The following is a 69,771-nucleotide window of genomic DNA, read 5'->3' on the forward strand; positions in this document are numbered from 1 at the left end:
CGATCTCAGCTCAGCACAACCTCCACCTCCTGGGTTTAAGCGATTCTCCTGCCTCAGCTCCCGAGTAGCTGGGATTACAGGCATGTGCCACCATGCCTGGCTAATTATTGTATTTTTAGTAGAGATGAGGTTTCTCCATGTTGGTCAGGCTGGTCTCAAACTCCTGACCTCAGGCGATCTGCCCGCCTCAGCCTCCCAAAGTGCTGGGATTACAGACGTGAGCCACCACGCCCAGCTGTGACCCCCATTTTATGGATGGTAAACCTTGGGCTCACAAAGGTTGGGTGACATGCCTGAGGTCATAGAGCTAGGAGTGTGATGTGAACCAGACCTACTAATGCCTAAGCCTTTTCCAGTCTGAGGGATCTTCATTTTTTCTGGAAAATACCCAGGAGTGAACCTTCTTGGGAGTTTGGGAGTGAGCTCCCTGTCTCTGGAGGTAAGCAAGCAGGGACTGGGTCATGACTGAACGTGCATACAGCAGAGATGTCCCATGCTTTGGGCAAGGGCTTAGACTGGGGAACTCTACGATCCCTTCCAGCTCTGAAAGATTCGATTGTAATTGAGAGCCAGAGAGGACAAGTGACTTGCTCCTTTAGCATGCAGCTGAAACCCAGGTCTCGTGATTCCCGACTGAAAATCTGAGAAAGAAAGGTACATGGTGGGTACTTAGCCAATGGATGGAATCAGTTGAGGACCCTGGAGACAAAACTGTGAATGGATTCATTCAGTCAGTGAGTAGATCTGAGTTATCACCACGTGTGACACCTGGAAGATGTGCCCCTCTGCCAGGGACAGTGAAGGTGAGCACGTTCCTAATGGAGACAACGGCTCTTGTCAAGGCCTGGGATGGCACAGGGGGCAAGGCAGAGGATGGCTGAGAGAGGCCAGCGTCAGCAGCTGGGACATCTGGCTGAGGATTTGGGTTTTTGTTCCAAGGCTGGTGCCCTGACCCTTTGTGGCCATGGCCTTCTGAGACTCTTGTTTGAGGGGCAGAGTGTGAAATCAGGTTGGGGAGGGGGACAAAGAAGCCTCAGGGAAGAAGCGTCGCCAACATGGCACGTTTCAAGCGGGTGGGATTCTCATCCCCCGGTTCATGGATCTCCTTGTCTTTGGGATTTTGTACCTCGTGGGTGCTGAGCAATTCTATCGCCCTGTGGATCTCTCCCAGTCCACACCCGCACACAGCGTCCTCCCCCTCCTTCCCTCCCCTGCTCCTTCCCTACTTGTTCGCTGGAGCTGCGGGTACATGGGGCTCCTGCCTCAAGGCCTTTGCACGCGCCGCTCTCCCACCTGGAAAGCTCTTCCTGCAGAAACCTTCATGGCTTGTGCCCTCACCTTTGTTCGGAGGTCACCTGCTCGGGCTGGCCCTTTCTGGGTCCCCCTCTAAAATTCCCACCCCCATCGCTTCCTAGTCCTTTGCTCTGCTCCACTCTTTTCTGGGGGGCACGATCCCTCTCCATGGATCACAATTGCTGTGTTACTCCCCACATGCGTCTGACTCATTCGTAACTTGTTGATGAGCTCGCCCGTTGGAAGTGAGGACGATGGGGCAGGGTTCTGTTTGCTTTGGCCACGGCTCTGTCTCCAGATCCTGGGGCAGGACCTTGTACACAGCAAGCACTTGGTAAATACTTGCTGCACAAATGAGTGGGTTTCACAGGTGACTTTTGCAGAGGGAAAGTTCAGGTTCACCTGCTGTGACCCCTGAACTCCAGCCTGCTCTCAGGAGAAGCAAACTCTCCTCGTGCTGTCAAGTTCTCCTGGCCGTGTGTATATGTGCATGGGAGGGCCAGGCAGGCGTTTCCCCAGCAGTGGCAGGCAGGAGGCGTCCTCTTCTTCAAGGCTCTGGGGCCTCCTCTTCTGAGTTTGGTGAGCACAGAAGGAACCATCTGTGCACCAAGCTGACCACACACTGCCATTCACTGGACCCTTCTGGAGATCCCAACAGGCGGCCAGAGGGGAGACTGAGTCATAGAGAGGGTAAGACACCTGGCCAGGACCACCCTGTTAGAAACGGGAAGGTCCAGGGCTGGGCCCAGGCCTGCCTTCCTGCCCACCTGCACTGGTCTTCAATGGGCCTGCTTTTCAGGGCGCCCTGCAGCCTGGATCCAAGCAGTATGATGTCTCTCCAGAGAGGTCTGGGGTCCCAGAGGAAAGAGCACAGGCCTGCTCCACCCTACATGTGTGTGACTCCAAGCAGGTCAGCCTCTCTGGGTCTCAGTTTCCTCAGCTGTGAAATGAAGGACTTGGCTGGGCTGACTTTCAGTTCCTGTTAGGTTCTGAGCATCCCAGCTTTTCCCCATGATGGAGACTTCCCCAAGAAGGAAGCAGTTTTTCAACGGGCTGAGTGTACCTGGCTCGCTGGGCCCAGGGCTGGAGGCTTTGAAAGCAAAATAAGAACTCGCTCCCCTGCCTTTCTGCAGCCTGGCCACTGCAGGCTGCCTGGAGAGCTCCCAGCCATCAGCCCACGCCCAGCTGCAGGAACAGCTGAGTCACCCTGGCAGGGCCAGTCACCCTGAGATACAAGCAGGCCTCAGCAGAGCCGAATGACCACCTGGGCTGGTCCCATTCGGTGCTTGGCTCTCCAGAAGGGCACCTTGATGAGAAACCACTAGGTCAGACAGGGCCGTTGGTCCCCAGAGCTGGGGAGAAAGCAGAGTGGCCATGCCGCAGGATGGAGAGAGACATAGGGGTCCTTTCAGGCGTCCCTCCTGGTTACCAGCACTTTAGGCTTAAGCAGAAAGTGTCGTGAGCCCTTGTTTCAAGAAAGTAAAAGGTGGATTTGGAGCATAATCAGAAGATCCATGAACCAGGAGGATCAGAGATCCCACCCATAAGGCCGGGCGTGGTGGCTCACGCCTGTAATCCCAGCACTTTGGGAGGCTGAGGGGGGTGGATCACTTGAGGTCAGGAGTTCGAGACCAGTCTGGCCAACATAGTGAAACCCTGTCTCTACTAAAAATATAAAAATTAGCCAAGCATGGTGGCACGAACTTGTAATCCCAGCTATCCTGGAGGCTGAGGTGAGAGAATTGCTTGAACCCAGGAGATGGAGGTTGCAGTGAGCCAAGATCGTGCCATCGTACTCCAGCCTGGGTGACAGAGCAAGACTCTGCCTCAAAGGAAAGAAAAGAAAAGAAAAGAGGGTCCACCTGTGCACACATTGAAGACCAGTGCATCATGGGCATGGGGGCCCTACCTAGGCCTGGGACCCAGTCCTGGCCTTGCCACCCCCTAACAGGGTGGCCCTGGGCAGCTGCCTTACCCTCGCTGTGCCTCAGAGGAGAAGTAATAACAGAAATGATGGCAATGCTGCCTGGCCAGCGAGCCCTATGCCCTCCTGCCCATCCCTGTCTCTTGAACTCTCCCCCACACCGTCCTCAGGGCACCCCCTCTGCAGAAGGCCTCCCGCACCCTCCCCTGCCTCACTGGGTCTGTGCCCCCATCGCTGCCCATGCCCTTGCCCCTGGGACCCTCTTCACCATTCCCTCTTCACCAGCATGGCGGGTCCCTGAAAGCGGCCCCTGCTCTGTGCCCTGTTCTTTTCTTGGAGCCCATGGCAGTGCCTGCACCCCAGCTGGGCTCAGCAGACATAACTGAGCACAGAACGTGTCCTGTGCAGCAAGTTGACTTTCAGCAATTTGACAGAGAAGCGTGTGACCTCCAAGAGCACACAGCCAGTAAACGGCAGGGTTTTCAGCGCTCCTTGTTCTGTGAAGCTCCAAGCCAGCTGCACGTGAGGAGAGGCGTCTGTGTGCTTCTGTGTGGGACGGGCAGCTGCAGGCATGAGCTCCAGGGCAGGAACCCTGACCTGGCAAATTCTGTGCTGTCCTTGTGGAACCAGAGGTGAGAGCCCCTTGTCTCTCCTGCTCGGAGCTGACACCTCCTTCAGCCCAGCTCCAGCAGCACTTCCTCTAGGAAGCCTTCCCTGGCCTTCCCCAGGCCAAGGAGTCCCCTTCTTCCTCTAGGCAACCCTAACATCTTGTAGAAAATGCTACCGGCAAGTGCAGTGGGGAGGCTGTCGGCAGGCCAGCCCAGATTTGTACCTGGGTTTCCCAGTAGTGGACTAGGAGACCCTGGTGAATTTCACTCCTCTGAGCTTGAGTCCTGTCACCTGGCCGGTGGAGACGATAATACCCTCCCCCCCAAATCTGATGATTACACCCCTGCTACAAGGTCTCTGACAAAGGGTGGTCTCTGCCTCGGCTTGCACACAGGCAGTGGCTGGGGACCTCTTTGCTTCCCCAGGGTGACAGATGGTGAGCAGTGCCTTCTGGTAGGTAGCTTCGATTCCAACCCCATCAGGAGGCTGAATCCCTTTGGGCTCCAAGAACGGGAGAGCTCCACAAATGTGAACAACTCAGAGCGAGCTGTTTCCTCCAGAACACTGAGAGAGCTTGCTTGTTTGGGAGGACAGATTCGAAGGCAGATTCCTCGTTGGCGGAGTTAGTTCTTTGGCAGTTATCTGGCTTGAACAGAAGTGGCTTTGGGACACCCAGACAGCGCTGCCGGCTTGTGAGCCCAGATAAATGTCAAGTCCACACCCACGGTAGGCGATGACAAAGACACCCTGGGTGGAGGAGGCGGGCTTAGAGGTGGCCACTGCAACGCTGAAAACAATTTTCTTCCCCAAACTAGTAGGGGCATTCAGATGGCAAGAAGACGCCAGCAGGGGCATTCAGAGAAAGTCTTACATGATTCTGCTTGGCTTCAGAAGCCATTCTTAGAGTTCAGCAAATGAAGCGGTTTTTCTTTCTTGTCTTTTCCTTTTCTTTTCTTTACTCTGATGTCATTCTGTTTTTCTCTCATAATTTTTTCACATTACAAACATCGTATGTGTCTATTGTGGACAGCTTGAGAAACTCAGTGCAATATAAAGAACAAAACAAAATCATCTCCCACTCATCACCCAGAAACAACTGCTGTTGTAATAACATTTTGATTAACTCTCCTTCTCACCTTTATTATTTATTTATTTATTAATTATTCATTTTTGAGACAGAGTCTCACTATTTTGCCCAGGCTGGAGTGCCGTGGTGTAATCTAGTCTCGCTGCAACCTCCGCCTCCTGGGTTCAAGTGATTCTCATGTCTTACCCTCCCGAGTAGCTGGGACTACAGGTGTGCGCCGCCACACCTGGCTAATTTTTCTATTTTTAGTAGAGATGGGGTTTCACTATGTTGCCCAGGCTGGTCTCAAACTCCTGGCTTCAAGTAATCCGCCCACCTTGGCCTCCCGAAGTGCTGGGATTACAGGCGTGAGCCACCATGCCCCGCCATGTTATACTTTTAAAAAAAGAGTATATCGGTTCACAGACTAGGCAGTGAGAAAACACAATAAAAAATGAAGCAAACAGCACATTCTATCTCTTCTATCTACCGCACCTGAAGGACAGAGCTGCCAATGAAACAGACAAGGTCCACCCTTTGGAGCTCACAGCCCAGAGGGGAGACGGAAAATAAACATACAAGTGAACATTCAGATTGTTTCCAATTTTCCTCCGTTACAAACACTATTGCAGTGATTTTAGCAACTGTCTGAATACTCATGTGTTGATTGCATAAGAATAACTCTCTAAAAGTGGAACTTATGAGATGGGTTTTATGTATTCCATAAAAAAATCTCTGTCATGATCATCTTTATGCATATTTGTATGAAAATTATATTGATGTTATCTGATAAATACCTCCTCTGCCTGCATTAGACTCTTCTTCATAGATTTTCTGGATCAGAAGGGATTTTACAGGTTTTCTGTCTAGGTGAACCGCTCATCCCTCCCTAGGATCACAGCTTACATACCCCCAGGGATGGAGGGCTCATTCCTTCCTCAGAAAGTTCATTCTATCTGCATGGCTCTGCCTCTGGGACATGTTCCTTTATATTGACATAAAACCAATCCTCCTCTGGGGCTTCCACCAGTGACACGGGTTCTTGAGTTTAAGCAGAGCAGACCCAGGCCTCATCCCCACGCCCACCCTCCTGGGCTGGAGGTCAGCTCCACATCCCCTCGAGGTCCGCCTTTTACACACACTGCTTGCCTGACTCTCACCCACTGCTGAATGCCAGTTCCTTTCTTGGGACTCCACTCCAGGACTGCCTCACCTTCCCCAGGGGGCCTTCCCTGACCACCCCTCCTCAGGGAGTCGTGGCCCTCTGCACCTGGCCTCTGTCTCTGCCTCCACGGAAGCCCATTTCATAGCCCCTCCCTCCCCTGGGCTGCGCCCTGCCTCAGGGCCATGTCTGCATGCAGCAGCCACTGGATGAAGACCTGCTGCCTGAATGAGCGGAGGACGGGATTCTGGTGTCTGCATTTCTGACAACTTCTATTGACCTATCGGGGCCGCTACCATCCGCTGTAAAATGGACGCACAATCAGCTTTCTGCGCTTGTTGGTCCACCCGTTCATTTACTCACCAAGAAATGCTCACTCAACAGGTCCTGTGAGACCACACCGTCCCGGGAACGGAGGACACGGGGCACGCAGGGCAGGACAGGTCCCGGCCTCAGGGTGCTCCAAGTATAATGGAAATGGGTAAACAAGCATTAAGTCCATCAGTGAGGTCTAGGAAGGAGCCATGCAGGTGCTGGGCGAGAATACCAGGGAAGCAGCTCAGAATTCGGCAGAGGCAGCTGCCTAGAGGAGTGGGTGTGTCAGCAGAGGGCGATCTCCATGTGAAAAAGCCAAGGGCAGGATTCCGGTCCCAGGGAACAGCAGGTGCGAAGTTCTGGAAAAATTGATCAGAGGCCATGGGACTGGCCTTGACATACTCGTTAAATCAAGGTTTATTGAGCAGCGGTGTGTGCCAGGTCTGGGGCTGGTGGTGCATTCTAGGTACCCTGGAAGGGCTTAGAGGTGAATGGGGAAGATCAGATGACTAAATATATATGTGTATGGCAAGGATTCCTGCTAAAAGGGAAACTTTCTCTCCTGCCTGTGTCTCCTGGTCTCATTGATTAAGTAATTGATCTACTGAATCATTGTTTCATGGATTCATAGGTTTATTTCTTAATTGGCTGGTTACTTCGTTCATTCATTCATCGAACAAATTTTGACTGTGTCTTCCTCTGAGCCAGGCACTGTGCGGGGTCTGGGGAATGGACGTGAACAAGGCAGATTCCTCTTTGATCCAGGGAAGTGTGCCCTCTAGAGGGGCAAGACAAGGACGAACACACAACACACGGAGGAACTCCCACAGAAGCCAAGACCTTAGAGACAGGAAAGAAAACCTAAGGTTAGAGATAGAGGAGAGGGGAGAAGGGGGAGAGGAGGGGAAAGAGGGGAGGGGCAGGAAGGGGAGAAGGGGGGAGGAGGAGGAAAAGGAGGGGGAGGAGAGAAGGGAGAGGAAGAGAGGAGAGGGGAAGGGGGAGGGGAGGGAGGAAGAGGAGGGGAGGGAGGAAGAGGAGGGGAGGGGGAGGGGAGGAAGGAAGAGGAGGGGAAAGTAGGGGAGGAGGTGAAAGGAAGGAGGGAGAGGGGATGGGGGAGGAGGGCAGGGGGAAGGGAGGGAGGAGGAGGAAGGGGTGAGGAAGAAGAGTGGGGAGTAAGGGAGGAGGTGGAGGGGAGGAGGGAGAGGAATAGAGGAGAAGAGGAGGGGGACAGGAGGAGGAGGAGGAGCGGGAAGGGAAGATCAGAGGAACAGCTCGTGCAAAGGCCCGGCGCCTAGTGGCCTTGGTGAGCTTGCATCTCAGAGAGAGGCCTGCCCGCTCTCAAGGGAGCGAGCAGCAACCTGCCCGCTGAACACGTGTCTTGCCCCCTAACAAATCGCTCCTAACTCAATGGGGCTGCCAACAAAGAGGCGCCCGGCTCCGGCCACACACAGCGTGTGCGTCTTCCTGGAAGCCAGCAAACTGCAGCCTCCCCCGCCCCCAGCTCCCAGGCTGGCACGGCCTCCTCCCTAAGGAGGCCCCAAGGAGCAGGCGGCTGCGCGGTGGGAGAGAGAACAGGGCTGCTTTATGAAAGCCCCACAGGGCAGCCGTGGGCAAACAGAAGGCCTGAGTGTGTCCACGGCAGCCAGGCTGGGAGCTCAGAATAGCTCATTGAGCCTCAGTGGCTGCGCCAAGAGTGCAGCCGGGAAGAAGCAGGTCTTTATGAAGGGGAGGCCGGGCACGGCCTGAAACGAAGGACGCACATGCCAGGCCACCCATCTGCCATCCAGGCTCTAGGAGGCCACACGAGCATGCACAGATGTGGCGAGTCTAAATTCATCACCATGGGAAGCCGTCTTACGGGGGAGAACTCACCCCAGTCTTCCTTCCCTCCTCCTCTTCCAAGTAAGAAACAAAATTTGTCAACTGAAAGATGAATAGTGTCCTCCTCACCCCCTGAGCTCAGGAGTTCTCCAACAATCTCAGAAAATAGGTGCCTTGATAAGAAGACTGAGGGTCACAGAGCGTCAGTAACTTGTCTAAATTCACAGCTAGTAACATAGTGGTACAGGAGGATGGGCGCGGCGGCTCACGCCTGTCATCCCAGCACTTTTGGGAGGCTGAGGTGGGCACAAGGTCAGGAGTTCAAGACAAGCCTGACCAATATAGTGAAACACCATCTCTACTAAAAATATGAAAACATAGCCAGGCATGGTGGCGGGCACCTGTCATCTCAGCTACTCGGGAGGCTGAGGCAGGAGAATCTCTTGAACCCAGGAGGCAGAGTTGCAGTGAGCCGAGATCCCGCTGCTCAACTCCAGCTGGGTGATGATGGGAGACTCGGTTCCGAGGGGGGGAACAAAAAGGAGCAGGGATGGAACCCAACTCTGCCTCCTCAATGCCATGCCCATGTATCACCGCAGATGTGTGTGTGTGCAGCACATTGTGTGTATGAGGCGTGTATGGGGTGCATATGTATGTAATGTTTGTGTGTGGCATGTGGCATGTGTGTACATGATGTGTGTTGTGTGTGCATGTGTGATGTGTGTCATGTGGGTGATATGTGGTGTAATGTGTGTGATACATGTGCATGCATGTGTGTGTTGTGTATGTGTGTTATATTGGGGTGATGTGTGTGCATGTGTGTATGTATATGTGGTATGACTGTGTGTCATATGTGTGCATGTGTGTGCGCATATATGTGTGGTATGATTGTGAGATGTGTGCATGCATGTGTCCATGTTGTGCGTATATGTGTATGGTATGATTGTGTGTGCATGTGTGTGCACATGTGTCATATGATTGTGATGTGTGTGCACACATGCATGCATGTTGTGTGTGTGTGTGGTATGATTGTAATGTGTGTACATGTGTGTGTTGTGTGTGTGTATGGGTATGATTGCGTGGAACAACATGCTACCTGGTTGTTCCAAGTCACGTACAAAAACTTGACCTGGCCAGGACAGCCGGGGTAGCCACCACGCCCTCACAGCAGCTGGCGGGGAACCAGAGTTCTGCCTGCCAGTGCCCTGAGCAGGGCACCTGCTCTTCGGCCCACTGTTTCCTTCACAGGTTGGGGCCTCCTTGAATTGGGTCAGTCCCTGGCAGGCCAGTGGGCGGGATGTGGAACAGGGCCCCAGAGTGGGGGACCCTGGTCTTCCCAGCCTCTCAAAGGGGGACCCTGTGTCTTCTCCTAACTGAAGACCTTCCTATGGACACACTCCAAGCCAAGGCCCAGGACCAGCCTCTCCCTGCCACCCTGCTCCCATGTGTTCATTGGCCTTGGTGCTGACAGTGTCCCCAGGCACCGGGGCAGGTCCCCACCTCCCTGTCTGCGCAGGCTTTCCTTTCCTGGGGCTCCCTCCCTCACCTGATCCACCTGGCAGCTTCCTTTGCCTGCTCTGCCAGGGCTCTGCCAAGGCCGAGGCCTGAGGCCATCTTCCCTGACTCCCAGGCTGACTCCTGATTGCTGCAGTCCAGCCCCACACGTGTGCCTCCGGCCCTGCTGGCGCTGACTCAGTCGGCCCACCCTCCAGCTGCTCCCTGCTAGGGTGGGGTGGGCATGGTGGGTGCTCCTGTTACTTCGGCTGCAGAGCACATTCATTCAGCTCACAGAGTCTGTGGGTCAGGAATACCGGGCAGGACACAGAAGGCATGGGTTGTCTCTGTGTCACAATGTCCGCAGCCTCCACTGGATGAGTCAGAGGCTAGGGCTGGCGCATGGAGGCTGGGTCACTGCCATGCTGGCTGTCTGGGGGGCCTTGGGTCCTCCCACGGTGCCTCTCCGCACAGTCATGTCGCATGGGCTGGTTTGAGCTTCCTCACAGCGTGGTGCCTGGCTTCGCTCAGAGCGAGTGTCCAAAGGATAGAGGAAGATGGGCAGGAGACCTATGGGGTGGGCCGAGTGTCCAAGTCACGCTGTGCGGAGGGCATAGGGATTTGTCTCTCTGGAGCACGTGGTCTGCCTATCCCCAGAGCCCGATGCCAGGCCGGCCCGAGTAAGTACTCGGGAGACCTGTGGTGGTCTGTTGAGCTCATGTAGTCCCCATCACAGACTCCAGATGAGGAAACCGAGGCCCAAAGAGTTGCAATCATTCATTCAAGGCCCTCAGCTCTGGGGACCCTCCCAGCTGCACCACGCTGGCCCCCAGTGCCCAGAGACGGGAAGCCCAGGGGCTCGAGCCCTGGGTGGCAGTGTTGACATCAAGCAGAGCTGGCCAGGCCCCTCTGGGGTATGTGAACAGATGCCTGAACCTTGGCAGGTTCCAAGCACAGAGCAGGGTCAATGCACATTTATGGCGAGCATGTGTCCTTACAGTCATGCTTTGTCTTCTGTTGACTCCCTCGGCCCCACCAACTTCAGTCAGGGGCAGCCTTAGGGACCTGCTGCCTGTGGGCAGATCCTGGGATGAACAGGTTACACTGAGTGTAACCCCACTCTGAGCTACTCCCAGGGAAGGCCCCGTGGCTCCTGTGGTCCCCAGGATAAAGGCCACTGTCTTTAAAAGTGGGAGTCTTTGAAGGTTCCACCTGCTCCCTGTCCCCCTTGCCAACCTCAAGTTGTCAAAGCCTCAGAGGTCCCCACACCCTGTAAGTTAACATCAGCAGAGCCAGATGCCCCTGCTCTGCAGGCTGTGGGAGTGGAGGTCAGCAGCCCGGCTGCAGCACCCAGCTCCTCTGCGGCTGGTCTTGAGCCCCAGGCGTCCTCCAGGGCTCTTGGGAAGAAGTCTAAATGCCTTGCTCGACCTGAACGGGTCCCTCTCTACAAAGCAGCTCCTCTCACTGCCTCCCCATGGCCTGGGCAAAACAGGAGAGGGGGTGACGTGTTAGGACGGAGGCTTTGACCAGCATGCAGACAAGCACGGCTACCTCTGGACAGCCTGCTGAGCTGCCTGTCAGGGTCTCCTTATGTGAAGCCAAGAGCCCACTGGGAAATAGGCTTGTCACAGGCCCGTGAGCCTGGCTGGGGGTGAAGGGAGACTCGGCCAAGCACAACATCACCGTCAGTCGCTCATCAGACGCCTGGCCTGGTCCCACGGCTCTGCCAGAGCACTGCACTGGGGAGGGCTGGCGGCTCCCCACACTCACTGCTCACAACGGCCGAGAGGGGGAAGCAACCGAAGTCCACTGACAGACGAGTGGCTAAGCCAAGTGGGGCACACACAGCATGGAGTGCTACCGAGCCCTGAAAAGGAAGGCGATTCCGACACGGGCTGCAGTGTGGACGAACCCTGAGGACACTATGCTAAGTGGTGGAAGTCAATCACAAAAAGGCAAATAGCGCAGGATTCCACTTCTGCAGGGTCCCTAGAGTGTCAAATTCATAGAGACACAAAGCAGAATGCGGGTGCCAGGGGCAGGGGGACGGGGACGAGCGACTTAGTGTGTAATGGGGACAGAGCCCCAGTTGGGGAAGACGAGAAAGTTCTGAAGATGGATGGGTGGTGATGGTTGTGCATTAATATTGTATGTACTTAATGCAAGCAAATTGTACATTTAAAATGGCTAAAGTGGTAAGTTTCTGTCACGTGTGTTTTACCACAATTTTAGAAAAAGGATGATAAAAATTGGCTAAACTGAAAAAAGTCGGTAAGAAAATAAGAACAATTACATTTCCAACTTAAATGTCCTTCTGAACTATTTTAGTTTTTGAGGTGGATACTATTGATTATTTCTCATTCTACAGGTGAGAAATCCGAGGCTTGGAGGTGAACGGTAACTCGCTAATGTCGCGCAGACAGGCAGTGGCGGTACAAGACCTTGAGCCATGTCTGACCACGATGCTTGTCTTCTCTTCTAGAGCATTCTTGTTAATGTCAACCCATTCCTAGACCCTGCAGTACACGTATCAAGTCTGTTTTTCTCCCTCTCTCTCATTGGCATTTACCATCTTTCCTGAATTTTGGAGCTAATGTCTGAAGAATTTTGTAAAGCATTAATGCTGGCAGTTGAAAATTGAAAATCAGCATGTTCCAAACCACTCCTAATTCTCACATCACTAGCAGACACACACACACACACACACACACACGCACACACACTCACACTCATACACTCCATATTGCTGGCTCTTATTTCACTTAATAGCATAACAGAAAACAATATTCTATTAAGAAAGTCTACTGGAAAGCATTTTCAAGTCTAGGAATTCTGACAGATATTTGAGGAGTCTCCTGTGTGGTTTTTTTTTTGTTTTTTTTTGAGATGGAGTTTCACTTTTGTCACCCAGGCTGGAGTGCATTGGTGCAATATCAGCTCACTGCAACCTCTGCCTCCTGGGTTTGACCAATTCTCCTGCCTCAGCCTCCCAAGTAGCTGGGACTACACGCCACCATGCCCAGCTCATTTTTGTATTTGTATATAAACAGGGTTTCATCATGTTGTCCAGGCTGCTCTCAAACTCCTGACCTCAGGTGATCCACTGGCCTCAGCCTCCCAAACTGCTGGGATGACAGGCATGAGCCACTGCACCTGGCTGAGCCTGCGGCTTTTTGTCTTTGATTTTTTTACATGAGAAAACACTGAAATGGGTTTTCTGGGTTTGCCAGTACAAGTCTCAGATTGACATACACAAAAAAAGAGTAAAATTATTCTGCACAACTAAAGTAATAGGTTATCTTTTTAGGTGAGAGAGAGAGACAGAGAGAGAGAGAGGAGAGAGAGGAGAGAGAGAGAGAGAGAGCTGCTTTTAGGCACTGGCAGGCTGCCAGCATCTGGGGAGCTCCTGGACCAGGGTCTCAGGAAGGCCAGAGGCCTGGGATCGGCCGGATGTTTGGGGTGTTTCCACCTCAGAGGCATTTGGCGACTCGGGAGGACACTGGGAGCCTGGGCAATGTTTTTGACGGAGTTGGTGGAGGGTGTGCGCTGGTAAATATCTCCCTTTGCTTGGGACCCCAGAGGCCTTGGGATTCCAGCAGCAGGGGTGAACTGGAGAGAAACGGAGCACAGGGCAGGTGCGATTGGGGCAAAGCACGCAGATGCCAGAGTGAATCCACTGAGGTTTAGCGGACTGAGTGCACCTGCCATGAAACAAACGCTTGTCAGGCCAGACGAGGAGGATCAAGTCCGATGATATCTTGCTTATGAGACGCATCTAGATCAGAAGGATGGAGCAGGGAGAAAGGGGGAAGTTTGGGGGAAGTTTGGAGGAAGGTACCCCAAGGGCCCTGGACGAGGGAGGCAGGAGCTGGGCTGACCAGGGAGCAGCCTGCGGGTGCTGGCGCCCTCCCGCTCTCCTTGCCAGCGCCTGCTCATCCACAGTGCCCCTGTCATTCCCTCAGCAGGTGCGTTTTCAGTCTTTTTCTGTGCTAGGTGCCATGGTACTAGGTGCCTAGTGCCACGTGCCACGGATTCAGAGTGGACAAATCGAAAAAGGCCACGATCTTCCTACTTGCGGGGGAGACAGACAAACTGCACGTAGGAAATGATCGTGCTCCTTTCGGGTAGAGATAAGAACCAGGCGGACATAAACAGCCTTGTCTCTTGCCCCTACCAGACAGGGCACTTCTGAATCTGCCCCCTCTCCTAATTTCCTCCCCCCCCATGCAAGAATAGCCACTGTGCCTTGGGCTGCAGCTGCCGTCCCCGCTCTGTCTGCATACTGGGAGCCTCTCGAGGATGGACAGAATCTTGGGGCTCTGAAGTTCCAGTGCCCAGCGACCCTGGCAGGACGTAGGGATTTAGTTTCCCGAAGGCAGGGGCTGGACCAGCTGCTTTCAGGCCTTTCCCGCTCCTGCAGCGCCCCCTGCTGTGGAGGGAGCAGTCCCTGCAGCCACCGCAGACCCCACACCCCACAGCCAGAGGGTCCTTGCATTCTCCATCCTCCTTGATCACCGAGTTCCCTCCACCCCACCACAGGAACCCTCACTATCCTTGGACGACGAACAGTAAGAGGAGAAGCTCTCATTCTCCACTAGCGGGTCAAACGATGTCAGTCACTTTGGAAAACGGTGTTTTTTTAAATTAAATTAACTTTTTTTTTTTTTTAGACAGGGTCTTGCTCTGTCACCCAGGTTGGAGGGCAGTGGAAGGATCACAGCTCACTGCAGGCTTCAACTTCTGGGCTCAAGTGATCCTCCCACTTCAGCCTCCCAAGTAGCTAGGACTACAAGGCCTGAGCCACCATGCCTGGCTAATTTTTATATTTTTAGTAGAGCCAGGGTCTCACTATGTTGCCCAGGCTGGTCTTGAACTTCTGGCCTCCACTGATCCTCTGGCCTAGGCCTTCCAAAGCTCTGGGATTACAGGCATGAGCCACTGCGCCTGACTTAGACAATGTTTTTTAACCTCTCAGTACATACAAGGAGCCTTCTTAGAAACGTAGTTCTGCAAGTTCTGTATCAACATGCCCAGGGCAGGAATAAGAACGAAGCCCTGTTAGAGCCCCGGGATCGCCTGTGTGGCATTTGGCTGAGCCTTGGGTTGGACCCAATTGGATTCGGCATCTGACTTTCTCACCCACTGGCCTGCCCAGCTCTTGGCAAAGAACCACATCTTGTTTTTGTGTCCTCACCCTCCCATGGTGCCTGATTTCTGAGCAAGCCCTTAGTTTGCCTGAATTCTCATGTTTGCCTTTCTGTCTTGCATTCCTTTTGGGGTGCCGAGATTTTGCCTAGTCATTCATTCACTTAGTCATTCTGACAGTCGCTTATTCCACTGATATGTGAGTGTGCCAGGGACGTGCTACCTGCTTGCTGAGTATACAGCCAGGCGGACAGAGTTAACATCCACTTGTTACTCCTGGAGGTGGGTAAGGTAGACAGTAATCAGACAGTGACACAGACACATATCACAAGCTGCAGCAAGTGCTATGAGGGGGACACTTCCTATGTCCCCTTCCTGTGTCCTCATTATGAAGGGAAAGATGCTATGGAGCATCTGTCAGGGTCCAGGGAAGGCTGCAGGGGAGTCAGCAAGGGGGCAGGAGCCAGGTCAGGCCGGAGAGCAGAGATTGGGCTTTATTCCAAGGTGAGGAGAAGCTAATGAGAGCTTTAGGCAGAGCCCCATATGTCTGATTTAGGTTGTTTATAGACCCCTTTGGCTGCTGCGTTCCATGCGGGAAGTGGCTTGGAGTGGGGAAGGGGAAGCAGGAGGCTATTTAGGCTGTTGAGTGGCCCCGGAGAGGTGCTGGTGGCTTGGCTGAGTTGGGTAGCAGTGGGGACGGAGAGAGCACTGGGAATACATCGCGGGGGTGACGAGGTGGATATGGGCTCTTATTAACGACAGATTATGGCAAGCCTGAGCCCTTAGAAGATACTGCGGCAAGAGTCCATGAGAAGTTTCTGGAAAGTGGGGTGGCAAGGCAAATATGATCCGAGCTAGGCCCCACTTGCTTGTGACCCGTTGGTCTCATTTTCAGGGCAGGCTGGTGACCTGCATTCCCTGTCCATATCCTGGGCCCATCTTTATCCTTATTCACTTTCAGCAGCAAGAAAAATTCCTTAGGAACTCACTTTTCGTCTTCTCATGAGGCCTCTGACAGCTCTTCAGCCAAGCTAGTTTAACACTGTAAATTCCAGGCCATTATTTGGCTTTCTCCTCTCAGTTTGTTTCAGGTTTCAAGAAATATCAGTTTTTGTGAATTAAGTTTTATTGGCACACAGCCGTGCCCATTTGCTGGCATATTGTCTATGGCTGCTTTTGTGCTCCAAGGGCGGAGTGAGTGGTTGTGAGACCATATGGCCTGCAATTCTAAAACAATGACTGTCTGGCCCTTTTGGGACTTTGCTGGCCCCTGCCTGAGATCAGTTAGCAGGTTCACACCCGGCTGCCTGGCTCCCGCGTCAAGACTCCTCCCATTCCTCAAAGATGTGGCTTCAGGGAAAAGCCACACGTGCTCACTAGCTCATTCGTAGCCAATTCTATTTGGTGCATAAGACGACTCCTGCACACCAGGCCCTTGGACCGCGGGGATGTCCTATGGACTCCTGAGAATCTTGGCGGTTCTTGTGCTTGTGCATATGGCAGCTAAGGACAAATTAACTGAGGCCAGTGTGATGGTGGGGCACCTCCCTCAACCTTTATTAGACCCTATCCCCGTCTCTGTTCATACTTCCAGAAAGTGGGGGAATGCCAGACCCCAGCAGCAGAGATGGTCTGTGGGGGTCATCCAGGATGACATCTGGGCCTTCTCCCTCAGCTCCAGGGCATAAGCCCTCCTCCCAACTTGTTATTGACTTAAGAAGAGGTAGAGGAACAGCCAGGTGCAGTGGCTCACACCTGTAATCCCAGCACTTTGGGAGGCTGAGGTGGGTGGACCACCTGAGGTCGGAAGTTGGAGACCAGCACGTCTAACATAGAGAACCTCTGCTTCTACTAAAAACACAAAAATTAGCCAGGTGTGGCGGCGCATGCCTGTAATCTCAGCTCCTCGGGAGGCCGAGGCAGAAGCGCTTGAACCCGGGAGGCAGAGGTTTCGGTGAGCCGAGATTGTGCCATTGCACTCCAACCTGGGCAACAAGAGTGAAACTCCGTCTCAAATTAAAAAAAAAAAAAGAAGAAAAAGAAGAGTCAGAAGGACCTGTTTTCCAAGACGTAGAGGGCCCTCTCGATTCTCTGACTGGTCAGAGTTAAGATAAAGAGGAGCGAGCCAGGTGGTCTAAACATGGCAGTGCCAAGGGAGGGGGTGTACCTGGCCCCCCATCCCCATTCTTAAGGCAGTTAACCTTCCTCTAGTATGTCTTGCACTGTGCAAACCAGCTTCAATTCCCCAACCAAGAAGCCCCTGCACAAATCTCTATATGAAAAGCTGAGGAATAACACCAATTAACTACGAGAATTTCAGAACCCAGGGTCCATTAGAGATAGCTGCACACACAATCATGTTATCACCTGAACCAGGACTTTTTACTTTTAGATGGATTGCTAGAATATTTTATATGATTAGCATTAAAAACTTAAGCTGAATACGATTTTCTTACTGGTTATTATACTTTTAATTTTCTCAACCCAATTTACTTTTATGAAGGTAAATTAAATATCTTGAGCATTATATACCCCTACCTAATAAACTTTATAGCACACTTGTTAACCTATGCACTCTGGAATTTAAGGTTTCTATTATGCAGATACTCTTAAAGTTATTCTATTTTTTTCATAATTTGTCCTACTTTTTTTTTTTTTTTAAGATGGAGTTTCATTCTTGTTGCCCAGGCTGAAGTGCAGTGACACAATCTCGGCTCACTGCAACCTGCACCTCCCAAGGCAAGTGATCCTCCTGGCTCAGCCTTCCGAGTAGCTGGGATTACAAGTGCTCGACACCATGCCCAGGTAATTTTTTATATTTTTAGTAGAGACTGGGTTTCATCATGTTGGCCAGGCTGGTCTGGAACTTCTGACTTCAGGTGATCTGCCCACCTTGGCCTCCCAAAGTGCTGTGATTACAGGTGTGACCCACCACGCCCAGCTCCTAATTACTGCTTTTTAATACCAACTTTAAGTGAAAAAATCTTTTAGCAATGTATTTGTTATGTAAGGATGCTATTTTCATATTCAATGGCTATGTCATCAAAAGACATGAATTACTTATAGAGTTACCAGCAGTTGCTGAATATTAAATATAAGTTATTTGTACTTTTCAGCATCTACATTCAGGAGTTCCTTGATTTGTAGTCAATGAACTACCTGAATAAAAATGTTAAGTATGTGACAATGACGGTCCACGGAAGCTCGGTGCAAGATTACACGATCTGTCTTCACAATACACAGCTTAATGAAAATACAGCTATTCTATGAACCTCAAAGATCTGTGATGACACTGAAAATGACACAGAAGCAGCCTAAGCTGTATGCTTGTTTACGGTCTACTATTTAGTTGGGCCCCCTTATAAAACATATTTGAATCTCCATAAAAGCCTATTGTATCCGCAGGAAAATCCTAACACCATTCACTCACACAGATCATTTACCCATTTCCAGGGGAAAGAAATATACCATGCTCTGAAATAGAAGCTAGTTTTTCACATTAGCTCTCTAAGAGGTACGCTCAGCCCCTTTTCTTTATCCCACTACCAAAAGCATATGAGCAATATGTCCATTTCAAACAAACACAAAGAAATATGTAAAGTTCTTTTCAGAAGGAAACCATTTCCAATCAAACTTAATTTCTATTAATATTTAAATTATAAACCAAAGTTTGGGAATCCAAGAATAGATATGTTTGTTATGAACAAACCAAGACTGTGAGGTCATAGGTCCAAATACAACTTCGGAATTCGTCACAAAAAATCCATACATTTTCTCAGAAACTGTACCATTTCCTTTGGTTTACAGTTCGTGCTATGGGAACAGTATTAAATAACATATCATTTACCCTAAAGGTAGGTTATAGAAAACTGGATGACTATTAGGACTGAATAATAACAAGGCTTTAATGGCTTCATTTTCTTATGATTATACAAACATATAAATCTTGAAAAGGTAATGCCGTGTAGTAAAATCCATAAAAATAACAGTTTTGCCACAGTGCACAGAAAAGTCCACTGATTCCCCATGCCGTCGCCAAGCAGCTCTGATCCCAGTTGGAAGACCCAGGCCGGGCGCGGTGCCGGCCCTGTAGTTTCAGCTACTGGGGAGGCTACGGCGGGAGGATCACTTGAGCCCAGGAGTTCCCGGCCAGTTCCAGGGTAACACAGCAAGACCCCGTCTCTCTCTCCTTTTTTAATTGGAAGACATAAAACGTCTATACATTCTACAGGGAATCATGGATATACTAAGAAGAGTCTGCACATGGTACATTTTAAAACTCCAGACTCCAACATCACGTATGTCCCTGAGCAGGATCTGCAATTCGCTTCACGCTGCAGGTGGGCCCCGAGCTGGCTCCTCTGGCCGCAGCGGTCAGGCGTCAGAGCCGAGGCATCTCACTGCAAGGGAAGTAGTCTTCAGTCCGAAACAGGACGGGGGCTTCGTAGCCGGCCTGCTGCGGCCTCGAGGGAGACGACTTGCTAAAGAGCGAGGGCACGCTCATCGTGTGCAGGAGCTTCTTGAACGCCCTGGGGAAGGCGCCCAGCTCGGCCTCGGCCCTGGTGACCTGCTCCTCCATCCTGGCCACGCGGCCGCCCACCATCCTCACGAAGGCCTCCAGCCGGTCGATCCGGCTGTAGATGCGCCGCATCTCGGCGGCCTTCGCGTGGATGCGCGGCACTCCCTCGCTGACGACGTGGGACGAGTCGCCGCGCAGCATGTCCAGCATGCCCACGAACTCGTCCACTCTAGTGAGCAGGTCCTCCAGGCTCGCGTCCAGGGCCTCGACCTCGGGCCGCGCGCCGGCTCCGGGCAGCAGGCAGGCGGCATACCCCGCGGCGGCGCGGCGCAGCAGCGGCAGGTCGCGGCCCGGCGCGCCGTCCTCCGCGCCCTCATCCTCCCACGGCCCCGAGGCGCTGCTGTGGCTCTGGGACACGGTGCCGCTGTCCCCGCTCCAGGCGGCGCACTGCGGCTCGGCCTCTTCCGCCGGTCCCTCGGGCGACGCTCCGCGGTCTGAGGAGCGACCCTCCATGGCTCGTGACCGCCCGGCGGCGCACCGCCCGCTTCCGACCTCCGCGCGCTCACGCTCACGCACGCACGCGCGCTCACGCCTTTGCTTCCGGCGGCCTGCGATCGCGTCTGTGCACGCGCATCCACCTTTGTTTCCGGCCTCCTAGCGCGTTCACGCTCACGCATGCGCGCTGAGGTTTTCTCACGCCCGAGCTCAAATTAAACCTTTTTTTTTTTAAGCGAAGGTATAGCAGGAATACAATACAGTGCATATATTTTAAGTGTGCACATTGATGACTTTGTACACATCCATACAACCATGCGTATTCTATCCAGACCAACAGGTAAGACATGTCCAGCACCCATGAAAGTCTCCCTCCTGTCCTTCATTTCTTTTTGCTGTTTATAGTAAAATAAAGAGGTAAGCAAAACGAAACACAAAAGGGATGGACCTTGACGACTTTAGATGATTTTTAAAGTCCTCAGCTTCTTCTGATTGCAAATGGTGTAAAATTAAGAAATAGTTTCCAAGCAAGTATCAAACCCAGGGTACTGCCAGAAAAAAAGATGAAGCTGAGATGTGACGGTAAAATCCTTTAAAATCTCAGAAAAGGCAAAAGTGGTGCCTCAGAATACCATTCGGTCAGGCTAACAGCTCCTTAAACAGATTAATGGTGTGTCTCACAGAGTCTGTCAATGAAACCAAAGGGCCTCCAGAAGGTTTAGTCAGTATTATCAGCAGAAGCCCAAGACAGAGATGGACTTATCGCAAAGAGATTTGTAGGCCATACTTTTGTCTAACGGAGTAAACCCTGATGTTTTTTTTTTTTTTTTTGAAGCTGAGTCTCACTCTGTCACCTAGGCTGGAGTGCAGTGGTGTAATCTTGGCTCACTGCAACCTCCACCTCCCATGCCCAAGTGATTCTCCTGTCTCAGCCTCCTAAGTACCTGGGACTACAGGCACATGCCACCACACCCAGCTAATTTTTTATTTTTAGTAGAGGTGGTGTTTCACCATGCTAGTCAGGCTGGTCTCAAACTCCTGACCTCAGGTGATCCAAAGTTTTTTAAAGATAATTATACAGACACAAACATTGCGGATTGGACTGAAAGGAACCGGCCTTTGGATCTCCTCTCCCCAAACTTCTACAAGCAAGAATCAGACTTAGAAAATGACTCATCAGCAAACACATGCTACATTTCATGAAAAAGGAAGTATGACTCAGAGAATGAAGCCAAGAGTCCAGATGATGGAACTAGGAGTCATGGAGAATTATTCCTAGACCTTGAGACTGGATGGCAGAGTTACTACGGTCTGGTAACTTATATGTACTTCCAATTTCCCCCCTTTTTGAACAGGAGTGGTAGTAGTTATCTGATGGTAGTGGAACTGGTCTGTAGTGGTTATCCTGTGCCTGCCCCACAATTGTATATTGAAGGCATGGGGGCAGATAACTTGTCTCTTTAGCTTCAAAGGTCTACAGATCAAGAAGAATTGTACTCTAGGAGCTTGTTATATGTAAATTTTCAGTGCTGCAAAAGAAGTTAGCACTTGAATATAAATTTCCTCAGCAAGGCAATTTACTTCTATAGAAGGGTGCAGCTCAGAGATGGAACAATGGCGAGCACACACCTGGACAAGGGAAGGGAAGGGGTTCTTAGTCCTGTTGGGGGTAGCCCCTACAGCTGTGTTGTTCCCCTATTGGCTAAGGTTAGAAAGCACAGTCTAGGCTAATTCCAGTTGGCTATTTTAAAGAGAGCCAGGGTACTAGCCGGAGTGGCAGGTTGGGTAGTTTGGCTGGAAGGACAGTTACGGGACAGGTGAGAGCAGATAACCAGGGGTCAAAGCAGGTGACTGGAGCAGGTGTCCAGGATGAGTCAGGACAGAGCAGGAGACTCGGGGAACAGATGTGAACTACTGATTAGAACTGGTGGAAAAGGTTGTTTACTGAAACTACAGGAAGTTAAACTTTAAAATGGAGAATTAAAGAATAAGAGAGCTGAACATACTGACATGCTGATTCTTTGAGGAGAAACTTGGAGTTCACTCATCTAACAAGCTGAATTTATGCAACTATGCTCTGAAAGCCTCATCTACATCTGACCTAATTTACAAGACAAAATTCTGGACTTAAAGCTGATGTGACAGTAGGATAGTAATACCTAAAACTACACGAGATTTTTTTTTTTTTTTTTTTTTTTTTGAGAAGGAGTTTCGCTCTTGTTACCCAGGCTGGAGTGCAATGGTGCGATCTCGGCTCACCGCAACCTCCGCCTCCCGGGTTCAGGCAATTCTCCTGCCTCAGCCTCCTGAGTAGCTGGGATTACAGGCACGCGCCACCATGCCCAGCTAATTTTTTGTATTTTTAGTAGAGACGGGGTTTCACCATGTTGACCAGGATGGTCTCGATCTCTTGACCTCGTGATCCACCCGCCTCGGCCTCCCAAAGTGCTGGGATTACAGGCTTGAGCCACCGCGCCCGGCCCGAGATTTTTTAAAATGTAACTTTTGGGGAACTTGGATGGAGGGGAGTGTGGTTAGTATGTTAAAATGGCATGAGTAATTGTAGTCATAGAGCAAACTGTGATTGCTAGCCAGCCTTCAAGATGACTCCCAGTGATTTTTTTCCTCCTTTATTCTCACTCTTGTGTATTGCCTCCTGTTGAATATGGGCTAGACTTAGTGACTTGACTAGCTCATAATAAACTGAAAAAGACAGAAGTGATGATGCATGATTTGGAGATTAATTTATAAAAGGTAGGGTGGCAACTCTTTCCCTCCAACCTGTGAAAGGAAAATAAATCTTGGGGCCCTACAATCACTAAGCTAAAAGAGAAGTCAAGCTGGGAACTGCTTAGGGCAAACCTGCCTTACATTCTATTCAAATTCACTCCTCTGCTTACTCATGCCATAAATGCATATCTGATTGCCTTCTTTGGAGAGGCTAGTCAGAAACTCAAAAGGGCCAGGTGTGGTAGCTCAGGCCTGTAATCCCAGGCCTAGGTGGGTGGATCATTTGAGGTCAGGAGTTCAAGACCAGCCTGGCCAACATGGTGAAACCCCATGTCTACTACAAATACAAAAATTAGCTGGGCATGGTGGTACACACCTGTAATGCCAGCTACTTGGGAGGCTGAGGCAGGAGAATTGCTTGAACCTGGGAGACAGAGGTAGCAGTGGGCTGAGATCATGCCGCTGCACTCCAGCCTGGGTGATGAAAAAAAGAAAGCAGCTCAAAAGAATGCACCCATTTGTCTCCTATCTACCCAAGGCCTGGAAGCCCCCGCCCGCCCCCTGCCACCTTTGAGTCGCCCTGCCTTTGCTTCCAGTTACCCCACCTTTCTGGACAAATCCAATGTTCATCTTACATATGTTGATTGATGTCTCATGTCTCCCTAAAATGTATAAAACCAAGCTGTGCCCTGGCCACCTTGGGCACGTGTCATCAGGACCTCCTGAGGCTGGGTCACGGTCACTCATCCTTGGGAAAATCAACTTTCTAAATTGACTGAGACATTTCTCAGATATTTGGGGTTCACAAACCACTTGCTCTGGGGAAAACCAGCTGCCTTGTTGTGAGCAGCTCTATGGAGAAGCCCACATAGCAAGGAGCTGAGACCAACAGCTAGGGAAAAACAGTCTCTTTCCAACAACCGCATGAGTAAGCCATCTTGGAAGTGGATGCTGCAGCCTCATTCCAACTCACATATGACTGCAGCCCCAGCTAACATTTTAACTGCAACCTCACATAAGATACTAAACTGAAACTACATAAGCTAATGCTATGGTCTGGATGCTTGTGTACCCAGATCCAAATTCATACGTTTAAATTCTACCCCGCAAGGTGATTGATATGGTTTGGATGTCCCGCCCAAAGCTCATGTTGACATGTAGTCCCCAGTGTTGGAGCTGGGGCCTGGTGGGAGGTGACTGGATCATGGGGACAGATTTCTCATGAATGGTTTAGCACCATCCCCTTTGTGCTGTTCCTGTGATGAGTGAGTTCTTCTGAGATCTAGTCATGTAAAGTGTGTGGCACCTTCTCCCACCTCCTGTTCCTGCTCTGGTCATGTGACATGCCTGCTCTCCCTTTGCCTTCTGCCGTGATTGTAAGTTTCCTGAGGCCTCCCCAGAAGCCAAGCAGATGCCAGCACCATGCTTCCTATACAGCCTGCAGAACCCTTAGCCAGTTAAGCCTTTTTTCTTCATAAGTTACCCAGTCTCAGTTATTTCTTTATAGCAATGTGAGAACAGCCTAACAGCGATGATATCAAGAGATGGGGTCTTTGGGAAGTCATTTGGTCATGGGGTCAGAGCCCTCATGAATGTAACTAGTACTCTTTTAAAGGATATAAGGCCAGCTGCAGTGGCTTATGCCTCTACTCCCAACACTGGGAGGCAGAGACAGGAGAACTGTTTGAGGCCAGGAGTTTGAGACCAGCCTGGGCAACACTGTAAGAACCCCGTCTCTATAAAAAAAAAGAAATTTTTTAAGCTGGGTATGGTGGCACGTGTTCGTAGTCCCAGCTACTCGGGAGGTGGAGGCTGGAGGATCACTTGAGCTAAGGAATTTGAGGCAGTGAGCTACGCTCATTCACTGCACTTTAGCCTGAAGAAAAGAGAAAGACTTTGTCTATAAATACACAAAAGATGTAAAAGAGGGCCAGGTGATGTGTCTTCACACCTGTAATCCCAGCACTTTGGGAGGCCAAGGTGGGTGAATCACCTGAGGTCAGGAGTTTGAGACCAGCTTGGCCAACATGGTGAAACCCTGTCTCTACTAATAATACAAAAATTAGCTGGGCATGGGTGGTGGGTGCCTGCAACCCCAGCTACTCAGGAGGCTGAGGTAGGAGAATCGCTTGAATCTGTGAAGCAGAGGTTTCAGTGAGCAGAGATTGAGCCATTGCATTTCAGCCTGGGCGACAAGATTGAAACTCCGTCTCCAAAAGATAAAAAAAAAAAGATGTATAAGAGAGACCCCTTGCTCCCTCCATCATGTGAGGACACAGCAAGAAGGAACATTTATGAACCAAAATACTAGCCCTCACCAGACAGAATCTACCAGTACTTTGATCTTGAACTTCCCATCCCCCAGAACTGTGAGAAATAAATTTCTTTTATCAGCTACCCACCTTATGGTATTTTGTCACAGCAGTCCAAATGCACTAAGACAGATGATAAATGTTGTTTTAAGCTGCTAAATTTTGGGGTAACTTGTTATGCAGTAATAAACCATTGAAGGAATATGCTACCACTGATTCATCTTATTTATTTATTCTCCTGCTGATGAACATTTGGGTGCTTTTAACTTTGGGGCTATTGTAATAAAGCTGCTGTGAATATTCTTGCATGTGTACTTTTATAAACAATCGCACTCAAGCTCTCTTGAGTGTATACCAAGGCATCAATTTGCTAGAACATAGGGTTGGTGTATGTCTAATCTTGGTAGATACTGCCAAATAGTTTTCTAAAATTGTTGTAACAACTTACATTCCCATTATTATGGGCTGAATATATGTGTCCCCCAAGATTTTGATATTGAAGCCCTCAACCCCAGTTGGCTGTACTTGGAGTAAAGAAGTAAGCAAGGTTAAACAAGGTCATAGGGTTGGATATGGGCCCATAGCTTCATGTTCTTATAAGAAAAGACACAAGAGAGCCCTCCTTTCTGTACCTCCCAACACTGCATGCACAAAGAAGAGATCCTGTAAGGACTGCAGCAAGAAGGTGACTGTCCGCAGTTCAGGAAAAGGGCCCTCACCTCCAGAAACCAAATTTGTTGGCATCTTAATTATGGACTTCTGGCCTCCAGAACTGTGAGAAGATAAATGTCTGTGTTTAAGCCACCCAGCCTATGGTGTTTAGTTATGGTGTCCAGAGTAGACTAAGACATCCATCAAGAATGTGTTCCAGTTGTTCAGCATCTTCCCCAATGCTTGGTATTGTCAGCACTTTAAATTTTAGTCATTCTAGTGCTTCCTCATTGTGGTTTTAATTTGCATTTCCCTGCTGAATTGTGACGTTGAACACATTTTCACATACTTATTGGCCATTTGGATATTCTCTTTTGTTAAATGCCAGCTTTTGTCTTTTGTCCATTTTAAAAGGTTTTTTCTTGTTGATCTCTAGGAGTTCTCAATATATTCTGCATGTGAGTCCTTTGCCAGATATAGCTATTGAAAATATCCTTTTTTCAGTGTCTTGCTCTTTCTCTCTTAATGTTCTTTTGATGAACGTCTGCTAGAACATTGGTGGTTGCAAAAGTGGTTCACACACATCATCTTACAAATGCCTCTTCCCACTGACAGACATTCAGGCTGGGGCCATTGGTCTTTATGAGACTGGAAAACTGAAGCTCTGATTTATGGCACTTGTGCAAGAAGGGTCCCCCCTCTACACACGCTCATATTACTACTAGTGTGGCACTGGGTGACTAAGCCTTGCAATAGACTTCTTCTATTCCACAAAAGCATTAGGTTGGTGATCAAAATATATTGATGATCAAAGCCACATTTACTAGGCCCCTGCTGACTTTCAGGTCCTGTGTGTGGTAGGTACATAAAGGTGACCAAGTCCAGAACCCATCCCCAAACAGCCTCCAGTCTGGCAGAGGCACTTATGTACTAGAGAATTCCCCTCTCTAAAGCATCCCCTAAGGCTTTGCTTGACGCTAGGCTGATAGGAAGGGCGGAGGGCAGAACTGAAACAGAAGTGGCCCTTTACCTTGAGAAGCTTACAGACTGTTGAAGAGAGCCTAAAAACCACAGGCCAGAGCCACCCAAGGCAGAGAGAGAGAAATTCCCCCGCCCCCCGAGAAAAAAAGCATGAGCCAGGGGTGGGGAGAACAAGGGACGTGCTCTGTTCTGGAACAGCGAGCAGAGACTGTGGACAGACATTGCTTTGGGCTCAAATCACGACTTTTGGCCTGATTTTTAACTCTCTTATAGGTTCGTTGTGAGGGCCAAGCGAATTTCATATAAATTATTCCAAGCTTGTGCATGTTTAGATAGCAAGGGCTGTGAACGCCAGCCAGTCTTATTCAAATAGAGGGATGGGGGGGGTCACTTTTACTTAAAAAAATTATAAAAGTAAAAGCCCTCTGAAGGGAGGCTTCCGAGGAAGTCGCGAACAAACCTGCCGCCAGCGATCTAATTTTTAGAGAAGAAAGCGAAGCGGAGCACTGGGAAGCAGCTGGTGAAGAGGGCGCTCCCGCCCGCTACCTGGTCCTGCGTCAGGCGTGACCGTAAAGTGGCCCGGCCCTGTCGTGAAAGGGCCGCAAACAGGCGGAGAGCGAGTTGCGGCTGCTTCTCCATTTTGTTGGCCGCTGCGCTGTGTCCATCCACGGCGTTTCTTCCCACAGAGCTCTGAGGGGAAAGGCTTACAATTAAAAGGAAGAAAAAAATTAAAGATAATTCGGGAGTACTACGGACAAAGCGTGTGGGTCGCTTAGACTCCAGCAGTAACTCCAGATCTGCAGTCCCCGGGGGGGTCCGGTAAGGAGAACGTCACTACAGCGGTCTTAAAGAAGCGGCAGGAGGAGATGCGGCCCCTGGACGTCGACGAGGTGGAAGCGCCGGAGGAGGTGGAGGTGCTGGAGCCCGAGGAGGATTTCGAGCAGTTCCTGCTCCCGGTCATCAACGAGATGCGCGAGGACATCGCGTCCCTGATACGCGAGCACGGGCGGGCGTACCTGCGCACCAGGAGCAAGCTGTGGGAGATGGACAACATGCTCATCCAGATCAAAACGCAGGTGGAGGCCTCGGAGGAGAGCGCCCTCAACCAGGTGCAGCGCCCCAGTGGCGAAGCCGACGAGAGAGTGTCGGAGTTGTGCGAGAAGGCCGAGGAGAAGGCCAAGGAGATCGCGAAGATGGCACAGATGCTGGTCGAGCTCGTCTGGCGAATAGAGAGAAGTGAGTCTTCTTGAAGGAGGAGGTCGGTGGTAAGGTCCGAAACTAGCGGGAGCTTGGATGGGACTCAGTAGTCGCCCTAAGCATGGTGTGAAGCCGCGCCCTGTCAAAAGTTATATCCTAGACCTGCACCCCCCGTTTTATTGCATCAAAAATTGAGCATTGGGAACGAAGTTGGCGTCAAGAGGAAAGAATGCGTGCTGGTTTTGTTAGGTGTTAGTATACTGTTTTTTTATGGCCTCTCCCTCCCACACTGATAGAGAAAAATAAAAGTAACTTCGGGTTTGTGAAACATGAAAGTCAATTCTAATAGGTCGGTCGCCAGTAGACTTGTCTAGGCATTAAGGGAGTTTGGGGAAAGCCAAAGAAAACCTAGGCCGTAGAGCAAAATGGAACGCAGGGTGAGAACGCAGGGAAAGAGAAAGAAAGAGTAAAGCCAGAGGACATTACCTCAAATTTCCAGATTGTTCTATGAGGCAGGTATGTCAGAAGACCCTGTCTCAAAGAAGTGGGATTCTTCTGAGTGGTTAACATCAGGGTATGGAACTTTTCATGGTAAATTTCTCTCAATTGTGCTTTAGGTTCACAGTTGAGCACTATAGTCAACTGGTAAGGATGAACTGACACTGAGGAAACAGCCTGTCATCTTCTCTGTTTTGTTTCTGTATATTTTTCACCCCCATGTAATAGTCTCCCTTATGGTCAGTGATTGATAACCTCGATATAGGTTTACATCATCAAATGTATTTGGTTCTGGAAGGATAACTTTCGTGGGAGAAATCCTGTTGTAAGAGAAACGGGGCTCAATCAAAAGTTGTTTTTGCGGTCACGTTTATTCTTGTTACTTTGCTGTGCTTTTGAAATGTGGGCATGGCCTTGTATTTTGCTGTTACCTTTGTGACCTGATTGTTTTTTGGAACACGTCAAGACTTGGGATCAGAATCTTCCAACTTTAGAGGTGCAGTGGAAGGCACTGCACTACTTGGTTGAGCCTCGTGAGGAATGTATTAATGAGACTGCTTTGCATAAAGCTGGGAAGACCGAGAAGACAGTTGGAGATGGAAGTGGTTTTGTACATATTTTGGAACTTTCGTTCCTCTGTGAGACGAAAGAGGAGAGCTATGTTTGGTGGCACATTGTCTGATGTATATTGTGTAATCTGTCAGGTAAGTTGATTTAGACGACATAGCTGACCTTACATGACAAGGCAGTGAGTATGGACTGTTGTAATACCCTCACACGTTACAGGGCCTTCAGAGAATGGCACTGAAGAGACAGTCTACAAAGAGCTTTGAGAGACTGGAGAAAGGAAAAGACATTCTCAGGGCCTGGAAAGTCTCTTCCAGTTCATCAGGACAGTAGACCTGTCAGATTGGAGGTCAAAGTCAATCATATAACAAGTGTTAATTTGCCTTGAAAAACAAAGACCTCAAAAGCCTTTTTTAAGAAATAAATTTTTCATTCACATGACCGAAGCCCCTCCTGTGTGGTGTTAACAAAAGAATCATAAATAAATTTTTTTGAAATGGTTGTTCTTCATTGTCATCAAATGGGGTTGAACTGCTTGTAGTTAAAGGCTCTTGGTAAGCCTTTAACTGAGGGAGAATTATCTCTGGAAGATGCTATGGAGATGAGCTGACAGAACACCCAGTTCTGAAGAGAAAACCTTTTGGCCATCCTCTGGGTCCAGTCCCTACTTTTCAGCAGCAGACGTGTGTTTAGTCACCCAGTGGGAATGTGACTTGCTTCGTATCCTACCTGTAAAGGTAAGAGATGGATGGGGCGAAGGTGTGGGACAGAAACGGAAACAAGGAACTGCGGATAGAGCGTGGGTGTCTTGTGGGAGCCCTGAGGAGGGAGTCACCTCTGCATGGGGGAGTGTGCAAATTCAGAGCAGGTGACTTAGTGGGCCTGAAAAGTAGAAATGAGTGAAGGCATATGAGGCACAGGGATCACAGTGAGCAGAAGCCTTTCGAGTTGCAGCACTGGGGAGATGGCCAGTGAGCTGAAGTTAAGGAGTGTGGAGGGGTTGTGGGAGAGAGTGAAGTCGGCAGGCAGGGCTAAGAGGTCTTTGTTAAGGACTTAATTCATCTTCATAAGCCTGTACTTCAGTGATGTTTCTTCACCCTGCGATGTTTTCTCACAGAGTGCTAATGGATGCTCAGAGCCATAGCGTTGGCATGGTGCAATTTCCAGAATTACTAAATCTAATTCATAAAATAAATACATGTTTTGGATTAATGTGTAAAATAGGCATTTTAAAAATCAAGTACCTGAGCACAGAAAAGTCACAGAAGCCGTTTCTAGCTTTGTTGTGATACCTAAGATCCTTGCTCATGTGCCTGCCAGTCTGGGTTCTTCAGTAAAAACAAGTACAGCTGGGGAGCCATAATTTTTGATAATGAGGGGAATGGCTGTCACATCTGTAGTTTAGAAAGATTACTCCAGGCTGGATATGGTTTGAGTGTAGGCTAGAAGGTAGGGGCTGGGCTGGTGCACAAGTGGAGCTGGGAAGTGAGGGCCGGAACTGGGGCAGAATGGAAAGACCAGCTAGGCTTTTCTGGAGCCAAGACTTGTTGTCTTTCTGTATCAGTCAACTAGACTAAACTGCTGTTAACAGTTCACCCCAAAGCCTTAGTGGCTTGCAACACGCAATAATTTTTTTTCTTATTCATGTTGATGTGTTAATACATAGTAGCTGGGTTGTTCCATATTTTCTAAACTCCAGCAGCTGCTCTTTGGGATATTGTGGATCTTGATTGAGAAAGCTGTTATTTACAGTTACTTGATGGATTTGAAAACATGCTTTGGGGGTGAAAAAGCTGAGTTCTATACGTACACACTCACACACACACATACTATATATGTGCTATGTACTTACACATGTGTGCATATATACTACGCATATGTATGTTTTTCCCCTCGAATTAACTGACCATAGATTAGATTCATCCATACGGTTGCATTTCATCTCTTTAGTACCCTAGGGATTTTTTTTTCTAAGCTGCCTCCGAGTTTAGACCCTAAAGAGTGTTCTGAACCATTTTTGAGCCTTGGCTCTTAGGCAGAGCATTGTAGTGATGGGCTAATTGTCTTAACCCATGCTGTGATGAAAAAATAGAAACCTAGAGAGTTTTGTCTTTATTTCCTGTTTAACTTACACATTTCCCCTTAATTGAATGATGTATCAGTGGAGTTGTAACAACTTCGAAGTCATCTAGAAAATTTGGGTTGGTTTCTGTTAGTAGCTCTGAAAATCACTGGTCTGTCATGTGTGAGCCAGTCATGCCTAAACTCCCTTTGCTCTAAAATCTGAAATTCTATATCTTCTTGCAAAAGACTGGGCAAATTCTTTAAGCTTCACTTGCATTGGCTGGCTGGTGATGGCTGAGATTTCAATAATGTTTTGTTTGATTACTTCATCCCAGAGTTTTGTTTTTTTCTGAAAATATTTTGAATGTCCAATATCCGTATGGCTCACTATGCCACTTTTCTAGTTTCTGCTCAGACATTGCAATACCAGAGAGGTCTTTCCATGCCACTCTTTAAAATAGCACTGCCATCCCCGATTACTCTCTGTCTTCCTTTATTTTTCTTTTTACTACCTGATGTGTGATTATTTTCTGTGTATTTATTTATTTTTTATTTTTTCTCAGCAGAGGACTTTATTGATGGTCACCTGTGGCATAGGTTGAAGGAGCCAGAGTGCTATTTGTGCTGGAGGGACCACGAGCCCCAGCCACACCCTCTTGCTTACACAGGCTTCCCACCTAGAAGCGCAGCCAGAAGATGCCGCTACGGTTCCGGTTGTAGTCTGTGAGCTGCTCCATGGGGCCATATCCAGCCACTGCTGGGCACTGGTCATAGAAGTACTTGGAGCAGATCTCACGCACCACACTGGCATCTACCTCCACAATTCAGCTTTCCCATTCAGCCAGGGGAATGCGGTGGCCGTAGGTCAGGAGGCTGCGTCTGATGTTCTCACACACGGGAGTAGTGCCGTCTAGCTGAGATACCAGGGCATTTCTGAGGATGTTTTTGCCCCGAGCCACCGCACTCTCCATGGTACTGGTACACAGGCGCATCCACTGGCCTTGCAGCACATAGATCAAGTCACCGATTTTCATTCGGTCACAAAGTGTGCACCCAGCAAGCCCGTCTCTGCATAGCAGATGTTGAAAGTCTGGAAACTCTGGCACAGCTTTTTGGCCACACTGATTGAAGCCAGTGGGCTGGACAGGTGCTCGCCACCACCATAAGTGCGGTCATAGTGGCTGATAATGGCATTGGCCACTTGCAAGGCCACATTGTCTGGGCTGGCCCAGCCAGGACCCTCTACTGCAATGGCCACATGGGCCAAAGGTAGAGTGTCATCATGGTGGTGGATCTCACTGCCAGTGAAGCGGCATGGAGTAAAAGTGGGCACAGCATCCTCTGGGTACTGCCAAGAGATGTCACCGAGGTGCTTCTGGGCAAGGTCTAACAGCAGCTGGTGCTCCACTCCTCCCGCCACTGCCAGTACCATTTGAGGGGCCCTGTAATGCCTGCAGAGGTACTCAGTCAAGTCTGCACGGGACAGCTTCCTGACATTCTCACTGGTCCCCTCCACAGCCTGGGCTAGAGATGTGCCCTGGAATGCTGTGGCATGCAGGTAGTCAAAGACCATGTCTCGCACAGAGGCATCATTCTCCGGCATCTCCCGCAGGATCGCATCACGTTCCTTCTCGATCTGTGAGTTCCAGACTACACTTCTGCACAGTGTCACCCAGGATCTCCCCAACTTTTGGCAGATCCTTGGACAGCGCTTTGATGTAGTAAGCTGTGTGCTCTCAGGTGCTGTAGGCATTAAGATGGGCCCCTATGCTCTCCACCTCCTTCTCCCGGGCACTGCCAGGCCGATTCTTTGTTCCCTTGAAAGCCAGATGCTCCACAAAGTAGCCTGGCCTGTTGTTCTTCTCAGTCTCAAAACGGCTGCCAACATCAATCCACACTCCCACCGTGCAAGTGGGCTGGGAGGACTGCTCCGAGGCCACACGCAGGCCGTTGTTGAGTTTGCTAACCCGTGTCTCCGGCACAAACGAGCGCCTGAGAGAAGGTTGCCGTCCTCCGCAAGGCTGGCGTCCGCAGCAGGGCCGGCGAGCGGCTGGTGCAGCAGCACTTGTGCCCGGGTGCTAGCGGCCTGGCAGACTACGGATGCCGCCATTTTCCAGCTCGTCGGCCCTAAACTCTGTGTATTTATGTTTCTTTCCACTACTTGATGTATGTGTTTTCTGACTTCTCTCTGTAGAATGTCTGTGCCCTTGAGGGCATAGACTTTATTCACTGCTGAAATCTTAGCACTTAGACCAGTGACTCACTGACACCTGGTTGGTACTTAATACTCATTGAATGAATAAGTGCCAATTAAGTATATAAATTAACTTAACTGTGTCTGCTACCAATGCAGATAACTCAGGTGAATTTTCTGAGCCAGAACCTTCAGTGTCATTCTTGACACGCCCTCAGCAATCCCCTCATCATCCCTTCTAGCACTAGCATATTGGTTCTGCCTAGAATACACCTTGGATTCACCTACCTTCCTTTCTGCTCCAAGCCACTAGTGTGACAGCCTACTAGCTGGCCTTCCAGCTTTCAAGGTGTTTTTTTGAGACAAAGTCTCACTCTGTCGCCCAGTGGAGTGCAGTGGTATGATCTCGGCTCACTGCAACCTCCGCCTCCCTGGTTCAAGTGATTCTGCTGCCTCAGCTTCCTGAGTAGCTGAGACTACAGGCGTGTGCCAATACACCCGACTAGTTTTTTATTTTTAGTAGAGATGGGGTTTGAATATGTTGGCCAGGCTGGTCTTGAACTCCAGACCTCAGGTGATCCGACTGCCTCAGCCTCCCAGAGTGCTGGGATTACAGGTGTGAGCCACCACGCCCGGCCCCAGCTTTCACTTTTATTCCAATCCTCCTCCTTCACAAATCAGCTAGAGTGAATTAGGTTCTGTCAATTCCCTGCTTGAAACTTGTAAAAAAAATGTTGTTTTTCCACAGATGTTTTTACTTTTTCATGAATATTAACTCAGCTCCTACTATACACCAGGCACTGTTCCAGGTGCTGAGAGATACAGCACTGAGCAGACAGTCCAAAAGTTCTGCCCTCTGAGGTTCATTCTAGTGGTGGAGAAACACAGTGAGCAAGGTAAATCATGTAAGTGCTAAGAATATTCCTGCATTCAGCATAGGTGGTACAATATATTCAAGAATTTCTGCCATCTCCAGAGCTGTCTCGTCCTAGTTTTCCTCAGTCACCCTAAATTTAAATGCCCTCCCTGGTCCTCTCCCAAATTTTCAACTTTAGAATGTTCCAGCCTTCCTGCCCACTGACTTGTCTTCCACCTCTTTGCAAACTTCCTCTAATGCTTATCTCTGCCAAGGTCTCCCAGTCTCTACAGCCTCCATGTGCAACTCCCCCCAAACACTGCCCACGTTCTGGGTGAAGCCACAAAGAATGTGGATACTGAGGTACACTCGGCTGCAGTTTGCTAGGCAGTTGCAGTTTCTTTAAACTGTGCCTGTGTCATACTTGCATTCCGTCAGTTCTCATTATATGCAGTAGTTATATAAAGTCACCATAAACACTGAATTAGCAAATACTATAATACTTCACTACCCCTAAGGAAGACAGAGGATTAGGTTCCCACTAGCCCCTGGCTGCATTTTTCATCAACTGATCAATACGTAACCTTAACCTTGCGTTTCTGTTTAAAGACACCTTAGTTACCATATATTATTGATTCGTTAATTTTGAACTCAAAGCCAGCATCACTGTAACTCATGCCTCAGTAAAGCATGTCTAACATATATTTTCTTAAGGCACATCGCAGCCACCTTATGCTTAGGCACACTAGACAGTGCTTCAGTATGAGACTTGAGAGTCATTTTAAACAGCAAAATAACCAACCTGAAGTACCAAAATGAGAACAATGTGGCACTGAGTAGACCGTAGAAAGGACACTTGTTTACAGCATGAGAGCTGAAACAGGAAGGCGGCGTCACCTCGTTTTCCCCCCAACTGGGAGTGTGAATGTCAGATGACTCAAATTTTTTGCTGCCCTCCACATGTCTGCACATGATTAGGAAAGTGCCAAAAGTACTGATTTTGGGGTTACATAAGAATTTTAGAAAGTGGATAAATTTGCAAATACTACGTTACAAATAATGAAGATTAACAGTGTACATACACACAGAATGATGTAGGTGTCCTGGTTGGTGAGTGGGAAGCCATGGTGCCCAGATCAGGGCTCGGCGCTCAAGAAGGGTAGAGAAGGCATCCCCATGGCAGGAAGGAGGGGCTCAGAGCCTGGTATGGGGGTCAGAGTCCTCTGAGCAGGGTGAAGAGGGCATCCATGTGTGTATGGTTTCCCTTTTTTTTTTTTTTTTCCTTCTTTTTTTTGGCAGTGGATGGTCTCCAGTGTGGACAGACCAAATTTTAGCAGTGTGAGCAGGACATCCATATGGAGGTGGGTTTGGGGGAAGGGAAATCTAGCCTGGGAAATCAGAGCCCAGGTAGGGTGAGGAGGGAGTTCCCGAGGGGGCATTCTGGGGCATGAGAGCTCAGTTGGGATGGATAGAGTGTGCACACATGTGGAGAGCTGGTGCAGCTTGAGCAAGGGGAGATGGGCATCCTTAGAGGCCAGTCCTTCATGTGACTCAGCCTGAGAGGCAAGGAGGGTGTATGTGTTGGGGGCAGACTGGTATGGGGTTCAGAACCTGAGCAGGGAAAAGGTTTCTGCAGGAGACCAGGCACCAGCAGAGGGGGAGAAATAAGAAAACTAGAATAGACCCAATCGTATTGTGTTGAAAATGGAAGTCTCTGTGTGATCTTATGGTTGCACTCACACACACACACACACACATACTTTTTTTTTTTTTTTTGAGACAGAGTCTTGATCTTGTTGCCCAAGGTGGAGTGCAGTGTCATGATCTTGGCTCACTGCAACCTCCGCCTCCCAGGTTCAAATGATTCTCCTGCCTCAGCCTCCTAAGTAGCTGGGACTACAAGAACACACCACCATGCCCAGCTGATTTTTGTATTTTTGGTAGAGACAGGGTTTCACCATTTGGCCAGGATGGTCTCAATACCTTGACCTCGTGATCCACCTACCTCGGCCTCCCAAAGTGCTGGGATTACAGGCGTGAGCCACCGCACCCAGCTACACTCTTTAGATATCTGTAAGATATAGAACTATAAGTATGTGTAGCTATCTAAAGTTATGTATATACTTACAAATATGCCCTACTTTCCATTAAGAGAGGCTGTGAGCAGTGATACTTCAGTAACAGTGAGCACACCTAGCTTCCAGATCTTGGCTTCTAAATAGCATTTTCCACTAAAAGAAACTAGGGCTGCTTGGAGAAATGGCCAGTTCCAGAGCTAGGGCCAGCAAAGTGCAAGATATGTCCTGAACATCTTGCGATGACAGAAGGCAAGGATGTGTTCAGAGAATGTTGGGAACATATCAGAGGGTAATAGAAGCCAGCTGAAATGGGCTCCCATTGATCAGATCAGTGACAATTTGAGCATCAGAACAAATAATGCTAGTAACAAGTACAACCCACTGAATAATATGGCGAACCAGGAGTTCACAAATAAATATGAATACATGAAAAAATCAAATGCTTGATGAGGAACAGAATATATACATAGTTCCAAAATTCGTCTCTAAAAATATTTATTAAAAAGCGGCCAGGCATGGTGGCTCAGCCTGTATTCCTAGCACTTTGGGAGGCCGAGGCAGATAGATCACTTAAGGTCAGGAGTTGGAGACCAGCCTGGCCAACATAGTGAAACCCCATCTCTACTAAAAATACAAAAATTAGCCGGGCATGGTGGCGCGTGCCTGTAATCCCAGCTACTCAGGAGGCTGAGGCAGGAGAATTGCTTGAACCCGGGAAGTGGAGGTTGCAGTGAGCCAAGATTACACCATTGCACTCCAGCCTGAGTGACAGAGACTCACTCTCAAAAAAAAAAAAAAAGTATTATTAAAAAGTGAACAAAATAACTCTGTAGTGGAGAAGCCTTTGATTTGACCGGTGGGAGCCCATTCAAGCTGGCTGCTGTGTCTTTGACATATTCCAGTTACTCTTTGACCGCACCCTGGCTTTGTGTCACAGCCAGATAGATGCTCTGGATACATCTTGTGCTTTCCTTGTCCCGGTTCTGGTATTGGCTGTTTCTTCAAGCACCATCTGAAGTGATCAAAGTAAACACGATCAGCAATGGAACAAATGAAAACTTCGCACCGTCTGATACGATGCAGTGAGTAGAACCCCGCATCACTTCCAAGAGAATTCTTGCCAAAGATACGTGAGCTGGGCTGAATCATAAGGAAACATCAGACAAATTTCAACTGAAGGAAATTCTACATAATGGAAGCCTGTGATCTTCAAAAGTGTCAAAGTCATAAAAGTCTGGGAAAGACTGAGGAATTGTACCTGATTAAAGAAGACCAAGGAGATTTGTCAACGAAATGCAAAAAATGTTTTTATTTTTGCTGTAAAAGTCATTTTTTTGTTTTATAAAAGACATTATTAGAACAACTGGCAAACTTGAATGAGGGTTTAAGATTTGATGGTAGTGATGTATTGGTGTTAATTTTCTAACTTCGATGGTAGCATTGTGGTTATATAGAGAATCTTCTTGTGTGAGGAGTTACACACTAATGCATTCAGGGGTGGTGCATCAGCTTAATTCTTTTTTTTGAGAGGGAGTTTTGCTCCTGTTGCCCAGGCTGGAGTGCAATGCCATCATCTTGGCTCACTGCAACCTCTGCCTCCCCAGTTCAAGTGATTCTCCTGCCTCAGCCTCCTGAGTAGCTGGGATTATAGGCGCCTGCCACCACGCCCAGCTAATGTTTTGTATTTTTAGTAGAGACGGGGTTTCACTATGTTGCTCAGGCTAGTCTTGAACTCCTGACTTCAGGCTATCCACCTGCCTCAGCCTCCTAAAGTGCTGGAATTACAGGCGTGAGCCACCACACGCCGCTGCGTATTCTTAAATAATTCAGAAAAATAGTTCCTTGTACTATACTTCTGACTTTTCCATAAGTTTGTTGTTTCTGTAAGTTTCCAATTTTAATTCAGAATTGTTGGCCAGGCCCGGTGGCTCACACCTGTAATCCCAGCTCTTTGGGAGGCTGAGGCGGGTGGATCGCCTGAGTTCAGGAATTTGAGACCACCCTGGGCAACATGGTGAAACCCCGTCTCTACTAAATTTAAAAAAATTAGTGAGGTGTGTTGGCACCGGCCTGTAGTCCCAGCTTACTCGGGAGGCTGAGGCAGGAGAATTGCTTAAACCCGGGAGGAGGGGTTGCAGTGAGCTGAGATTGAGCCACTGCACTCCAGCGAAGGCTAGAGTGAGACTCCGTCTCAAAAAAAATAAAAAAAAATTGTGCTTGTCTAGCAGTTAGTCAGGCGGGGCAATCCCAGCACCCAAACATCTGACTTTCCGGAGGGGTGGAAATGTAACCGAGTTTAGCCCCAGGAGCAATTCTGCAAAGCAGCCGCAGGTGGCGCTGGCGAGAGCCCAACAGCTGGAAGAGCCTCAGGCGGCCGCCGCTCCTACCGGAAAGCATCGCAAATGTGCATTGGTTTCCACGCGTGGCAGTGGAGAGACACTTGGCTAAATACGTTGTTTAAAAAAATTATAGGCCGGGCGCGGTGGCTCACGCCTGTAATCCCAGCACTTTGGGAGGCTGGATCACCTGAGGTCCGGAGTTTGAGACCAGCCTGGCTAACATGGAGAAACCCATTTCTACCAAAAAATACCAAAAGAAAAGAAAAGAAAAGAAAAAATTAGCTGGGTGTGGTGGTGCGCACCCGTAGCCTCAGCTACTCGGGAGGCTGAGGCAGGAGAATGGCTTGAACCCGGGAGGCAGAGGTTGCGGTGAGCCGAGATGGCGCCATTGTACTCCAGCCTGGGCAACAAGAGCGAAACTCCGTCTCAAAAAATTAGAGGCTGGGCGTGGTGGCTCACGCCTGTAATCCCAACACTTTGGGAGGCCGAGGCGGGCGGACCACCCGAGGCCAGGAGTTTGAGACCAGTCTGGCCAATATGGTGAAACCCCATCTCTACTAAAAATACAAAAATTAGCCAGGCATGGTGGTGCTGTAATTCCAGCTACTTGGCAGGCTGAGGCAGGAGAATCGCTTGAACCCGGAAGGCAAGGTTGCAGTGAGTCAAGATCGTGCCACTGCTCTCTAGCCTGGGTGACAGATCGAGACTCGGTCTCAAAAAACTAATAATAAAAAACAAATAAATAAAAATTCTGGCGGCAACCCAGCTGTTCATCAACGGATGAATTAGCAAGATGAATTAGCAATTAGCAAGTTTGGTGCACACACATAGTGGACTGTTAGCCTTACAAAGGAAGGAATTCTGACACATGCCACAGCACTGATGAACGTTGATGACACGATGCTGAGTGAAATAAGCCTGTCACAAAAGGACACATCCTGTGTGATTGCAGTCACATGACGTTCCTAGAATCAAATTCATAGAAAGCAGACTAGTCGGGGCCAGTGGCCAGAAGAGGAGATGGAGAAGGGAGTGTTTAGTGGGGATAGAGTTTTGGTTCTGCAAGATGGCAAGGGTTCAGGAGATTGGCTGCACAGCAGTGAGTGTACTTAACGCTGCTCAACTGTACACTTGGAAATGGTTAGGACGGTAAATTTTATGTTGATCCAGTAATCTTGGGTAAAAAATGAAATTTGATTTTGAGAAATTATCTGAGCTTAAGACAAAGCTTTGGCCAGGCACAGTGGCTCATGCCTGTAATCCCAACACTTTTGAGGCTAAGGCAAGAGTGTTACTTGAAGCCAGGAGTTTGAGACCAACCTGGGAAACATAGTAAGATGCCCCCTTACAAAAAAATCCCCAAAGACAAAGCTTTATACATGAAAATATTGCAGCATACTTTCTAAAAACAAAAATAGGAACATACATTCCACAAAAATATGAAGAACAATATCTTTTTTTTTTTTTTTTTTGAGGTGGAGTCTCGCCCTGTTGTCCAGGCTGGAGTGCAATGGCATGCTCTCGGCTCACCTCCACCTCCACCTCCTGGGTTCAAGTGATTCTCCTGCCTCAGCCTTCCAAGTAGCTTCCAGTACCTGGGATTACAGGTGCATGCCACCACACCTGGCTAATTTTTGTATTTTTAAGTAGAGACAAGGTTTTACCTTGTTGGTCCGGCTGGTCTTGAACCCCTGACCTCATGATCCGCCTCCCAAAGTGGTAGGATTACAAGCATGAGCCACTGCACCTGGCTGAAGAACAATATCTTTAACAATGAGCAAACGATGGTGCCCTCATTCCAATAAATTCCCTGCAACCATTAAAAAGTACTGTTTAAGGGCTGGGTGCATTGGTTCACACCTGTAATCCCAACACTTTGGGAAGTTTGAGGTGAGAGGATCGCTTGAGCTCAGGAATACCAGATCAGCCTAGGCTACAGAGTGAAATCCCTGTCTTTGCAAAAAATTTTTTTAAAAAATTAGCTTGGTCTGGTGGCGCACCCCTGTAGTCCCAGCTACTCAGGAGACTGAGGTGGGAAGATCACTTGAGCCCAGGAGATCAAGGTTATAGTGAGCTGTGATCGTGCCACTGCACTCCAGACTGGGCAACAGTGAGACCCTGTCTCAAAAACAAAACAAAACAAGCAAACAAAGCTACTGTTTGGACCTGGCTTTTGCTTCTGCGAAGCTGGTATAAACTCCAGAGAAGTGACTGTGGACTTTATCTCCAGGAACAAGAATCTGCATCCTGCTCAGAAGACCCTGAACAGAACTAGAAGATGCAACACAATGGGAGGCTGGTCCCTTGGAGCAGGGAATTAGATTCCAAGCAAGACGTAATCTCTCATTTGGAGGAGGGCAAGAAGCTAGGATGAGATGAAAGATTGAGGAGGGATGGGCCCTGTTGTCTTCATAAGGAGAGGTCAGGAAGTACCAAGACCCATTAGAGATAACCCGGGAAGGACACCTGGAGGAAGTGGCACGCTATTTTCCTGCTCCAGTAGTCTGGGTTCTTAGTCACAAAGCACAGAAATCCAGCCTTGGTGATTGATTTACAAAAGACTTCTCTCCTTTAAGAGCCCTGGAGGATGAGGGTCATAGCTGCTTAGCCAGAAACCTCTCATACGGCGCTGCTGCAAAACCCATAAGAGGCTTACAGTCCCTGCCTGTTTGTGTCAATTGTCTGATTCCAAGCTGGGATAAGAATAGAGTCTGGGAGAGACAGCCCAGGTCAGGTGCCTGCACCCCAGCTATGGGAGAGGTTAGGAAGTGAGGGCTCTGCTTCCCCCCAACACTGATAAGCTGGGTGATTTGTCATTTACAGGACGGTAGCTAATTTGGTCAACAGCAAGAAAAAAGAAAAATAGTCTGGGCCAGTGGTTCATGCCTGTCATATCTACAGCCATAGATTTGGGAGGCTGAGGTGGGAGGATCATTTGAGCCCAGGAGTTCGAGACCAGCCTTAGCGATATAGCAAAACTCCGTCTCTACAAAAAATTAGCCAGCCTTGCTGGTGTGTGGTTCCAGCTACTTGGGAGGCTGAGACGGGAAGATCACTTGAGTCCAGGAGTTCGAGATTGCAATGAGCATGATAGCACCACTGCATTCCAGACTGGGTGACAGGGCAGACCCTGTCTCAAAGGAAAAAGAGAAAAAGGTTTCCATTCCGGCAGTCCACCCTCGTTTCCCCCATTATTAACTTGACTTCTTCCCCATTATTAGGTTTTACTTTATTTAAATGTGTGTACCTGATCCCATCTAACCTAACACAACTCTCTCTAGCCAAAACATTTGCAATCTGCGATCCCCTCCCCAAAGAGGGATACACCAAAGCCTCATATCATTGTGCCCACCTCCAAGTTCAGGATATTTTGGTGACAGATATTCTCTAGTGAAAATGTCTTCAAACATAGGAAGAGGCTTTTTTTTTTGAGATGGAGTTTTGCTCTTGTTGCCCAGGCTGGAGTGCAATGGTGGTGATCTTGGCTCACCACCTCCTGGGTTCAAGCGATTCTCCTGCCTCAGCCTCCTGAGTAGCTGGGATTACAGGCATGGGCCACCACGCCCAGCTACTGTTTTGTGTTTTTAGTAGAGATGGGGTTTCACCATGTTGGCCAGGCTGGTCTTGAACTCCTGACTTCAGGTGATCCGCCCACCTCAGCCTCCCAAAATGCTGGGATTACACATGCGAGCCACTGTGCCCGGCTAGGAAGAGGCTTTAAATGCTGGGTATTCAAAAAAGATGGGAGTCCTAAAACCAGATACAGTTTCCTACTATCAGCCAAGACCTCAGTGGAGGCACTTTGGTTGCTTCCAGAGTTAGGTCATAAAACAACACGGGTGATGTGAGCAGTGGTTCACTGATGGTTCTGATGCTCTCTTGTCATTCATTTTTTCTCCATTACAGTGTTTCCTGGTCTTTGTGGCAAAAATAGTGTTGTATCATTAAAAGTATGTAATTGGCTGGGTGTGGTGGCTCACGCCTGTAATCCCAGCACTTTGGGAGGCCGAGGTGGGCAGATCACCTGAGATCAGGAGTTTGAGACCAGCCTGGCCAACATGATAAAACCTCATCTCTACTGAAAATACAAAAATTAGCTGGGCGTGGTGGCATGCACCTGTAATCCCAGGTACTTGGGAAGCTGAGGCAGGAGAATCACTTGAACCCAGGAGATGGAGCTTGCAGTGAGCCGAGATTGCACCATTGCCCTCCAGCCTGGGTGACAAGAGTGAGACTCTGGCTCAAAAATAAATAAATAAATAAATAAATAAATAAAGTACGTTACTTGAAAAAACATGCTGTTTGGAGAGACGAGGGGCCCAGGTTCAGTGAGTGGCTGCTGACTGACTGAATCACTAGGCAGATGAATGCATGGATGTGCATACCTGAGCCTCCCTCAGGTCCGCGACATGGTGGCATTCACACGACCGAGGTGGGACTGTGTCTCAGTGGGCACTCAGAAGATGGCCAACAAATGGATTCTTATCAACTGCCCTGTCTTCTTCATCTGTCTCACCACTCTAGGCAGGCATCGAGTAATGAAATGACAAACTTAATTAGTGAATTCTGTTTTGTGGGGAGAAGACACTGAGGTTTTAAGGAAGTAGCCAGTTTCTCTGAGAACAGGATCATTTTATGAGCATTTATTAATCAGAGGGACACAAGCAGGCTCCGCTGAGGGGAGTAATTGCCAACAAATGCTTTTGGGAAGCCTGGGACCATGCCTCTGCCAGGAAGCTGCATCTCCAGGGCATCATTTGAGTCCTGCCTTTTCAAAGTACTTGTGACAGGCAGACGTGATTGCAGCCACGAACACGATGAACTCGCTGAAGTCCACCTGGGCATCTCCGTTGGCATCCAGGTCCCTGAGGAGTTTATCCACAGCATCCTTGTCCCTTCCACTCTAGAGGAGAGAGAGGCCCAAGGTCAGCGGCGACAGCGTCTGTGCAGGGCCTCAGCCTCCAGCAAGCACTGCTGCTGGGCAGGAGGAGGGCACCCGCATCTGTGCCACCTTTGCTGTCATGCAGGGCCAGGGCCAGCTGTGCATACCAGACACATGGCATTCCTGGCCTTGAGAAGTTGTGAGCTGCCTTGACCGATCTGGCATGACATGAACTAACTTGTGATGCTTTTAGACCAAATTTGAATTGCGTTGTGCTATGCGGGAGGGGGTTTTGTTTTGAATTTTTGCAGGGGTTTGTCTTTGGATTTGTAATGTGCTTTACAGTGATGGTTGTTCTCAGGAAATGCGTCCACTCTCTGCTCTATTTTTTTGTGCACTGCTAACTCCATGGGCATCCGATCTTGTGCTGACACTGAACTAGCTGCTTACACAAACACGAACTCCTCACAACCCCCAGGCAAGGCAGAGGCATTGCCCTGTTATGGATGGAGATGATAGGTCCCAGAGGGCCCAAGGGACCTGCCCCGAGGTCACACAGGGAGACAGGGAAAGCCAGGGGTGAGCCCCACGTGTGGAGCGAGCACAGAGGCCCTCTATTCTTCTCTGCTTGGGCACCCTGGCTTGGGGTCCCAGCCTCTCAGGTCTTCTTTGAGAAGGCCAGGCCAGCAGGGCTCTCTGAGAGCCTGCCCATTTGATGGCAAAGCGTCCTCACTATGGGACCAAGTGGGGCCAGGATGCAGATCTGCACAGCAGCAGCAGGGGGTGCTGACGACCCAGCCCTGGGCCAGAGAGCCGTGTGTCCAGGTCTGAGCAAGACACAGCTGTGTACGTGAGGACCTTCACGACAGCATGGTTTGTAATCGAAAAAGCAAGGCAGGGAAGTACAAATTCAGTAGCAAACAAACAGTGGTATGGCCACGTCACAATACCCTGCAGCCATTTCAAGTGATGTTTACGAAGTCTGTAGCCAGTCACCTTGTCCGACTGTGCGGGCGCTGGGCTGGGCCTGGAGCAGATAGAGCCACAAGGCTGGCCCAGCCCTACCCGCAGGTGGACATTGTTCTTGGACTCCAGCTCTGCTGGGCTTCAGCAAAGGGCTGAGACGAGCACCCAGGGCCTCCCCTAGGTAATTGTAATGTGACACAGGTTTGAGGATCCCCGGCTCAGACGTTGCTTCTCAAAGTGTGTTCCCAGGACACCTGCACCTGCCCCTCCCCACACCCCAGTGTCTTGGATCAAAGTCCTGGGTTCAGTTCTAAAACCTTGATCATTATCAGAGCACCCCGAGCCCCGTGCCAGAGTTCCCAGCCTGGGGCTGAGGTGTTCAATGAACATCAGAGTTTGGGAATCGATGTTGTAAGTTAAGTTCAAAAAGAAATTAAATTGCATATAAACCCCACTCACATGGGGAAAAGGCTAAAAGGGAGAGGAAGCGTCTGTATTCCAGGAGGGATTTCTTCCCTCCGTACTTACCTGTTTTTACATTTTCTACCACAAACAGAACTTTATTTTTAAAAGATATCTTTACAGCATTTACATTTAGAAAATACTAGGCCAGGCATTGGGGCTCATGCCTATAATCACAGCACTTTGAGATGCCAAGGTGGATGCATTGCTTGAGCCCAGGAGTTCGAGACCAGCCTGGGCAACATGGTGAGATCTCGTCTCTAGAAAAAATACAAAAATTAACTGGGCATGGTGACATGCACCTGTAGTCCCAGCTGCTCGGGAGGCTGAGGTGGGAGGATCACCTGAGCCCAGGAAGGTCAAGGCTGCAGCAAGCTGTGATCCTGCCACTGCACTCCAGCCTGGGTGACAGAGTGATACCTCAACTCAAAAACAAACAAAACAAACAAAAAACAATGTTCTGAAGTGCTTTGTGTCTTTGAAGCTCTCATTTTCGATTATCAGCATCCATGTGGGTCAGCCTCTTAGAGGGCAGGTAGGCAGAGTCTGGTGGGGCCCGAAGGGGAGGGTAAGGAAGGAAGAAAGTGGGGGAGTGAGAAAGAAGTAGAGGATGGGGGTCAAAGAGAAGAGGCGGAGACGGAGAGGGGAGGGCCTCTGTTTGGCCCGGCCGGAGGCTGCCCTGGGCGGTGGAAGGAAGCTGGTCCCAGCCTCCCTGAGGGGCCTTCTGTGAGGCTCAGGCCAGTGGCTCCTCCCTGGCAGGGAGCCCGAGGGAGGCCCCCAGCTCTGTGCAGACAGGCGCCAGGATGGAGCCTCCTCCTGTCCTTCCTGCCGCTCCCACTAATACCCGGCAACACGGGGCCTGGGAATGGGAGCAGGGAAGGTGGCAAGTGGGAGGTGGGGCTGGGGCGTAGCCAGCAGCCTTGGAGGACTTGGCCTCAGGGACAGCCCTGGATTGCATTCCTCCCCCGCCTCCACCACAGGTTTGAGTCCCACTCTTCCACCAGGCCTGTTACTAATACACTGGAGTCAACTCCATGTTTCAAGGATCAAGCTGACCACACCCTCTCCCTGCTCAGATGCTCCGGTGTCCCCCGCCTTGATGCCAAGGTGGATTGGTTCCTTGGCTGGGCATCTAGGGTCCTTCAGGATCTGCCCCCTTTGCCGCCGACCCCATTGCAGCTGTCTGCCCTCTGCCTGCCATGCCTTCCGCTTCCCCCCAGCCCCCACTGAGTCCTGCGCTGCCCACCTGGGCTCACCTGCAGGAAGCCGGGGAGCTCCTTCTCCATCAGCGCCTTGAGCTCCACCTTGGTCAGGGTCTGCGTGCTGCCCTCGCTGCTCGAATAGCGGGAAAAGACATCTATGATCATGCCCATGGCTGTCTCCAGTTCCGTCATGGTGCCAGGTTCAGACCCACCTTCCTTCCAGGGGCTGGCAGGGCTGAGAAATGTCCCCCTGGTGGCCTCTTGGTGCTTTATAAGGCGGCCTCATATTGACACAGAGGGTGGGACAGCGGGGCTGGAACATTCAGGCAGGCCTGCCCCTCCGCATGCGTGTGCTTGGTTCTGATGAAATGCATCGCTGTGATGCCCTTTCTGGAACCCTTCCCCCAGCCATGACCCAGGGTGTGGGCCGCCTCCGGCATTTTACAGTGCTCCCCTGTGTCTTGAGGCCATCAGTGAGTCACAGTGGTGTCCTCCTTCCTGGCCCTCCCTCGGTAAGTGGGCACAGGGTGAGTGTGTGTGGAGTGAGTGGTGACCCTGTGGCCCTGTGTGTTGGTATCAGAGGGTGCTGGCACTCAGCCTGCAGGCACGAGGAGATGTCTGAGTGAATTCCTGCTGGGCATGTGTGTGAACCCGGTTCTGCTCCCGCCGCCCTTTCTCGGAATACCCTGTGTCCTTCAGCGGCTCAGTTTCCACCTCAGTCTCCTCACTCCTCCCTTGTGGAGCCGGACAGAAAGCTCCCCTTCATCCTCTGGGAGCTGGCTGAAAATCAGTGGGCGAAAGGCAGATTCAGAGGAGAAAAGCACCAGAGACGTATCTGATCGTAGCTTATGTGGCATGGCAGCCTTAGGATGAAGACCCAAGGATCTGGGGGAAACCGTCCATGGTTACAAACACGAACACAGCATGGAAATATGATCGCACACGAAAGTCAGGTCGACCCGTGCAGACCAGGAGGAGAGCCCGGCCCGGCCTGTCGGGACAGATTCCTCTGCGCCTCCCAGCAGCTTTCCTTCCTTCTAGGTGTGGCCAGGACCCTCTCTGGAATTGAGGTCTTGTGACCTGCAGTCAGATAAAGCAGCCCAGAGTGTTTCTTTACGGCTGGTTTCTATGCAGAAAGGGGAGGGGGTGGAGACTGGAGTCGTAGTTCTGGGTTTTATGGCTGGGTCTGGGGACAAGAGGTTCTGGTTTCTATGACCCATCTTGGGGAAGCCTCTCAGGGAGGAGGGGCTGGAGAAAGTTTTGCTTCTGAGGCATCCACGTTGGGGTGTTGTTTCTGAGCCTCGGCACTTGCCAAACCCAGAGCAGCCGCGGGGCTTAGACAGCACAAAGGCTCCCGGGACCTCTGGACAGTCAGGGACTCAGGTCTCAGGCACGTTCGAATCCCTCCCCATCTCTATAGCGGAGGCACTCAGAGGGTCTGTGCCTCTGGGAAGCTGAGAGAGCCCTGGAGAGCATGGAGGCAGGGGCCTGTGTTCACATCCTGCCAGTCAAAGCAGACCCACGCTCACAGGCTCTCTCTCGGTAGAGATCTTCCAGAGTGTCAGCCTCCAGCAAGTGCCTAACCTCTCCCGACACAGCCACCACCAGCTCATGGGCTGCCCCGGGACTGCCCCCGCCGGCTGTGGCTCAACACAGATGGGGGCCATCAGCCTTACAAGAGCTAGCTTTCTCAGGACACATTGCCTCTGTCCGGGTGTCCTGCAGTGGAGGCTCAGCATGGCCGCACTGGTAACCCTTTGGGAGCAGGGACAGGTCTGTTCCGCTCACGCCTGAGCTGGGCAGTTCCCTCTTGGGATAAGGTTGCACAGGACAGATCATCATCCTATCACCTCCGCCAGGGGAGCGGGGAAGAGAAGGAGGCTCCCTGCCTCAGAGGCAGTGCTCCTCAGGCAGGGCATACACTGTGTTTTACACATATATATACATTTGAGACAAAGTCTTGCTCTGTTGCCCAGGCTGGAGTGCAGTGGCGTGACCTTGGCTCATTGCAATTTCTGCCTCCCAGGTTCAAGCGATTCTCTGGCCTCAGCCTCCCAAGTAGCTGTGACAGGCGTATGCCACCATACCAGGCTATTTTTTTTTTTTTTTGTATTTTTAGTAGAGATGGGTTTTTTACCATGTTGGCCAGTCTGGTCATCACTCTGTTTTAAATTATTTATTTATTTATATTTTGAGACAGAGTTTCACTCTATCGCCCAGGCTGGAGTGCAGTGGCACAATCTTGGCTCACTGCAACCTCTGCCTCCTGGTTCAAGTGATTATCTTGCCTCACCCTCTTGAATAGCTGGGATTACAGGCGTGCACACCACGCCCGGCTAATTTTCGTATTTTTAGTAGAAATGGGGTTTCACCGTGTTGGCCAGGCTGGTCTCAAACTCTTGAGCTCAAGTGATCTGCCCACCTTGGCCTCCCAAAGTGCTGGGATCACAGGCATAAGCCACTGCACCCAACCTCATTTATTTATTTTTAGAGACAGCGTCTTGCTTTGTCACCCAGGCTGGAGTGCAGTGGCTTAATCACGGCTCACTGCAGCCTCCAATTCCTGGGCTCAAGTGATCCTCTCACCTCAGCCTCTCTAGTAGCTGGGACTACAGGGGCGCTCCACCGCGCCCGGCCATTCACTTTAATCTGTCACCACTGTGGGAGGAAGGATCAGGACATCAGGTGGAAACTGCTTGCCCCCCCCCAACCCGTTCAGGCTGCTGGAGTGGCATCAAACCACCCAGGCTGCCCCTGCTGGGGTAACTCACTGGGTAACTCTGAGGACAAGCCCCCTCGGGACACTTCTCAAGAGTGGGGCCGCATTTTCCAAGGAAGGGTTCTACTCAGACCTCTGAGTCAGAGGACTGGTTAAAGGGAAGATTATTCCGACTTTATTCAGGAACATTGCTGTAAGGGTGGTGACTATCACCTTGGGGGAGTTGCTCTGCAGGGCGGGTCCACACAGGCACCCTCACACCTGCGTCTCCCACCTCTGTGTGGGAAAAGAATGCTTTCAGAACATTTAGTTATGAACATGTGCTTTTTCAAAGTGATGATTTTAAATGTGGTACAGAAGTCAAAGTGCGCTCACCCTCAAGAGGCCTCCCTCTCTACAAAGATCTTTGCAGAGATTACAGTCCAAGTGGTTGGCTCACGTTGCTAGACGCACACACAAGAGCACCTGGGCCGGGACCTCTGGGAGCCTGATGTTTGTCAGCTGCGGGTGCCGTGTCGGGGAGGGAGCTACTCCCCTGTCGTCACTCTATTCAAAATTTAACGAAATGGCGTTTATCTAGAACACTGGTTTCTTCCCAGAAGGAGATTGTGAATTGTATCATGCAAAAAAACCTTTTTGTCCCTGACCAGGTTGGGGTCTTTTTTCTTCCCACCCTTCAGACTTGGGCGCCCTGGGGTCTTCTTTACAGCAGCAAGAGCTATGGGGTCCTGGGGTGACATGAAGCATTGGCAAGCCAGGAGGGCTGTGAGCTCAGCCTCTGGGCAGATTATGTCATTCTGTGGTGACTGCAGCAGCGTGGGAGCTGGGAAGGTGGCTCCCGCTGCCCCCAGGATGGCCTTTAGAACAGGGCAGATTTGGGAAAGGAAAGTTCTTGTGCACTCAGCCAAAACGCCCTCAGCTTAAGCTCCCCTGCAAACATCTAACAGCTGGTGTTCCCACACAGGGCAGGAGCGGAGAAACCGGTTGGCCTCCCCTGGGGCTGTGCGCCTGAGGAGGGTCCTGCCTTCCCCCACAAGCTCCCAGTTGATCACCTGGCGCTGCCAGTCAGGCTGACCCAGGCATCTGAGCACTGGACTCCTCTCATGCTTAGCATTAAGAGGCCAGATAAGGCTGGACACAGTGGCTCACACCTGTAATCCCAGTACTTTTGGAGGCTGAGGCAGGCAGGTCACTTGAGGTCAGGAGTTCAAGACCACTCTGGCCAACAGGCAAACCCCTGTCTCTACTAAAAGTGCAAAATTTAGCCAGGCATGGTGGCACACATCTGTAATCCCAGCTACTGGGGAGACCGAGGCAGGAGGATAGCTTGAGCCTGGGAAGTAGAGGTTGCAGTGAGCCGAGATCATGTCACTGCACTCCAGCCTGGGGGACAGTGAGACTCTGTCTCAAAGAAAAAAAAAAGAGGCCAGATGAAGAGCGAGCTCAAACCACAAGCTTCTACATGTTAACCGGGTTAAAGGGCAACTGCTGACAGGAAGGGACCCAGTAGTCAACCCCGGGAGGGCCAGGATATGGCCCTGTTTTGACAAGGCCTTGCTCTCACCAGGGGTATGGGCAGGCAGGTTTCAGGTGGGGGTCAGGAGGTTTCAGGAAAACACAAGTTAAGCGGTGGGGCAGGTAAGGCTCAGCCTGCCCAGCCTGTCCTGAGTGTCTTGGAAACAGCTCGGGAAGTGACTCCTCCGTCCTCTGGAATCTGGACCAGATGAGGCCTTCTCCGGACGTCTGTGTCCAGCAGATGCCACAGAAGGCCCCTCAAGTTTGGCCCCAGGTCTAGCACTGGCCCAAGCAAGTGGGGGCTGTAAGTTGATCTGAGCCTCCCAGTCCCTTCGTTGGGCTGGGGCATGCATGATCAGCGAGGCTGGGACCCTGGCGTCGGGGTCACTAGCCACAGATGGTGCCTTGTGCTTGGAGGAGGGTGGGGAGGGAGAGGCGACTGGGGAGGGGAGAAGCAGAGAGGCCAAGACGGGGGTGGGGGGGGGCCTGTGCTGGGGGGGCGGACCCAGGCCCGGGAAGGGCACTTGAAGAGCGCAGTGGGGTGGAGTGGGAGGCGGGACAGTGAGGAACAAGGCACAAAGAACCGCTCTCTAGGAAATCAAGAAGTTAGGATGGGCAGTGGGGGTCCAGGGTGGAGATGGGCTGGAGGGGGAGGAAGGCACCACCAGGGAAGGCCCCCCAGGCCGGCCCCACGGGGGCTTGATCCTGTCATTCTGAACGTGACAGTGCCAGCCACACATTTGAGCTCCTGGGTGATTTTAAGAACTGGCTCTTGCTGGGCCACACCCGGGCAGGGCTGCCCCTTTCAGTGCCTCCCAGGTGATCCCGTTGTGCCAGGTCAGTGGTCTGGAGGGTTTTCAGCTGGGAGATACACTGTCAGGTTTGCCCTTTTGAGGCCCATGTGGCCGCTGGTGTGAGAGGCGGATGTGCACGGTGAGGCAGTGAGGGGGCTGCAGAGTGAGGAGCTCCAGCCGTGTGGTTCAGGGTCCCTGCCACGGCTGCCTGGGACACTGGGAGCTGGTGGAGGCCTCAGCAGGAGCAGGAAACTGAAGGAGGACGAGGAGCCTCACTCAGCCCCTGACGTGACCTCCACTCTTTGCAGAAGGTAAACCGAGGCTCAGAGCGAGGAGCTTGGTCGGCAAGCCCAGGCCCCTTCACCCTGCCCGCGTTTCCTGCACTGCACAAATACTTCCCGGACCAAACCGGTTTGATCCTTGATTATGTCACAGACAAATATTTGATGAGGGAGGAGGCTGAGGGAGGTGAGGAAGTCAGTTTCTCAGGGACAGGCTGGACGCAGGGGTCATGTACTGGGTAGCTGTGAGGGCAGGGGTGGCGTCTCGCCAGAGGGACACCGCTCCTGGGGAAGGCGGCAGAGCCCCTGAGACATCTTGCAGGCCTCTTTCTCCAGCCTAGAACCCAGTGACTCATCTCTCAGGCTCTCTGGCAGCCGGGGGGCCCACGCAACCCAGTCTGGTCAAATGTTTCACCGAAGGCTTCGGAGCCTGCCTTCTTCCTGGAGTCCTGGGCGTGCCCTCCCTCGGCCGTGCAGCCACGTGGAGACGGCCGCTGGGATTCTTGTTGCTTGTGATCAAGTATTCCCAACTGGTTGCGTTTGTGTTTTAGGGGCTGCGGAACAAATCACCACAAACTGGGGGGCCAAAAACACCAGCAATGTGCTCCCTCTTGGTTCTGGAGCTGAGAAGGCGGGAATCCAGGCCTCGTCAGGGCTAGTTCCTTCTGGGGCCTCAGAGGGGGACTCTGCTCCCTGCCCGTCCCCAGCTCTGGTGGCTGCCGGCATTCCTCGGCCTGTGGCCCTGCGCTCCAATCTCTGCCTCTTTTGTCACGTGGGCCCCCGTGTGTCTCTGTGTCTCAGGACACAGACATGACCCTGTCTTGGTACATTCGCAATAATCTGATTTGCAAAGAAGGCTGGATTCTGAGGTCCTGGGAACGACATGAGTTTTGGGGGCTGCTGTTCCCCTCAGTGCACCGGTGCAGAGCTCGGTGACACCGCCTAGCTGCTTCACAGTGAAAGCCTGGCACTGTAGAAAGGCACAGGTTGACTTCAGCTTGGTCCCTGGCTTTGCCCTTTATTTGTTCTGTGACACCTTGGACAAGTTCTCTGACCAGAGCGTCAGTTTCCTAGGAACTAGTGACGATGATCATTACCCTCAGAGAGAATGGGGGAGTCAAGGGTAAGCAGAGCACAGGATGAACTGCAGCGGAGGGTGGGAGGCTCCTGGCAGGCGTCAGCTACCCAGCAGCGCTCGAAGAACCTGCTGCTCCCCACTTCCTCACTCCTGGCTGCCTTCTCTGCTGGGTGCTCTTTGGAGAGGAGCTGTGACTAGTTCATCCTGTCCCTTGAGGAGCTGCCAGTCCAGTCAAGGACACTGAGAAGCAGCAGGCAGTGACAGTGCAGTGTGACGGTGGCGTGCTGTGGCAGCCCCATGGAGCAGCTACCCAGGCAGGGAGGTCAGGGAGGCTTCCTGGAGGAGGTGGTGCTTCAGATGAGACTTGAAGGAGCAGAAGGTGTTTGCTAGACAAGGAGGCTTGCTTGGACAAGTGGTCTTCAGAGTGTGGCACCAGAATGTCAGTGTCAGCATCCCTTGAGCTAGAACACCCCTGAGGCAGGGCACCGCTACAGGGGAGGCTGGGAGAGGGGCCAGCCAAGCCTGTCAGGGGATTCCGATGCACCCCAGGAGCCTCAGGACATTCTCAGCAAGGGCAACAGCCTGTGCCAAGGACGGGAGCTGGGACAGAGTGTGGCACATCTGCAGATACTGCAGCGGGGGCAGAGGCCGCGGGATGGGGAAGTGGCTCCAGGTGGTGGGAGGCAGGGGGATGTGATTGGTTGGAGACAGAGAGCGGGGTGAGGAATGTTTCCTGAAGCTGGAAGTCAGCGACTCTGTGCCCCTGTGAGCTGCTGTAGAGTGGCTTTGGTGATGGACGTGAAATATTAAACATGGGCAAAGCGCCTCAACAGAAAGGAAAAGCCCACCTTCTCAAAGGAGATGCAGCAGGTTGCGTGGTGTCTTCCAACTACCTTTTTTGGGCTAGGGTTTCATGTTTTATAGCCTCCCAGTTCTGGGGGTCCCCACTATTCCTACCCTCTCCTCACCCAAGGCCCTCCTCAAGGCCACACCATCATCTCTGTTGAGTTGATTTCTTTAGTGAGTCAAGACTTCCAGGTGGCAGAGTACCAGAGAAGCCATGACAATTTGGGGAGACTGAGTCCAAGTTCAGGACTGTCCGTGGCGGAGAGCACTCTGCTTTGAAGCACAGGGGACTCGGAGCACCTTTCCGAATGTGCTGACCCAGGCCATGCCCATCTAACATGCTGACATTCTTCAGGCCAGTGCAGTGGCTCATGCCTGTAATCCCAACGCTTTGGGATGCTGAGGCGGGAGGATGGCTTGAGCCTGGGAGATCAAGACCAGCCTGGGCAACACAGCAAGACCCCGTCTCTACAAAAAATGCGTCAAATGTCTTTCCTCATCAGATCCCTCTGGGACAGACACAATTTCCTCCCTGTGACCTTCACTTTCAGTAGAAGCACAGGGATGTCTCAAGTGTCCAGTGGTGGCAGGAAAGGGGGCCCTGTGTGTGTGCACAGGACTGACCGGTACAGGGTACCAGCCTCGGGTGAACAGCCTGCCCAGCCCTTGGGTCACTGACTTGCTGGGTGACACTGGGGCTGCTTCCTTCCTCAAGGGCCACTTTCTTCATCTGTAAAATGAGGGATTCAGATAAGGTCGCCTCCAGGACTCTGAACCCATGGAGCACACATTCTCACACCAAGGTGCCCAGATTCCTAGGCATGCACAGTGCATGTGGGGTACATTAGAACACCAGGGGTTTTAAAACATTTCTATTTAGCCTAAGAAACTCACAGGGGAGAAAACAGGAGCCCTGTGAAAACATGGGGTCTCCAGCTCCCAGATCCATCCAGCCGTTTCCTGGAGACAGTCCTCCCCACCCCGAGCAGCCATGTGCACTGGAGGTCCTGACCCCGGTGAGTGAGTCTCCACAGTCAGCTCCCTTGGCTGGGTCTTGGGCACCCACAAAGGCAAGGCTTGTTGGAGAACCTGGAGGAGGAAGAGGGAGAGAGGCTGGGCCCTGTGGCCTGAGGGCGTCCTGTGGAGTCTGCAGTTTGCCACCTCTGCCCTCTCTGAGAGTCTCCCAGTGCTGCCAAGGCCAACACGCTGTGGTGGGGGTGCAGGGCCGGGGCGTGGAGTAGAGGACGGTCCAAGTCTGGCTCTGCCACATGCTGGCTGGGGACCTCTGAGCCCAGTTTTCTTATCTGTAAAATGGACGGGATGCACATGCTTCTACCCCAAGGGTGGTTGTGAGGCTGGGCAGTGCCCATCCAGTGGTTGCCCACTGACAGCTGCAACGGTGAATGTTATCTGTCCACTCTGCTAGGCTATCGGCCCTGTTGTTTGTTCAAACTCTCATCTACAGGCTGCTGTGAAGATATTTTTGGGTGTCATTACTATTTAATTAGCGGACTTTGAATAAAGCAGATGACCCTCCATGGTGTGGGTGGGCTTCATCCGACCCATTGAAACTGAGGTTTCCAGAAGGAATTCTGCCTCTAGACCGCAATACAGAAAGCCTGACTCAGTTTCCAGCCTGCACCGTTTGGACTCAAGTCTGTGACATCAGCTGTTCCTGAGTCTCAGGCCTGCCAGCCTGCCCTAAGAGTTCAGACTTGTCAGTCCCCACAATCACATGGGCCAGCTGCTTAAAATCAATCAATCAATCAATCATAGTGTTAAAATAAGTTACCAACATTCAAAAATAAGGTTTCACAGACACACAAAAGAGGATTCCTAACATGGAAATCAGATGATCCGACCACACTAGGCATCCATTCCTGCCAGAGCAGGGCAGCCAAGCCCCCTGCTCCCCTTGTCTGAGGTTGGGCTGCCCTGGGCATGTGAGTTTTTCCAAGCTCCCATCTGGCTCTGCATTCAGTTTAGCAAACACTTGGTCAGAAACACTTCCGTTAGGTGCTGGGGATACTGGGGAGAGTCAGATCTGGCCCCTGTCCTGGAGGAGGTGCTGTGGCATCCTGTTGGGGGACCAACCCACTAGCGCACAGTGCAGGGAGAGAGGTGGGGCAGGGAGGAGGAGGGCGAAGCCTGGGTGCGCAAGCTCCCTGCTGCCTCCTTCCCTTGGGAAGGCCCCAGAGCCGCAGCCTAGCCGTCCTGTTCGTGGGAAAGCTGGGTTGGAGAAGCTGACTTGGGTCTGGGGCCAGAAGGAGGCTCATGTGTCCTACTCCCTGGAATTGTTCTGGGAGGTGCAGCCACCACCCACAGGGGCAGCCCTGCCAGCTAGGAGAAAGGGGCCATTTCCCCAGATCACAGCCTGCTGTCTTCCGAAATGGTGGAGAGTGGGAGGGTCTCTTGTCCTCGTGAGTGGGCCAGCGGTTTGTTCTGCAACTGGGGGCCTGAAGGGGAGTCCGCTCAGAGCAACGCTGGCATCTGCCTCGTGGGGAGCTATGAAGACCCTGAAAGAAGTGCACAAGGCATTTTCCCTCAGCCACCATGGCGCCTGTCCTGGAGGTGCACGGACGGGGACTGCTGCTGAGCACCCCAGCCCGGCCCCTCTAACTTTAGCCTGGGAGCCCCTGGGACTCCCGAAAATGAGACTAAAGTTGAAGCACCTGAAGGCTTACATGTTTTACCCTTAACCTTTATTTTTAAAAATTTGTATATTACTTTTCTTTTTTTTTTTGAGACGAGTTTCGCTCTTGTTACCCAGGCTGGAGTGCAATGGCGCGATCTCGGCTCACCGCAACCTCCGCCTCCTGGGTTCAGGCAATTCTCCTGCCTCAGCCTCCTGAGTAGCTGGGATTACAGGCACGCGCCACCATGCCCAGCTAATTTTTTGTATTTTTAGTAGAGACGGGGTTTCACCATGTTGACCAGGATGGTCTCGATCTCTTGATTTCGTGATCCACCTGCCTCGGCCTCCCAAAGTGCTGGGATTACAGGCTTGAGCCACTGCGCCCGGCCTATTACTTTTTTTTAAAGAGACAGTCTCGCTCTGCTGCCCAGGCTGGAGTGCAGTGGTGTGATCACAGCTCACTGCAGCCTCAAACTCCTGGGCTCAAGCCATCCTCCTGCTTCAGCCTCCTGAGTAGTGAGGACTACTTTTTTAAAACTTCTTTTTGTATAGATGGGTCATTGCTATGTTACCCAGGCTGGTCTTGAACTCCAGGGCTCAAGCAAGCCTCCCAAAGCACTGGGATTACAGGCATGAACCACCATGCCTGACCTAATGTTACTTTTATTAGTTTTTTAAACACTGTGAAGTATAAATCACTAAACAGAAAAATGGAGCCTAAACTTGCTACTCAGATAAAATTTGTTGATATTAACAACTAAATAAATCGGCTCCCAAGCAGGCTTAGAAAATTCAAGCGAGATTACAAGGACACCTCATGAAATAGAAAACCCTTACCCTACCCAGCCCCAACCCTCAGTCTGGGGCAACTAGTAACAGCTGCTGTGGTTTCTTCCAGAAGAACGTGCCCACGCACTCCAGCTTCTGGGAGTCAGCGCTGGTGTGTGCAGCAGTGAGATGGCGCACATCTTCCTTCGCAGGCTCAAGGGCGCCACGGCCATGTCCTACTTTTGCCTTTCCACCCGAGCCCTCCCAGCACACTCTCCCCTTCGGTCCAGCAAGGCGGTCTTGTCCTTCTTGTCCTGGCCTCTTTGTCGACAGCCTTCCTTGCTGTCAGCACTGGACCTGCCAGTGGCCTGGGAGCTCTGCAAAGGCCAAAGGTGGGTCCAACCCACTTCTGAGTGCCTAGAACCCAGCCCAGGGCAGGAGCACCTTTCCTGGAGCTGTGGGGTATGGGGGCAGGGCTGAGGGAGGAGAGACAGAGGGTGGAGGACTAGAGGGGTCAGGGTCAAGGTGAGGGCCAGCGTCCTGCCAAACTCTGCTGCCCACGACAGACCTGGGGTGCTCTCTGCAACTAGGTAAGGAGAGCTGGCTGGTGTGGCCGTAATTGTTTCCCAGAGGCATGGGTGGTAGAGGTTTATTTAAAACCAATCAAATCTCTGCCCACTACTCCCCTCCCCCAGCCCTCCTGCTCCAGCTGCAGGCACCCTGGCTGCCCTCACGTTAGACGGCATGGCTTCACTGTCCTCTGGCTTAAGGAGAACCTTTCCTGCAGGTTATAAGTGGACACCTTTATCCACCTAGTACTAGTGTGTGAGAAGTTTTGAAATGGTCACATACTGGATTGTGTGAAATGCCTTTTTGTGCCTAACGAGACCTTCATATATTTTTCTTTCTCCACTAATCTGCCAGTGGGCTGAGTTATCTTACCAGACTTACTAAGGCTCAGCAGCACAGAAACCTTATGGCATTTACTGTTTGTTTTTTTTTTTTGAGATGGAATCTCCCTCTGTTGCCCAGGCTGGGTGCAGTGGTGCCATCTCGGCTCACTGCAACCCCTACCTCCTGGGTTCAAGCGATTCTCCTGCTTGAGCCTCCTGAGTAGCTGGGATTACAGGTGCATGCCACCACACCCAGCTAATTTTTGTATTTTTTTTACTAGAGATGAGGTTCACCATGTTGACCATGGCTGGTCTTGAACTCCTGACCTCACTCAGGTGATCCACCTGCTATGGCCTCCTAAAGTGCTGGGATTACAGGCGTGAGCCACCATGCCTGGCCTTCTTAGGGCATTTACTATCTGGCTCTTTAGGGAAAAATTTAATCCCTAGTCTAGGGCAAAGTTTTATTCAGTCCTCCCAGAAGTTCTGGCAGGAATACAGGCAGGGAGTATCATGCTCATTTTATGGGTGGGGAGAGAGATCCGGAAAGATCTGGTGCCTTCCCCAGGGATGTACAGCTCAGATGCAGAAGGCATGATGGGAACAATCTTCTGCTCACCTCCTCCCACCTGCACCAGGGCCAGAGCAAAGAAATGCCAAGAACGCTGCCCAGCTCCCCCAACACCCCTGGAGACTTGGTGAGGTGAGCTCTGCATGGCAGGTGGAAAAACCTTTTCATGAGGGCGCCCCTCTTCCAGCCACAGTCATTGGACCACTCAGGAGGGATAGGCTGGAAGCATCCTGAGAATGATGAGAAGCTGAGAAACGATGCTCTTCAGATTGGCCGTTGACAAGACTGTTGCCTTCCTGGTGAAGCGGACATGCAGGATGAGTCCTCCAATGGGACCTTCGTGGACTCTAAGCAGCACAGCAAACATCCTCCCCAAAGGCTGCCTACCGGGTGGCCCCCAAACTGCACAGGGATAAGGGTTCTGAAGTCCCCTCTCTCATCTGCGCTCAGGCAGAGCCTTGAGAGGACCACTGCCTGCGTTCCGAGTGGGGCGCAAATGGATCCACGGTGAGCCTGGGCTTCCGTGAGCTTGACTAAGAAACAGCACAGGCCGGACGCGGTGGCTCACACCTGTAATCCCAGCACTTTGGGAGGCTGAAGTGGGCGGAACACGAGGTCAGGAGATTGAGACCATCCTGGCCAACATGGTGAAACAGCATCTCTACTAAAAGTACAAAACTTAGCTGGGCGTGGTGGCGCGTGCCTGTAATACCAGCTACTCGGGAGGCTGAGGCAGGAGAATCGCTTGAACCAGGGTGCCAGAGGTTGCAGTGAGCTGAGATTGCATCACTGCACTCCAGCCTGGTGACAGAGCGTGACTGTCTCAAAAAAAAAAAAAAAAAAAAAGAAAGAAAAGAAAAAGAAAAGAAAGAAAAAGAAACAGCACAACTGTTCTTCGGTCATGCACTGAACCTGCCTGCACACCTCCACGCCTCAGGCACACCTGCTGAAATGCACTGGAGGCAGCATTCTGAATGGCAGCGAGGCCTCTCAACCGTCAGCAGAGGGCTGCGCAGAGGCTGAGGGCAGCCGACAGGACACTGATTCCACTAGAGGAGGCGTCCTGCTTTTTGAGGAAGCTTTTCAGGCCACCTCCCCCTGGAGACCCTGGGAGAAAGGGCTTATAAACCATAATCATCCAACACAGAACTTTAGAACCAATTGGACTCCTCCAGGAGGGAGAGGCCACAAAAGGCTTGGTGGACTGAAGTAGGGGACAAGCTGTGTGAGGGGAGCCTAAGCTGGCTGGGGTGCCCTCTGGGGAAAAGTAGGGAGAGGGCTGGGGGCTTGAGGGTGGCATTTGGGCAGTGGTTGTAATGTTCCCAAAGGAAATGTTCTAGAAATGAAGTGTCAGTGAGGGTGCACCTCTGGCTGCTGGCTTTGGGGAATTAGGTTGGGGGCAGGGTTATGCAAACCGGCTGACCCCCAGAGGAGGGACTCTGCAAGGTGCAGAGAGAGGCAGGGACCTGCAGGGGGAGCTGCAGGGGCCACGTGCTGCCTGCAGCTGTGCCACCTGGATCCTGTCTGTCCTGCTACACCAGGTCAGTCCCATCAGTCAGTACCTCTGTCCACACCACACATGGTCACACACAAAAAAGACACCCTCCCTTCAGCTATCCCTGCAGTTACCCCATTTCTCTGCCATATCACAGCAGAATTTCTCCGAAGAATGCTTCATGTTTTCTCTGTCCACTTCTACCACGGTTCAGCGGCAGTAATATCCCAGCAGGGGATTCAACATAGGCAAAGGCCATGGGTCCACACCACGTTTGCCATGGCCAGGAAACAGCAAATCAGCCAGTGTGGCCAGAAGGAGTGAAGGAGCACTGAGGAAATGGACTGGGAGACCACAGAAGCCTGCATGCTCTGTACTTTGTGGCCTGTGGCCCAGACTTCAATCCCATTCTAAAAGCCAAACACTGGAGTGACAGCTGAATTCTCAATGATAGAAGCCAAAGTCAGTGAGATAATGTTAATGACATCAAGAGAAAATATTTGCCAACCTAAAATTATATACCCAGCAAAACTATCTTTCAATAAAGAGAGAAACAAAACTAAGGAAGATGATTGGACTGGTTTGTCAGAGAGCAATGACTCAACAGACCACAATAATGAACTCTTCATTCTTCTAAGTACCACAGTATATGTTGCAATCATGACTGTGGGAATTAAGAAACACAGAAAAATGTGTCTGACTTACTGAACAAATAATAAGACTGATGGGTACAGCCTGACCCAAGTTTAGGATGCCTTTGAATAGCCAAGAATTATGTTGTATTATGACATAATCAAGGGGGAGAAAGATCAAGGATCAATTTCATTTGTTCATCAACCTTTTTCCAGTTGGAGAGGTCTCAGGGCACCTCTGGAACCCAGGAATCTTCTGCTGGCTAATGAAACTTAGTCCAAATATAGGACCTACTTGGAAGTGCTAATGTGGCTAGACCATACAATGAAATCCCAAAAATCTCTGAGAGGGCCTCAAACACACGTCTTCAAGGTGCTAACTCAAAGGGCAAGGCTAAAATTGTCAAAAGAGGTGGCTGGTTACTTTATATGAATCTGAGTCAAATGGAATGTCAAGGCTCTAAGTTAACTTAGAGACAACACAGTGCAAATCTTTCATTTTATGGTGGTCCCCAAAGAGATGGTCACAGGGTGAGTGATTGGCAGAGCCAGGAATGAACTGCACTTCTGACCCCGGCCCATGCCTTGTGTGCTGTCCGCTGTCTGGTGTACCTTCAGAAGGGTTAGGGATCTTTCTCCCTCAGTGGGTTCCCTTCCTCTAGGCTCAGACACAGGATATTGCCCTTGGCTCCTAAGATGGAAAGTTCACAAATTTGGCTGTTACCATCATGGCACCCAAGATCCAAACTGCTTTTATCAAAGGAGTGAGGCAGGATGAAGCAACATGCATGTGTAGAGGGCTGGGCCTTGGCTGTTCTCCACTGACAGGATGGGGTCAGTCTGACTGGAACCTTCTACACACCCTCCCTTCTCCTGCTCACATCCCCACACAGCTTCAATCATGTAACATATGATCAGCAACCCCTCAGGGAAGGGGCCTTGCCTATTCCCTGGCTGGGCAGATACCACCCACCCTGGGCTTTGCTCATGCTCAGCACTTCTCACCCACAGGCAGGGGCTGCTCAATGGCCATCTCACCTGCTAGGGTGCAAACCCTCTGAAGGCAGCAACTGTGTAAGAGTATGGCTGTCATGTCACTCCAGGCCTGGCATGTGTTAAGTCTTCAGTGCCTATTGAAAGAACACTTGAACAAATGAATCAATGACTCCATTGCCATTGGTGTCCCAAGGACCTAATACATTGCCAGCAAAACTCACTGAATGAATACATCAACAGGTAAGTGAATCCATCCTATGACATCCACTGGTTGGTGTCCAAAAGACATCTGGACATGGGACATGAGGAGGGTGGGATGCCTGCATTCAGGCCTCCAAATCTCACTCAGCCTGAGGGACGCCTCACACCTCTTGTCAGTCAGAGGGGGTCTGTCTTGGAACATTCTATGAGGCTGGAACCTCAGTCCCGTGCTTGCTGCTGCAGCCCTCTCTAGAGTGGTCAGCATTCTGAACTGTTGTTTCAAAAACCATCACGACTTGATTGCTGGGCGTAGAGGGAGTAGATGGTATACCAGGAGCTACTGATGCTGTGAAAGAGCTTTGGCATCAATTGAATTCTTCCAGGCAAGGTTCTGAGGGTTTTCTGCTGAAGTTTTCTCACCTGAGTAATGGGGATAATAAAATGATCTCTGATATTTGTGCAAATTAGATAATGTATGTTAAATGCCCAAACCCAAGTGGATTCTTGTAATAGAGGTTTTTGTTTTCTCATCCTCACATCCTCAGTGTCGCGACACTGGCGGGAGCTTTGGGAATTGGACTGGGAGGTAACAGAGGAAACAGGCCAGTGCAAGCTGTTTCCCTTTTGACCCCTTTGTGTGGTCTTAGAATCCAGCCTACTCCATCCATCCCACTGACATCCTATAGAATGATGTTCCTCTTTATGTTTGCTAAAGCAAATTTAACAATCCCGGAGATCATTTTTTTTTTTAAGGAAACGTATTTAACTGGAAGCGTACTTGCCTTACCTGAGATACAAGACACAAAGACAGGTCTCCTGAAGGACCCCCCCCCCCCCAAACCCCCAATTCCCCCCTCCCCCATTTCTACCCGTTGGTGGCCTCTGCAGGCCATTCTGGGCCCCTGACCTTTTTGTGTTCACTGTGCTTGGGATGCTGTTTGTGTAGCTGTGCCCAAGCTTCTGGCTCAGAGCAAGAGTCAGTGGATCTGAAGGAAATCCTCCCTAAGTCCTCCCCCCACAGTGTAAGCACCTCTTTGACTGTGAAAGTCCTTGTTTACATCTGTAGTCCCAGATGAATTTCTATTAATAGAGCCACCTTTCACTTCCGAAAGTGGCCCAGTTTGACAAAGGGTATGAAATAGGTGTTCAGGTCCCGGGCCTCAGAACCGTCGCGGAATCCGCTCAAGTCCACATGCAGGCCCTTGGCAGCTTCCCAACATGGTCCTCACCCGTCACCACCCACACAGCACATGGTTCACTCTCCACGCTCCCACTCTTGTCCTTGTCCCCCACTGTCAGGCCTCAACACAGCAGCCACCTGTTCACAGATGGTCAGCTCCTGTCATCCTCTGCTGGCAACCCCCCACCAGCTTCACATCCAGCCACTGCTCCCTCTGACCTCAATGCCCGCTACTTCTTCCCTTCCCACTGGGGTTTCATGCTGTTCCTCACCTTTTTACCCTGGTTGATCCCCCTGCCTAGAAGACTCTTTCCCGAGACACCCATGTATATTCCACACATAGGCCTTCAGGTAAATGTCACATCAGACATGTCACCTGACCATACAAATAAACTAGAAACCCCACACCCTATCCCCCAAGGCCGTTTGGTTGTTTCCCACAGAACTTGCCACTATTTAATATGGGTACATATCATTTTTTTCCTGCTTCCCTCATTTAGGGGTTATCTATCTAACAAATACTTATACAGCACTTACGATGGCCAGACACAGTTCTAAGCATCTTGTAAATACCAGATCCAACTTTTTTTTCTTTCTTTTAGAGACAGGGTCTCACCACGTTGCTCAGGCTGATCTCAAACTCCTGGCCTCAAGCAATCCTCCCACTTAGGCCTCCCAAAGACTTGGGATTCCCGGCATGAGCCACCGTGCCTGGCCCTCAGATCCAATTTTGCAAGCTCTATGTTCACTCAGGTAGCATCAGCATTATCAAAGACCAGCATTGCAGGCACTGAACTGTAATTATGTTTTCAGACCTGTCTCAACCCACTAGATTGTCTGAGAAATTCCTAGTGACTAGCCTATCGTGGAGCTCTGTGGTCACAGTGAATACTGGCTGCCTGAATGAACTTCAGCTCTCCTAAGGCTGGGGCCAGACCACATGGCTTCATGAGGCACCCCCTCCTCCTCTAAGGTCTGCTTCCTTCCCCTTCTGCAGCTCAAACTCCACCCTGGGCCACAGGCTTTGAACAACGAAATCAGAAGCAATTCATCTCCATTTGACAGTGACAACTCTCAAGGAGAAACTTATTTTGAAAAATGTTTATTCATCTTTTTCCTGGCCAAATGCTTTGGTCATCTGCACAAAGATTCTAAAAACTGGCTTTCAGCATGTGTTTTTCCAAGCAAATGAACTTCATCATCACAAGGCGGAGCTCTGATTTTAGTCCCTGTGGAGTCTGGGCTCTGATGACCTAGGCTAGTCATCATCTAAGCCTGGAATGACTGTTTGAGACCCTCATGGCCAGCTTGTAGCTTTCCTTCCTCAGCCACTCTGGGCCCTTGAAAAGGTCACATGCATTTGTGGCAGAGACTCTATTATAACGAAGTTTACCCCAAAGTCAGCAAATACATGTGCCTAGAATTCATCCCAATTGTACATTCCTCACCAGACAGGTTACACGATGTGCGCCAGTTAACATGCCATAGGAAAATTACATTCCAGGAAAAAAAAATGCTATAAAAACAAAAAAACAAAACACCAAAACGGCTCTCCTCCTTTGATCTGGTGGTCTGCAGAGGTCTTCAAATCCACACACCGCCACTCTTCCAGACCAACCGTCCACTGGGGCCTTCTCAATCTCATCCAAAGTCGCACTCACAACCTTGACTGGGGCTCGGGTTCTTGATTTTGGTAGCTGCAACCACGTAGAGTCTTCTCACTTGTAGAACTCTAACTTCCAGTCTCTCTTGAGTCCCCAGATTCCAAGAACCATAAAAAAAATAGCAAAGCACAAGGGTATACTTCCAAACTTTGAAAATAGAATAAAATCACAGGAACAAATATGACCACACAGCAGCATACATACTGTACAGGCCCTATTCCTTTACGTGGGACATGAATGAAAAGCTGTCTCTTCCAAACTGAATGCACTTATTAGCCAAAAAATACACATGACCATCTAATGCTGAAGTCATCCACCAGGATGGTACTGGAAATTTAGTGGCTAATGTGGAGAAAACGCAGGCAGAAAAATAGGGGAGACAAAACGAAAGGCTCTCTCAGTATCCGCCTGTCCAAGCAGCCACGACTCCTTATCAGGTGAACACAGTTCATCAGTTGGCAACCTAAACTACAAGCAGGGGAAGTTCACCATCACAACATAAATTTTGAGCTTGAGATTCTCATATCTGGGAGTCACACAAACCCAACCACCTGTGCACGATGCTACCACCTGCAGGAAGGTCATCGCAAACGCTCCAATCTCATAACAACATTCACATGTTTCCAGCAAGTATCTTCGCTTCACACTTTTCTCTCCACCCACCGACTGAGCAGGTCTACATCTTGCAAATACTTTAAGTGGTCACGACTCTTTACAACAACATATCAAATTAGTTCCTCTAATTACCTATGAAAAAAGAGTGAAACCAACTTGGCGGAGAGCGTGGCACGGCTCTGCGCTCCCCTCCCTGGCTGCCCAGCGCTTTCCACGCGGGACACTCCACGCGGGACACTCCCCGCCGCGCTCCGCTCCAGCCCCGCGCGGCCCCGCCGGCTCAGCAGCACTCGCAGCCGGCAATCCGCTGATGCAGCTCCACGATCCTCCTGCCCATCCGCGCCGCCTCCGCGGCCTTCCTCTCCGCCTTGGCGCACAGCCTGGCCACCCGCTCCTCCGCCTCCGCGCGCGGGCTGGGTATAGGGGCCCGGGCGCCCCGCTCCTCCGCCTCCACCTCGCTCTTGATGGCGTCTAGCAAGCTCTGGATCTCCAGCAGCTTCCTGCGGGCCCGCCAGTGCGCCCGGGCGCGCTCGCGCTCCAGGGAGGCCAGGTCCTCACGGCCGGCATGGGACGCAGGGCTCAGCGGGCTGCCCGGGTCTTCCCGGGGCTCCCGCGCCTCGTCCGCGTCCACGGGCCGCATCCCGCCGCCGGCCCTTCCCGCCCGCGGGCCACTCCGAGGCCGCCCACCAGCAGCGCGCGGGGAAGCCTCGCTGTCACTAGGGACTGGACTAGCAACAGGTGGCACCGGTTTTCGCAGCGAGGACGGCGTCCAAAATGGGGTACCAGCCGTCGGCCAGGGCGCTACCACCGCGGCCCTTTTACGACACCCGGGCTCCTTTACAGCCACGCAGCGAGCTAGAACCGCATTCGGGGCTCCCACCTCGGCGGCCCTGCGCGCGCACGCGCACCCGCGCACGCATGCGCACCCCACGTCCCCGCCAGCTGTAGCGCCAGGACTCCCTGGGGATTCTAGGGCGTGGGCGCTCACACCGCTTGAAGGTTAAGGTCGACTTCACGCTAGTTTAAGGAACTAAACTAAATCAGCTGACGCTGATAACCATGTCCCAAGCACTGCTCTAAGTTCCCAACATTCCAAATTATAAACACCCAGGCCGGGCGTGGAAGGCTGAGGTGGGAGGATCGCTTGAGCTCAGGAGTTCCACACCAGCCTGGGCAGCAAAGCAAAGAACACGTGGACTCAGGGAGAGGAGCATCATCATACACAGGGGACAGTTGCGGGGGGCGGGGGGTAGGGCAGAGACAATGGGGGGCAGGGTGGGGAGGGATAACATGGGGAGAAATGCCAGGTATAGTATGCACCTAAAGTAAAATAAATAAATTATTAAAAATAAATGAATAAATGGTAAAAAGCAAAGCAAAACAAAACAAACAAACAAAAAAAACACAATAAATTAGCCCAGTGTGGTGGCGCGCGCCAGCTACTTGGTCGTCCCGGCTACTTGGGAGGCTGAGGTGGGAGGATTGCTTGAGCCAGCAGGTCGAGACTGCAGTGACCTCTGAACGCCTGATGGCGCCACTGCACCCAGCCCAATGACAGAGCGAGACCCTGTTTCAAAATAAATACACAAAAATAAATAATAACCGAATTCCGTGGTCCCGTTAGAATAGTCCAGGCTCCGAGAAGCCAGGTGCTAACAGCTGGGATTTTCCCCCAGCCAGGGCCTCTGCTCCCTCCTGCCTCAGACAGATGCTTCTGAACCCAGAGCTGCGGGCTCGGGCTCCGTGCGGATGCTGAGGGCTGTGACCCAGCTTCCCCCTACCTTTTTCTTGGTGGGGAGCTGGGGAGAGAGAGCAAGGGGAGAAATGCCAGATGCAGGTGATGGGGAGGATTCCAGCAAATCACACTGCCACGTGTGTACCTATGCAACAATCTTGCATGTTCTTCACATGTACCCCAAAACCTAAAATGCAATAAAATAAATAAATGGGAAAAAATACAAAAAAAAAAAAGAGTATAAGCTTCACTCTGCCTGGGACTTTGGCCATAAGTCAGAGTCTGGCTTTACCCACCCTGAGCACCCCAAGGCCAAGGTGGGTCTGATTCTGCAATGTTTCCTCAGCCCTGCCAGGCTCTGAAAATGTCCTTAGGAATAATTCTAAAAGAATTCTTTCTTCACCGGACTATGTAAGTGCCTCTGTGAGAAAACAGACCTTAGTCAATTTAGTCATCTGTTTCCTCACAGCTTGAAATGGGCTTGGCATACAGCAGGAGCTCAATAAATGCCAATTTAACACTCATTTCCCAAGAGATCTTTATTAAGCACCCACTGCCTGTCATTGTGTCTAGGCTCATTCACTGTGTACCTCTAGAAGAAAATGAAGCCAAGCCTCCATGCTTGATGACCAGGGGTCACTCTCAGCTCCTATAGGTCACTCTCTGGTCCTTATGACTGCCCTCTCCATCTTCAAACCCAGTAAGAGCATGTCGGATCTCTCCTATCCTTCCAGGCTCTCTGACATCCCCTTCTGCTCCGAGGTGGAGGAAACTCCACTTTTAAGGGGCTCGCTATGGTTCAAATATGTGAGTCCCCCCAAATTCATATGTTGCAAAGTAATCCTCAGTGTAATGATATTAGGAGGTGGGGTCTCGGGGAGGTGATTAGCACCCTTATAAAGAAAACCCCAGAGGGCCGCCTTACCCCTTCTGCCATGTGAGGTTACAGCAAAAAGATGGACTTCTATGAATCAGAAGTGGGCCCTCACCAGACACCAAACCTGCTGGTACCATGATCTTTTACTGCTCAGTCTTCAGAGTTCAGAGAAATACATTTCTGGTGTCTAGAAGACACTCAGTGTTGGAAATACAAGTTGGAAATAGATGCTCGGTGCCACAAAGAAAAATTAGTACTGGGATAATATCTGTTTAGATGCCATCGGAGTTCCTCGTGGAGTACCAGAAAAGTTTAAAGCCAGGAATCAAATAACTGCAGGGTTTGAGTCAATGTTGTTTTGATGTGTAACAACTAATAAAAATGTAGATTGGATGAACTGCATTTATGACAGCGATTTGTTAACTATTACAAAGATGCGGTTAAGGGAATAGCTGAACAGTTAAGATCTACTAGTCAAATGGCCTGGGGGAACAGGATAGCTTTAGATATGATATTAGCAGAAAAAGGTGGTGTTTGTGTTATGATCAAAACTCAGTGTTGCACCTTTATCCCAAACAACACTGCTCCCGATGGAAGCATAACAAAAGCCCTCCAAGGGCTTACTGCCTATCAAATGAGTTAGCAAAAAATTCCAGCATTAACGACCCTATTTCAAATTGGCTCGAAAGATGGTTTGGTCAACGGAAAGAGACCATAGCCTCAATTCTTACTTCTCTAGCAACTGTAATAAGTATACTCCTTCTTGTTGGGTGCTGTATTATACCATGTATCCGAGGGCTAGTACAAAGACTAGTAAACACAGCACTTGCTAAAATCTCCGGGAACCCTCCCCCACCTTATTCAGAAAAGCTGCTTCTCGTACAAAGGCAAGCAGAGCAGTTGAGTCAATATATGTTAAACACTCCCACCAACAGTGTAAAAGTGTTCCTATTTCTCCACATCCTCTCCAGCATCTGTTGTCTCCAGATTTTTTAATGATCGCCATTCTAACTGGCGTGAGATGGTATCTCAATGTAGTTTTGATTTGCATTTCTCTGATGACCAGTGATGATGAGCATTTTTTCATATGTTTATTGGCCTCATGTATGTCTTCTTTTGTAAAGTGTCTGTTCATACCCTTTGCCCACTTTTGAATGGGCTTGTTAGTTTTTTTCTTGTAAATCTGTTTTAGTTCTTTGTAAATTCTGGATATCAGCCCTTTGTCAGATGGGTAAACTGCAAAAATTTTTTCCCATTCTGTTGGTTGTCAATTCACTCTAATGATTGTTTCTTTTGCTGTGCAGAAGTTGTGGAGTTTGATTAGGTCCCATTTGTCTATTTTGGCTTTTGTTGTCAATGCTTTTGGTGTTTTGGTCATGAAGTCCTTGCCTACACCTATGTCCTGAATGGTTTTGCCTAGATTTTCTTCTAGGGTTTTTATGGTGTTAGGTCTTATGTTTAAGTCTTTAATCCAACTGGACTTCATTTTAGTGTAAGGTGTCAGGAAGGGGTCCAGTTTCTGCTTTCTGCACATGGCCGGCCAGTTTTCCCAACACCATTTATTAAACAGGGAATCCTTTCCCCATTGCTTGTTTTTGTCTGGTTTGTCAAAGATCAGATGGTTGTAGATATGTTGCGTTGCCTCCGAGACCTCTGTTCTGTTCCATTGGTCTATATCTCTGTTTTGGTACCAGTACCATGCTGTTTTGATTACTGTAGCCTTGTAGTATAGTTTGAAGTCTGGTAGTGTGTTGCCTCCCGCTTTGTTCTTTTTGCTTAAAATTGACTTGGCTATGCAGGCTCTCTTTTGGTTCCATATGAAGTTTAAGGTGTTTTTTTCCAGTTCTGTGAAGAAGGTCATTGGTAGCTTGATGGGGATAGCATTGAATCTGTAAATTACTTTGGGCAGTATGGCCATTTTCATGATATTAATTCTTCCTAACCATGGAGTGCAAATTAGTTCAACCATTGTGGAAGACAGTGTGGTGATTCCTCAAGGACCTAGAAATAGAAATTCCATTTGACCCAGCAATCCCATTACTGGGTATGTATCCAAAGGATTATAAATCGTTCTATTATAAGGACACGTGCACACGAATGTTCATTGCAGCACTGTTTACAATAGCAAAGACCTGGAACCAACCCAAATGCCCATCGATGATAGACTGGACAGGGAAAATGTGGCACATATACACCATGGAATATTATGCAGCCATCAAAAACAATGAGTTTGTGTCCTTTGTAGGGACATGGATGAACCTGGAAACCATCATTCTCAGCAAACTGACAGAAGAGCAGAAGATCAAACACCGCATGTTCTCACTCATAGGCGGGTGTTGAACAATGAGAACGCATGGACACAGGGAGGGGAGCACTACACACTGGGGTCAGTTGGGGGGAAATAGGGAAGGGACAGTGGGGGGGGGGGAGCTGGGGAGAGATAGCATGGGGAGA

General features: G+C 50.5%; 4 protein-coding genes and 1 pseudogene across 6 annotated transcripts; 1 reads left to right on the top strand and 4 right to left on the bottom strand.

The window, feature by feature from the left end:
- Positions 1–18,506: 18,506 nt before the first annotated feature.
- On the bottom strand, positions 18,507–19,972 carry BLOC1S4 (biogenesis of lysosomal organelles complex 1 subunit 4). Its single transcript, XM_032254136.1, has one exon. It carries the CDS (start codon positions 19,859–19,861, stop codon positions 19,211–19,213), a length of 651 nt encoding a protein of 216 aa, XP_032110027.1. The 5' UTR covers positions 19,862–19,972; the 3' UTR covers positions 18,507–19,210.
- Positions 19,973–27,081: 7,109 nt separating this feature from the next.
- Positions 27,082–29,025, top strand: MRFAP1L1 (Morf4 family associated protein 1 like 1). Its single transcript, XM_032254137.1, has one exon. The coding sequence runs from the start codon at positions 27,384–27,386 to the stop codon at positions 27,765–27,767; it is 384 nt and encodes a 127-aa protein (XP_032110028.1). The 5' UTR covers positions 27,082–27,383; the 3' UTR covers positions 27,768–29,025.
- Positions 29,026–31,470: 2,445 nt separating this feature from the next.
- Positions 31,471–32,968, bottom strand: LOC116534045 (annotated as a pseudogene). The gene has a single exon (XR_004261565.1). The product of XR_004261565.1 is annotated as a cytochrome b-c1 complex subunit 1, mitochondrial pseudogene (transcript).
- A 9,959-nt stretch (positions 32,969–42,927) lies between these two features.
- S100P (S100 calcium binding protein P) lies at positions 42,928–46,485 on the bottom strand. The gene is made up of 2 exons (XM_032254138.1): positions 45,877–46,485; positions 42,928–43,213 (listed from the first exon to the last, which is right to left on the bottom strand). The coding sequence occupies exons 1-2, from the start codon at positions 46,012–46,014 to the stop codon at positions 43,064–43,066; spliced, it is 288 nt and encodes a 95-aa protein (XP_032110029.1). The 5' UTR covers positions 46,015–46,485; the 3' UTR covers positions 42,928–43,063.
- Positions 46,486–60,778: 14,293 nt separating this feature from the next.
- On the bottom strand, positions 60,779–65,618 carry LOC116534048 (putative MORF4 family-associated protein 1-like protein UPP). 2 transcript variants are annotated; one of them, XM_032254140.1, is made up of 2 exons: positions 64,838–65,618; positions 60,779–61,666 (listed from the first exon to the last, which is right to left on the bottom strand). In XM_032254140.1, the coding sequence occupies exon 1, from the start codon at positions 65,343–65,345 to the stop codon at positions 64,986–64,988; it is 360 nt and encodes a 119-aa protein (XP_032110031.1). In that variant the 5' UTR covers positions 65,346–65,618; the 3' UTR covers positions 60,779–61,666; positions 64,838–64,985. The 2 variants fall into 2 exon arrangements, with proteins under 2 accessions (XP_032110031.1, XP_032110030.1); XM_032254139.1 differs by lacking the exon at positions 60,779–61,666 and adding an exon at positions 63,513–64,553.
- Between the last annotated feature and the right edge of the window lie 4,153 nt (positions 65,619–69,771).

Source organism: Sapajus apella, unplaced genomic scaffold (assembly GCF_009761245.1).
Source record: "Sapajus apella isolate SASKATOON/1434 unplaced genomic scaffold, GSC_monkey_1.0 scaffold85, whole genome shotgun sequence".
Classification (NCBI taxonomy): Eukaryota; Metazoa; Chordata; class Mammalia; order Primates; family Cebidae; genus Sapajus; species Sapajus apella.

Coding starts and splice junctions, on each gene's coding strand:
- BLOC1S4 (XM_032254136.1), bottom strand. CDS start 19,861: ATGGAGGGTCGCTCCTCAGACCGCGGAGCGTCGCCCGAGGGACCGGCG.
- MRFAP1L1 (XM_032254137.1), top strand. CDS start 27,384: ATGCGGCCCCTGGACGTCGACGAGGTGGAAGCGCCGGAGGAGGTGGAG.
- S100P (XM_032254138.1), bottom strand. CDS start 46,014: ATGACGGAACTGGAGACAGCCATGGGCATGATCATAGATGTCTTTTCC. Junction 43,214..45,876: donor AGCTCCCCGGCTTCCTGCAG/GTGAGCCCAGGT, acceptor TCTCTCCTCTAG/AGTGGAAGGGACAAGGATGC.
- LOC116534048 (XM_032254140.1), bottom strand. CDS start 65,345: ATGCGGCCCGTGGACGCGGACGAGGCGCGGGAGCCCCGGGAAGACCCG.